Raw genomic sequence first — 72089 nt, forward strand, 5'->3', positions numbered from 1 at the left:
CCGACAAGAACTTCCGTAACATGGAGACATGAAAAACCGGATGGATTCTCTCCATTGAAGCAGGTAAATCTAACTTGTAGGATATGTTCCCAATCCTTTGCAAGATTTCGAAGGGTCCAATGTATCTTGGAACTAGTTTACCCTTCTTCCCAAAACGAATCACCCCCTTCATAGGAGACACCTTAAGCAATACTTATCCCCCTCCTAGAACACAACATGCTTCCTGCGGATGTCTGCATAGCTCTTTTGCCTGCTCACTGCTGTTTTGATCCTCTCTCTAATGATAGGCACTACCTTGATGGTGATCTCAACTAATTCTGGCCCTGCTAGCGCCCTTTCTCCCACTTCTTCCCAACAGACATGTGACCTGCACTTCCTTCCGTATAGAGTCTCATAAGGAGCCATCCCAATGCTAGCATGGTAACTGTTGTTGTAGGCAAACTCCACCAGCGGTAGATGTTGCCTCTAAGAACCGCCAAAGTCTAGCACACACATTCTCAACATATCTTCTATGGTTTGGATGGTCATCTCTGACTGTCCGTCAGTCTGTGGATGGAAGGCAATGCTAAAGTCTACCTTGTGCCCATAGTATTTTGTAGACTCCGCCAAAACCTGGAGGTGAACTAGGGTCCCCTATCTGACACAATTGAAACTAGAGCCCCCATGAAGCCTGACAATCTCCTCCATATAAACCTATGCCAGCTTGTCCATCGAGTAACCACTCCTGACAGGAATGAAGTGAGCAGATTTGGTCAATCTGTCCACTATTACCCATATTGAATCTAGCCTGTTGGACGTGGCTGGTAACCCCACTACGAAGTCCATCGCTATATTTTCCCATTTTCACTCTGGAATCGGTAGTGGTTTGAGCATCCTAGCTGGCTTCTGATGCTCAAGCTTCACCCTTTGACATATTTCACAAGCGGACACAAACTGTGCCACTTCTTTCTTCATAGCTGGCCACCAATAAACTCTTTTCAGATCTTGATACATTTTGGTGGCCCCAGGGTGAACACTATATCTGGCATTATGAGCTTCTCTCATAATGTCCCCCTTTAAATTCACGTCATCTGGTACACATAACTTGTTCCCATAACGGAGGATCCCTTTGTTGTCAAATCTAAACTCCTCATTCTTGCCTGGCTGAACAGTCCTGGCAATTTTCACTAACTCAGGGTCCTCATGCTGTTTCTACACCACTTACTCCAGAAATACGGGTGTCATTCTCATTTGAGCCACTAGTGCACCTGTACCAGACAATTCTAACTGTAAACCTTCATTGATGAGCTTGTAAAATTCCCTCACCACCGGTCTTCTTTCCGCTGTAATATGGAATAAACTGCCAAGTGATTTTCGGCTGAGGGCATCTGCCACTACATTTGCCTTACCCGGATGATGCTGAATCTTGCAATCATAGTCACTAAGTAGTTCTACCCATCTTCTCTGCCTCAGGTTCAATTCCTTCTGACTTAAGATGTACTGCAAACTTTTATGATCTGTAAAGATCTCACATTTTACCCCATATAGGTAATGCCTCCACATCTTGAGTGTAAAGATCACGGCTGCCATCTCTAGGTCATGTGTAGAGTAATTCAACTCATGCTTCTTTAGCTGTCTAAAAGCATAAGCAATTACCCTCTCATTCTGCATCAACACGTAACCTAGTCCCACCCAGGACGCATCACAAAACACCGTGAAGTCTTCATTACTCGTAGGCAGAGCTAACACCGGTGCTGACGTCAACCTTCTCTTCAGTTCTTCAAAGCTTTCCTCACACTGGTCTGACCAAACAAACTTCTGATTCTTTTTTGTCAGTCTGGTCATAGGAGCAGCAATTTTTGAGAAATTCTGGACAAACCTCCTGTAGTAACCTGCCAAACCCAAAAAGCTCTTGATCTCTATTATTGTAGTGGGTCTGGGCTAGTTAGCTACAGCTTCTACTTTCTTGGGGTCCACCTCGATTCCCTTTTCAGATACCACATGCCCCAAGAAGGAGATGCTCCTCAACCAGAACTCACATTTAGAGAACTTGGCATACAAGTCATGTTCTCTCAGGGTCTGCAATACGATCCTCAGATGATGGGCATGCTCTTCTGTGTTTCTGGAATACACTAAGATATCATCAATGAAAACAATAACAAAGTGATCCAGAAACTGGCTAAAAACTATGTTCATGAGGTCCATGAATGCTGCAGGGGCATTGGTTAACCCGAACGACATCACTAGGAACTCATAGTGCCTATATCTGGTCCTGAAAGCTGTCTTTGGGATATCTTCTTCTCTGACCCTCAGCTGATGGTACCCGGATCTCAAATCTATCTTCGAGAAACAACCGGCTACTGCTAGCTGGTTAAACAGATCATCGATCCTGGGTAACGGATATCTGTTCTTGGTAGTGACCTTATTCAACTGTCTGTAGTCGATACAAAGTCTCAGGGATCCATCCTTCTTTTTCACAAACAGGACCGGAGCACCCCAAGGTGAGGTACTAGGTCGAATGAAGCCCTTCTCTACCAACTCTTGCAACTGCTCTTTCAACTCCTTTAACTCTGCAGGTGCCATCCTATAGGGAGGAATAGAGATGGGTCTGGTTCCTGGCATTACTTTAATTTCAAACTCTATCTTCCTAGTAGGTGGTAAACCTGACAGCTCATTTGGGAAGATATCTAGGAACTCTCTGACTACGGGCACTGAAGCTGGTTCCTTAACCTAACTATTAAGCTCTTTGACATGAGCAAGAAACCCTTGACAACCCCTCCTAAATAACCTGCGAGCCTGAAGGGCTGATATCAAACCTCTAGGCATCCCTACTCTGTCCCCTTTGAAGACAACCTCTGACCCATCCTGATCTCTGAACCTGACTACCTTGTCTCTGCAGTCCAAGGTAGCACCATGAGTAGAGAGCTAATCCATCCCCATAATGACATCAAAATCAGTCAAATCTAGAACGACAAGGTCGGCTGGAAGGCACCTACCCTCAATAAACACTGGACTGTACCGGCAGACTGACCCTGCCACAGATGGATCACACTTGGGCCCACTGACCCAAAGAGGACACTCTAACCCAGAAGGTATCAATGTAATGCCCGGCTAGACCCCAGCATCGGAATTCCTACCTTTTGGCCGAATCTCCATGGGAATCCAGAATTTCTCGAACGTCGGAGCCTTCTAGAAGGGTAAAATAAGGTTTTCATAAAATGTTTTTAATGCTTTTATGGTTTTAATGAAGAAAGAAAATTGAGTTTTGAAAGAAAACACCATGGAGGAAGAGCCCAGGTTCGGCCGCCGAACCTCATGTTCGGTCGCCGAACATGGCTCTCTTGTGGGAGCACCTTTGGCCCCCGAAAGTGGTCTGGCCAGCCCCTTGTCCGAAAATGGACGAGTTTTCTCTCTCTATTTTCGGGCATAGGTGAGATTTCACCCTCCTTTGGTTGATTTTATGATTTCCTTCAAATCTTACAAGTTTTTTGACAAGCTTTTATCTTGTTTTGAAGTTTTTAAGCTCAAAACCGAAGTTTTGAAGTTTGGAGACCTCCGGAGACCCTTTCTCCTAATCTCCAAGTTTGGGTCATGCCTACCCTCGATCTTCAAGAGGTAAGTGTAGATCCATACCTTTGTTCATGTTTTGAATAAGTTTTAAGAAGGGGTTGAGGGTTTTGATACATGTTTAGGCTAGTTGTAAAATGTTAGGGTTTATGTTGGTTTATTGTTAAATGTATGAAAATGTGATATTTATGATGTTGTTTGTTGGGGTTTAGGCTAGTTTTATACCCCTTGTGCATGTTGGAGTGTGTTTGCATGCTGTGGGAAGTTGGAAGATAGGATTTGAGAGTTGTGGGGCTGAAATGCATGAGTTTGTGTCGGGTTCTGCCTTTCTGGGGAGCCCAGGTTTGGCCGCCAAAGAAGGGCTCGGCCGCCGAACTTGCTTGGGAGGCAGCCTTTTGGCCGCCTAACTTGCCCCCGAAAACATGCACTTTCGGCTCTGGAGGAGAGTTTCGACCGCCGAACTTGCCCTCCAAAGTCCTTGACTTTTGGATCTGTGGAGGACCTTCGGCCGTCGAACCTGCCTCCGAAGGACCCCGACTTTCGGATCTGTAGGGACCTTCGGCTGCCGAACCTGCTGCCGAAAGTCTCCTGTTCAGCCTTCCCTTGCCTGTTTTGCATGCATGTTTTATGGTGTTTTAGGGGGTTTTTAGGGAGATGTTTAGAGTCCTTATAGAGTATGTTTGGTCTCTCATTTGAGTCCACCTATGTAGGATCGGACTTGAGAAACCGAGGTGATCAACAGTGAGTTAGCTGCACCAGAGTCAGTTGAGTATCAGCCAGAGGTGAGTAGAACACAACTCTTTTTATTTCAAAGCAATTAAACTTTTAAGCATGTTCATGCATCATGAATGCCATGTATGTAATAGGTTGTATTGTATTAGAATTCATGAATATGACGCATTGCATAATATGATGTTGATGTGGATGGATGTTGGATGACCCATTGGCCCTTGATATGATATGATATGATATGGTATGGAAGTCCAGGTCGAGGCCCATTCTACGCCCCTGGCACAGATGGATATGTTATGTTATGATATGTTAAGCGAAAGTCCTGAGGAGCTCCCGTTGTGGGCCGGGCACATTGGATTATGTAGAGGGTCATTGGTGACAAGTCCATCCTTGATGTGAATTGTTTGTGATGTGATGCATTTCATGAAAGCATATGTTTAATGAACCATTTTTACTGTTCTGCTCACCGGGCTTTTGTAGTTCACCCCTTTCCCCTAACCCCTAGGTTTGCAGGGTCAGAAATAGCAGGAAGTCAGCAAGGGTAATGGCTATGTCATGTAGTAGAGTTGTAGTGGACATGTAATGTAATGTAAAGTAATATATTGAGGATTAATATTGTGCTTGGCCCTAATGTTTATTGTAAATCCCTATTGTACATGATCTTTATGTAAATGTTTTAATGATGAGATATGTTGAACCAGGCTTGACATATGAGATGTTGACCCAACTAGAGCATTTGATAAGGGCTCTAGTAAGGGGTTTTATGTATACAGTTATGATACATGCACAGGTCAAGCTTGGTATATGAAAAGTTTAAAGATTTTATGAAAATGTATGATCATGTATGACATTTTATCAGATGTACAGGATGTATGTTAGGCTTGCTACGGGTTCCGGCGACCTTAAGTCGATCTGAATCCTAACGCCGATAGCGGTCTGGTTTTCGGATTGTTACAATCAAACTCACTCTGTCTACGGCTCTTGGAGCAACAAAAGAATGAGAAGTACCAGGGTCCATAAGAGCATACACATCAGAACATCCAATAGTGAGATTACCTGACACCACGGTGTTCGACGTGTTAGCCTCCTGTTGAGTCATGGTGAAGATCCGTGCTGGAGTTGATGGACCTTCTCCGTGGAAACCTGCAGAAGAAGAGGCTGTCCCTCTCCCTCGACCACGCCCTCTACCCTAAGATGAGGCCAAAGCTGCTGGCTGAGCTACATTGCTAGAAGCTGTATGTTGGGACTGAGCCATCATAAGTGCATTGGGACACTCACGTGCCATGTGCCCCTCCTGTCCACATCTGAAACATGCTGTAGTCCCAAACCGACAAACCCCTTTGTGCGGCTTACCGCACCTCATGCATTCGGAGCTATCCGAACCAAAGCTCGAACCACCATCCATTCTCAAACCTTACTTCAACCGGTTCCAGAACTTATTCTTCTTCGGCTTTTTGGTGGATCTATTCCACTTTTTTCTTTCCGAGGCGGCTGCACTCAGAGAGGAGAGATCAATGTTCTCTATACCCGGGGTTTTGAAACCCGAGGACTGTGCCACCTGCTGCTTAACTGTCCCCTGAATAATGGCACTAGCCTCCATTTTTCTAGCTGCATCCACTATGGTGTGAAAACTCTCCCTCTCTACAGCCAAGATTAAGGAGGAATACCTAGAGTGAAGTCTCATGGTATACCTCCTTGCTTTCTTCTGACCCGTATCATATGCCTGCCCCACAAACTGCAGCAACTCCATAAATTTATCTATGTACTCATCTACACTCATATCCTCGGTCTGTCGCAGCTGCTCAAACTCTATTACTTTCAGCTCCCTTGAACTGTCTGGAAAAGCCCATCCTGCAAACTCATTTGCAAATTGTTCCCATAATAGGCTGTCTAGTCTCGGGTCCACATAGTTTTTAAACCATTCTTTCGCCTTCTTGCATTTCAAAGTGAACTCCGCCATCTGAATGGCTCTACTGTCACTAGCCCCCAACTCATCAGTTATCGTTCTCACCATTTTGAGGTACTCAAATGGATCATCACCTATTTTGTACTTGGGAGCATCCAGCTTTAAATAGTCTGTCATTTTCACCTTGCTCCCAGTTGATGGGTTGGGTATGGATGATTGGGTTTCAGGAGCTACTGGTTCTATTGGGGGAGGAGGAGGTGGTGCAACATTCCCTAAGTTAGGGTTTGCTGGGTTCTGATAGAAAGGTGGGGGTGAAAACATCAGATAGGGTGGATATGAAGGGTAAAAGGGAGGATAGGGCATGAATGAGGGATATGGGTTATAACTTGAGAAATCCGATGTGCCTCCCATCGGATACCCCGGTCCCTGCAGATAGGGTTGGTATTGGGGTGGATAAGTAAAACCCGAGGCTTGAGCGCCTCCTTGTGACTCTCCCATACCCTCTTCTGACATACTCATACCCAGACTCCCATCTCTTCTCTGATCATTCTCTACTGTTTCCCACACATCCGCAGACATCCTTCCTGGATCTGTTCTCCTCCTATTTACATCAAAAGACCTTCTAGGGTCCCTTGATGTTTCTCCTTTGCTAATTCTACTAGACCTTGCTCTTGGCAGAGCAGGGGGTAGGGCATCCATGCCCTCATTCTCAGGTGGAACTCCAGTCAATCTCGCAGATCGACGAGTGTCTCGCATTCTGTTTTTTGAAAAACGACATACAATATATAAATATTAGCATCATATGGTTCATGTGAACACACATGAATCCACATCACATTCATACAGATCATTCATGCACATGCATAATATCATGGCATTTCACATCATCATCAAGATAGGACTCTACATCCTATCCTAGTGGACATTATTTTTTTCCTAATGTGCTTGCCCTTCTATAACATCTATGAGCTCGACACGCTAGGTCCGACCATATGAACCTAGGGCTTTGATACCACTCTGTAACGATCCAGAAATCGAACCGCTACCGGCGCTAGGATTCAGATAGACTTAAGGTCGCCGGAACCCGTAGCAAGTCTACTATGTATCTTGTGTACCTGATAAAATCCTATACATGATCATACATTTTCATAAAAATTTAAACTTTTCATATACCAAGCTCAACCTGTGCATGCACCATAGACTGTATATATAAAACCCCACACTAGAGCCCTCATCAAATGCTCTAGTATGGTAAACATCACATGCCTCAAGCTTGGTTCAACATAACTTATCATTAAAACTTTTACATAAAGATCATGATAAACAGGGATATACAAAATATAAACTATGGCAAAGCACAAATCTAATCCATTACATAGTACATGTCCACCACTATTCTATTACATAAACTTATACCAGCCTCTAGCCGACTTTCCGAGCTATTCTTGACACTGCAAACCTCGGGTTAGGGGAAAGGGATAAGCTATAAGAGCCTAGTGAGCAGAATAAAAAAAACAGTTTAATAAATATATGCTCATATGAAATGCGTCACATCACAAACAATACACATCAAGGATGAACTTGTCACCAGTAACCCTATACATATTCCAAATAATGCACGGCCCTCGACGGAGCTCCTCAGGACTTTCTCTTAAACATAACATAGCATATCCAACTGTGCCAGGGGCGTAGAATGGCCAAGCCCTAGTCTTTTCCTTACATCGTGCTAGGGGCATAGAATGGGCAAGCCCTGGTCTTTCCGTATCATATCATATCATAACATCTCAAGGGCTAGTGGGTCATCCAATATCCATCCACACCAACAATAAATTATGCAATGCAGTATATTCATGAATTCTAATGCAAACATCCTAATACATGGACATGGCATTCATGATGTATGAACATACTTTAAAAGTTTGATTACTTTAAAATAATAGATTAGTTTAGTTCTACTCATCTCTGGATGACGCTCGACTACAACTGTAGTAGCTGACTCACTGCTGGCCTCTGCGGTCTCTCGGGTCCGATCCTACACAGGTGGACTCAAGTGAGGGACCAAACACATCTCTAACAAGACTCTAAACAACTCCCCAAAAACTCCCTAAAACATCACAAAACATGCATATAAAACAAGCAAAGGAAGGCTAGGCAGAGGACTTTCGGCGGCAGGTTCGGCGGCCGAAGGTCCTCTACAGATCTGAAAGTCGGGGTCCTTCGGGGGTAGGTTCGGCGACCGAAGGTCCTCCATAGATCTGAAAGTCAGGGACTTTCGGGGCGGGTTCGACGGCCGAAACTCCCTTCCAAATCCGAAAGTGCATGCTTTTGGGGGCAGGTTAGGCGGCCAAAAGGCTGCCTTCCATGCAGGTTCGGCGGCCGAACCTGGGTTCCCCAAAATTGCAGACCCGATTCTGCCTCATGCATTTCAACCCCAAAACTCTCAAATCCTCACACCCAACTTCCCTCAACAAGCATACTCACTCCAACATGCATAAAGGGCATAAAAACTAACTTAAGCCCCAACAACAACAACAAAAACATCACATAAGCATACATTCATCAAAAACCCTACTCAAAGCCTATAACCTTAGATCTAGCCATTTCATGCATTTTTTTACCCTTAACCCTTTTTAAAACTTACTTAAAACATAATAAAGAGCAAGGATCTACACTTACCTCTTGAAGATCGAAGGTAGATGTGATCCCAAACTTGGTGTTGAGAAGAAACGGTCTCCAAACTTTAAAATCTTGGATTCAAGCTTTAAAACTTCAAAATAGGAGAAAAACTCATGAATATGTAAAAGATTTGGAGGAAAACTAACATAAACACAAAGGGAGGGCGTGAACTCACCTTTGCACGAAAATGGAGAGGAAAACCCTCACATTTTTGGGCTGAAGGCCCTTTATAGGTGGTTGGCCAGACCACCTTCGGGGGCCTAAAGGAGAGCTCCCGTGGCAGCACCATGTTCGGCGGCTGAACATGAGGTTCGGTGGCCGAACCTGGGCTTGTCCCTCAAAAACATTTTTCTTTCAATTTAAAACCTTAACTCAAAACCAAACAATAAAACCATGAAAATCATTTTGTAAAAACATATTTTACCCTTCTAGGAGGTTTCGACATCTGAGATTCCGGATTCAAACGGAGATTCCGTCGGAAGGTTGGAATTCCGACACCGGAGTATAGCCGGGTATTACACATAGGGACTTTGCTTCAAACCATATAAAGTTTTCTTCAAATGGCAGACTTTTCCATACTCTCCCAGAGCAACAAACCCTGGTGGTTGCTCCATATACACCTCCTCTTGGAGGTCACCATGTAAAAATGTATTCTTGATATCTAATTGGTGTAAATGCCAATGCTGAGAAGCAGCTAGGGAGATGAACAAGCGAACTGAGGTCATTTTTTTCATAGGAGAAAAAGTATTAGAATAGTCAACGCCATAGATTTGAGCATAACCCTTGGCAACAAGACAGGCCTTAAGCCTTGCTATAGAGCCATCTGGATTGACTTTGATGGCAAAAATCCATTTATAGTCCACAGCCTTCTTGTTAGAGGGTAAATCAAATAGTTCCTAAGTATGATTTTCATCTAGAGCTTTGATCTCCTCAAACATTGTATCACGCCATCTAGAATGAGACAGGGCCTCTTTAACTGTCTTAGGCAAAGAAATGGAATCTAGAGAGACAATTAAAGACGTAGAAGAAGGAGACAGGTAATCATAAAATAGAAAGTTAGCAACAGAATAGATAGATTTACACTGACGTTTACCTTTATGAAGACTAATGAGAAGTCAAGGTCACTCGATGGTGGATTTGATGGCGAAGAAGATTCTGGTGCAGGACATGTATCATCAGGTACTAGTCTCCGAGAGTAAATGATACGGATCTAATAGGGCAAATTTCTAACAATAGTATGGAGTAAACTTATATCATTCAAATGGATCTAAAAGGAGTTCAAAATTATATTCATATGATCCATATATATTTGGGGCGTGCTTCAACTTATATGGGGCAAATTTGGTGCAACACTTGCAATCATAGGCTTAGGGAGCCTAATCAAACCTATGGGCCAAAACTACACAAAGGGAAGCCTAAAGTGAAGATCAAGAAAGGTTTTTGTAAAGATTTAGCTTTGTCGTGATGGGTTTGTTGTATTTTATTATTTAAACACTTATTTTATTTTAGCTTTATTTGGGCTTGTATTCTGGCCATATTTTATCTTTTAAGTTTTAAAGTGTTGGGCCATGTTTTGAACTTATATTTTAATACTTATGAGTTTGGTGTGTTATTTTAGTGTGTGATTGGACTTGGATCTTACGTGTGATTCGACCAGGCCTAAGAAGAGTGTCTTAGGGTTTTATTTGTTTTCTCCTTACTATATAAGGATAAGAAACACTTATAAGAGGCAACTTTGAATCTAAATTTTCAGAATTCTTTTCATGCCTTTGGCGTGTATTGCTTTGAATGAGAGTGAGGATTTGCTTTTATCAATTGTATCAGGAATCTTAGCTAACTTATCAACTAATCGTTGTGGCGTTTGTCAGATTCTCATCTAAATCCTTCGATCATTGGTGTTTCAGCTTCTCTAAGTGTGGGGTACCATAGGAGGTGGGTTTATCAAATCTTTGGATTCCATATCTACTTGTGTGTGTGGGTTTGAGGCTTGTGCCATAGGGTTCCGCGTCAGTTGCACAAGTCTCAAATCCACACGCACAAGTAGATATGGAATCCAAAGATTTGATAAACCCACCTTCTATGGCACCCCACACTTAGCGAAGCTGAAATACCAATGATCCGACAAATGCTACAACGAATAGTTGATAAGTTAGCCAAGATTCCGAGACTAACGTGGTCGTTGCGATTCCTGAAATCCATAATAACCAATAAAACTCCATTGAACATTACCTTCCGAAACAACCGAATCAATAAAATTTGAAGAAAAACCAATCCCAGAAATAGACATATGACTCTTCCACATTAACGAAAGGTCTCATCCCAATCTTTGTCTATTGACTGAGAAGCAACCATCAAAATGTAAAAAATTACAAAAAAATTTTATACGAGAACTAAGAGCTTTTTTTTTTCAGCAAAAATAAATGTCCGGCTTGTAACTAATAATCAAATCCTTCAATGTATTAACTGTCCGAGGATTGTCGAGTCCTCGGCAGTTCCAACACAGGACGATCATTGCTTTCGGCTATCCCGACTTTTGACGGGATGAGCCGCTTCGCTGTTGCCTGTCAAATTAACATTTGTAGAGGTGTTATAGACATTATGTTGAGAGGAAGGAAAACCTGTAACAATGTTATGTTTAGTGTTTCTTGGCCTTTTTTTAGCATCATCATTTATTCGGGCTGCACTCTCCTCATCAAGATTTTCAAAATCAACATTATTAAAAAACTGAAATAGATATCTTTTTACTTCTAATTCCAATACCCTCCAAAGGATGCCATAAATTTGTCAAAGAGATCTGCACATTCTGAAAATTGATTGAATTTTATGTGAGAAATATTCCCATCATACAGAAATCATAAATGACGATCGAAATATCTCTGGAGCTATTAATAGGGACGACAACTTCTTCTTTATCGATAGTCAATTGACGCAGATCGTCTTTTATGAGGAAGGAGAAAGAAAAATTTAGATTTAAAAAAGAAAAAAAGATAAGAGTATTGAGTTACAAAGGGACCGCATAGAGAAACTTGCGTCGAAAATTAATTACTAAACCTTTTACCTATAAATATATTAATATTTTTTATTATTTTTAATATTATAACTATGATGGGGAATAAGTTATTTTATTTGAATTTTTTAATAAATATTTTGTGTGAAAAGTATTTTTTCAAATGAAAAACCTCGGTCGTTCCTTCATCTAGTAGTCATCATCAGGCGCAAAGCTGTCTAGTCAGCATTCAATCAGCAAGGGTGAGCCAATTCTCGGGACTTTAACACTATGTTTGGCAAACATTTTTGGAGGGGAAAAGGAAATGGAGAAAATTGAGGAGGAAAGACAAAAGTGGTGCATATTTTTCCTCTCTATTTTGACATCGATAGGAGAATAATAATAATAAAATAAATTATCATTTATTTATTTTTCACTTACTTTCTTTTTAAATTAATGATAAAACATATAGTATTTTCTTCATATTATAAATATAAACTAATTGTTATTTTTATGTAAATTAAGAAACGATAATTAAAATAATAAATTTTATATTTTTTTTCAAATGTATCATTTACTTATATTATTAAATTATTTTAAAACTAATAATTTTATTTTTCAATGTTTATTAAATAAAAGATAAATAAATTACAGTGTAAAAAAAAATTTATAAATTAAAACGGATGATATAAAAAAATATTATCTTTTTTTTTATTTTTATTTTTATTTTTGTTCGATTTTAATTAATATCTTACCTTTTAATTTTCCTTCTCCCCTTATTTTCCAACATCCAAACATGGGCTAAAAGGAAAACAAATATAACCAAAATGATAGAGATGGCATCGCTGTCACTGTGCATTTCTGTTTCCTTGTGTTCAAATTTCCAATAATTTCCTTATCATCTCGTGTTCCTGCATTCAGGTGATTCGGAAGGATCGCCTGTAATTTTGTGGAGGCAAAAGGCAAACAGCAGGATTTGAAGCCCAAAAAGCAGAGAGATCGCTTCTCTATATATCTCTGGTTTTCCATACCATCTGCATTCTTATCGACCAAAAAATCTCAAGTACCTAATTAGCAAACCGCGAAAAAGTGCCACGATGAGAATTGAGGAGAGCGAAGGAGTATCAGCGTCCAGGAATCACTTAGTCTTTGCTTATTATGTCACTGGCCATGGTTTTGGCCATGCCACTCGGGTCGTCGAGGTCTCTTTACACCTTTATTTTTTTAAAAAATAAAAATAAAAATAAAAATAAAATAGTACTATTTGAAGAAAACAATATTGTTTTTTGCAAGATTGAGTTTTATTTAGCGTGATCCTATTAATTCTCATTATTTTGGATTTGAATTTTCCAATTGAATTATGGACATTAGAATGAGTACGATGATTTTGATTTATGAATTGATAGTTTTATTGGGTTTTCTTTATTTTTGGTCGATGTAGCTGTGGTTGCTTAATTTCCAAAGCGTTATGCATAGGTTGTCAGGAACTTAATTCTTGCTGGGCATGATGTGCATGTGGTCACCGGAGCACCTGACTTTGTGTTCACTTCTGAGATACAGTCCCCTCGACTCTTTATTCGCAAGGTCACTGCAATGCAATTTCATTTGTTGCTCTCTCCATAATCTTTTACTTTTTTTCTATTTCTGAGTTACAAAACGCTTATTTGTTTCAAACTCATATCTGGCTTCATAGGTGCTATTGGACTGCGGAGCGGTTCAGGCAGATGCATTGACAGTGGATCGCCTTGCTTCATTGGAGAAGGTATATCACCCGTAGTATGCTTAATTGGATTTTATTAATTGCTCTTTCATGTTCATTAGCATGCTCAGTTGGATTTTATTAGTTGCTCATTTTACTTCAAACATTTTTTTCCTGGAATGTGGTAGTATTCAGAGACAGCTGTAAAACCTCGGGACTCTATTTTGGCAACAGAAACACAGTGGCTTCACTCCATCAAAGCTGACCTAGTGGTATTTATATTAGTCTTCTCTTTTTCATTCCAATGCTTCAACCTGTGATGTGATTTGTAATGGTTTATTCCAATTTGATTTTTACATAATGAAAGTGGCATGAATTTCTTGACACTTATGTGTGATCCTACAACAACAGGTGTCAGATGTAGTTCCAGTTGCATGCCGTGCAGCAGCTGATGCTGGAATTAGATCTGTTTGTGTTACCAACTTTAGGTATATTCTTATCACTAGTTTGCTTTGTTGTCCACTGTTTTCTTTAACTATTTTGAAATTCAAACATATGAGTCTTATAAAGACTCACATCCATAACTTCCTATGCAACTGTTATATAAAAGAACCTCTAATTATTGGAATGAGTTTTTTTAATCATTGCGATTTTTTTTTCTTTTATAAACAAACGATTACTTGGGAAATATATATCTATATATATATATTTTTTTATTTTTCAAAAAAAATATTACTAAAACGCAGAACTAGATTATAACTTGATAAGGGATTAGTCTAATGAAAGATTTGCTGCCTTGATTGTATGTTCAAGGTGCAACGTTGGGTCCAATCCATATTCCATAAACTTGGTGAACAAGACTTTCATAGAGTTTGGGTTTTGTGATAACCCAGGTTTAAAATTTTTCTCTGTTGCTTGATGTCTTCCTAGTCATCAAGTGATTACTTACTGAAAAACTTACAATAGATTTTTTGCTCCTGTCTTGTTTGTGGTTGCAGTTGGGACTTCATCTATGCAGAGTATGTGATGGCTGCTGGATATCATCATCGTTCAATAGTTTGGCAGGTGACTTAATCATCTGTTTGTGGAATAAATGTCCCTGAACTTTTAACTGGCAAATGGTGTTGCTCTTTTCTGTCAGAGTAATTCATGCAAATTCTAACAATATCTTATTCATTTGATTTGGTCTGGCCATATTTTTAAAATCTGTATCAGTATGGATGGCAAGTTTTCCCAAGTAGCTGCCCCTACCCAATCCCCAAATAGCACATTTAATGGTAGGGGGCACGAACTTATGTCGCACTCTCCAAATCCAGCCATTCATTCATGCCCTATGTAGCAAGCTGCCCTGTATAGCTTATATATTTAATGGATGCATACTGACACCTGTGTGCACATGCCACATAGTATTCAATGTATATTGAGTTTTTCTTAAAGTTTTTGAGTAATGCATGATAATTCACCAATAGCTGAGATGGAAAAAAGCGAGATGGTAAAGAGTGGGTAGAGGATCTGTGAGGTGAGGCAAGATTAGGTTTTGCTCACAGCCACTCTATTTTCATCCTTAAGTATCATACTATCATGTCATGAAGCAACTATTTATAATGATGATAAGAAATCAAAGGAAATTTCCAACTTAAGCGACTTGATCATATAAGGCATGAAATGCTCTATCTAGTCATTTTCCATGCAACGTCTTGTAAAGTTACAACACTTCTTCTAAGGAAAATAAGCATGACTAACGTGAAATTTTATGTGATTGAATTGGTCTTTAAACCTGGCTTTTTTTGGTAATTTAAGGTGTTCCTCTTGATTTGGAATTTGTTATGGTGATTGATTTGCAATTATGCTCAACTTGTATATTTCCAGAAAAATGATGCATATGGTAGAGGATTGCCAATTATGGAACCTTTGCTGTCGTGATGTTTGATATTCACCCTTTGGATTGGTTGTTTGTTCTGTTGAGTGATGTGCAACTGTGCTAAAATTGTTTATTCTGTTGAAAATTGGCACAGATAGCAGAGGATTATTCTCATTGCGAGTTCTTAATCCGCCTCCCAGGATATTGCCCAAGTATGTTGGCTCCTTTACAACCTCAAAAAGGGCTCTCTTGTTTTCCCTTCTCTCTTCTATATTTGGTGCTGGAAATTTCTGTGGATTGATAGGCAGTTTTTAGTTTGATGTTTTCACTCTTTACAGTGCCTGCTTTCCGTGATGTTATTGATGTACCTCTTGTGGTGAGGAGGTTGCACAAATCCCGTCAGGAGGTTTGGTTTTGGACCACTTTTGAAGCAGCTTTGTTGTTTGATATATATTTAATCTTGATGTAGGTCTTCTAAACTACTTACTGTAGGTAAGAAAGGAGCTTGGTATCAGTGATGATGTGAAGCTAGTTATCCTTAATTTTGGAGGACAGGTGAGAATAGTAAATCATGCTCTAGTTTAGATTAATCTTGTCAATACTCTTATAGTAACTTATGTCCCCCATTAACCCTACTATAGGGTTGGATGGGTTCAGTTCATCTTACTCTTGACTCAAAACTGTTTGCACATGCAGCCAGCTGGCTGGAAGTTGAAGGAGGAGTACTTGCCTTCTGGTTGGCTATGCTTGGTAGCTTTTGTAGAATAATCTTTACTTCTTTATATTGAATAAAATCCACTTTCATGATGTACTATGAAGTATTTGTTAATGCCATTTTTTTTTTAATCCAGGTTTGTGGTGCTTCTGATAGCCAGGAGCTTCCTCCAAATTTCATAAAGCTTGCAAAAGATGCATATACGCCTGATCTTATTGCAGCATCTGACTGCATGCTGGGTCTGCATGAAAATTTTTAGTGTCTGACCAAGTTAAACAGTTGTAAAGTAAAATTAATGGGATTTTCATTATTTCAGGAAAAATTGGATATGGTACTTGCAGTGAAGCCCTTGCATACAAGTTACCATTTGTCTTTGTACGAAGAGACTATTTCAACGAAGAGCCCTTTTTGAGAAATATGCTTGAGGTGCAATTAATTGCTTGCTTGTGCAATCGTAGTCTTTTTTTTCTTCTCTGTTACACTTCTCTCATCCTATTCACACGGTCTGATGAGATGTTATTTTGAAACAGTTTTATCAAAGTGGTGTTGAGATGATTAGGAGAGATTTACTTACTGGTCACTGGAAACCTTATCTTGAACGTGCTGTTAGTTTGAAACCATGCTATGAGGGAGGCATAAATGGTGGCGAGGTAGTGTCTTCTTTTCTTGAGTTCCATGATTGTCCTAACCTTTTTAGTTCTTGAAGCATGTCTTGCAAGTTTGTACTCACCTTTGAGATTGAGATCATTGTTTATTCTATGTTGTATGTAGGTTGCAGCTCACATTTTACAGGAGACGGCTATTGGGAAAGCCTATGCTTCAGATAAGGTATGCATATTTTTTCTATGAATGGCATTTGGCTAAATATATATTTACATCCCTATACTAATTGGATTAATCCATTGAGCACCTAAACTAAAAACTTATTTAACACTTGAACTTATAAAAATAATAACAATTAACACAAATTAGTTATATAATTGATAATTTTTTTTAAAAAAAGTAAAAAATTAATATATATTGCTGATTGCACTATAGATTTTGTAACTATGCTCTGAATTTTTATAAACGGACAATTTAACGAGAGTAATTTTACGAAAATTTATAGCCCAATCAGTAAAATTTTGAGTATATTTTGCAACAAGTCAATCTAATTTTTTTTTTAACAAATCATCAACGATATGGTTAATTTGTGCTTAATTATGATTTTTGTAAGTTTAGGTGTCTAATAGGTTACAATTTTAGTTCAAGTGTTATGTATTTGGCCAGTGGCTTTTAACATTGCCGCACTTTCATGTTAATCTTCTAATATCTCAGTTTCATTGATGGATAGAAGCCAAGGCCATATATTCCCTTTTACTATTGAGTGAGTCATATGTGACTGATAGTGATTTCTGTGGAGTATATTGGTCCATAACTATTTGTCAATGATTGTTAGACCTTCTATTATTATTATTATTTTTATTTTTTTCAAAGACCTTCTATTATTGAACCTTTTGTTTATGGCTTGGCGGCGGTGATACATGTATCTGAAGTATTAAAAATTGATTACAACTTAAATTAAGTGGAAAACTCAGTTAAAGTATGTAATCCTATTCGATTCTATGTAAGATCAACACTCATTTGGAAAATGTAGTTCATCATGTTTGCATTGTTAACAAAAAGTTCTGCCTTTTTCAGTCTGCCTTTCATCCTTATGATACCTTGCAAGGTTTTTAACCTGTGACTCTTTCTTTGGAGTTCTCAAAATTTTTTGAAATGCTATCAAAAGCTGGAAATTTTCCTGATGATATAGATTAGGACCCGTGGAAAAGTTGTCAAACTTGACAAATTTTTGTTCTATAATTAAACTTTTTGATATCTTTACATGAGATTGTGTTGACTAACAATGCCTCCATTGTTTTTTTTTATTTATTATTAAAATGTAGTTGAGTGGGGCGAGGAGATTGAGGGATGCCATAGTTCTTGGGTATCAATTACAAAGGGTGGCTGGACGAGATATCAGCATTCCTGATTGGTATGCAAATGCTGAAAACGAACTTAGCAAGTCTACTGGGTCACCAGTTGTCCATACAAATGTTGGTGGGCAACAAACGTGCGCGTGAGTTTAGTCTTTCTCTGTACAACCATTCTTCAACTTGGTGATTGATTTAGTTGCATATTTTATTAACATATTTCTGCAACTTGTTTAGGAGGAGTGAAGATTTTGAGATTCTTCATGGAGATCTTCAAGGTCTTTCAGATACCACGAGTTTCTTAAAGAGTTTAGATGAGCTAGATGCTGTATATGACTCCAAAAATAATACTGAGAAGCGCCAAATGCGGGAGCATAAGGCTGCTGCAGGACTTTTTAATTGGGAGGTATCTTTTATCTCAACTAGAAGTTGTTGTTGGTTAATTTATTTGATCTTTGCACTTGTATGTTTATTGCTGATAGCAATGTGCAAAATTATAACGATTCATATGCTATCTATCATTATCATACCTTCAATTTGAGTTCTTTTTATTGCCACATAGCAAATCAAAGCAAGTCCTTTTCTTTTCTTCCTAACTGATGTACTCTTTAATTCAACAACTGGTGTTGGTTTCCATGATCCAAAATTTTTTGGAGTTGATATCAATACGTTATTGCAGGAAGATATCTTTGTGGCAAGAGCACCTGGAAGGCTGGATGTAATGGGAGGGATTGCTGATTATTCAGGAAGTCTTGTCTTGCAGGTTAAATTTATCTTTATGATAGTTGTTGCCATTTTCAGGAAATTTTACAGCTTGTCTTTCACAGAGTTACTTGTTAGAAAACTGTAGGACTCCTTTCACATTATACACAATGTTAGCGAGCAGATTTTCATTGATTTTTATCGCCGAGTAATCCTCTACCCCACCCACCACACACACACTGACACTCACACATCCATAGACACCCTTGGGGCTTATTCATCTGTCGTCTTTCTGATAGATGCCTATAAGAGAAGCTTGTCATGTTGCTGTTCAAAGGAATCATCCAGGCAAACACAGGCTCTGGAAACATGCTGAGGCTCGGCAAAATGCAAAAGGACAAGGACCCACTCCTGTTCTACAAATTGTAAGTGCTGATATTTGAAATTATTGCTGCTTGAATTCCACAGCTACCAGCAAATGCCCATTGACTTTATCAATTTGATGGTAATTTCTTTGATGCATACAAATCATTTCTGCTTGAAGCCTAATAAATGAAATTGATCTAATAATCAATATTTTTCCCTCATATGGTAGAGTTGTGTATGGTTTTCAGTTTAATATTGCTGAACTTAATAAAAAAGAAGCAGGGGAGGGAGAGAGAGAGAGATTTTTCTTTCTTGGGGGGGGGGGGGGTAGTAAAATATGCATGTTGATGCAGATTGATATTAAGATATAGTTGTCCATTTTGGTTTTATCAGGTGTCATATGGATCAGAACTGAGCAATCGTGGCCCAACTTTTGACATGGATTTATCTGATTTTATGGATGGGGAAAATCCAATGTCATATGAGAAGGCAAGAAAATATTTTGCTCAAGACCCATCTCAAAAGTATGCCAGAATTTTTTTTGAATTTATAAATTCTGTATGCAAGTATTACTTCATTGTTCATATTTTACTTATGTGGTTTCTTCTTTAGGTGGGCTGCTTATGTTGCAGGATCAATTCTTGTTTTGATGACAGAACTAGGTGTACGCTTTGAGGATAGTATAAGCATGCTGGTACTCTTCTTACAATATATTCATGAGTTTCTTACTATAAGGAAAATTCTTTTTCTATTCCTATAATATAATAAAAGTTTCTGTTCCTTCGCAACTGCTATTAGGTGTAATTTGCATGAAAAGATGGATTAAGTTCTTAGTTTTTTCCTTTTATTTATGGGAATAAAAGCAGTACTATAATGGGCTTATCTCTCTCTTTGAAACTGTTACTGAAATATCTTGTATTAATTAATTACTAAATCTTTAGGCTTTGTTTGGAATAAATAATATGCAAGAAAGAAATGAATTGAATTTTCACATTATCACACTTTTTCGGCATGATTTCTATTTCTTGTGAAAAAGAAGGTTTTTTTTTTCCATTTATCATTTCCCAAACATGAAAACTAACAAAAAGGAAATCAATTGGTTTAAATTCATGTAAATTTCTAGTTTTCAAACAGGGGATTAGAGATGTGGATTCTTATGAAAAATTCAGTCCCATATTTAAATATTCAAAATACAACATCAAGTCAAATGTATGTCTATCGCTGTTAAGTTACATATTGGTCAAATTCCTGTGTACAAAATTCAAATAAACCTTTTCTCATAAAGAAAAGGAAAAGAAACGTTATTGGCATAATGAAGGCCAAGTGCTCAATGTGAAAAATTAGGTCTATTTGTTGATATCTTTTTGTCTGGGAGCGGTGCTGCTGATAAAAATTATTTTTCAGACATTTGTTTGCTTGAAAACCCTTTTTTTTAGGGGGTGGGTGGTGGGTGGGTTTGCTGTTAAAGAAGATAAAACTTATAAGCAACGGTGCAAGATAATCTCCACTGGATGTGGCTGCATTTTTATGGTTTTGGAAATGGGGCTTGAATTCAATGAGAGTAAGATAACTTCATTTCAATGGCATATAAATAGTGAATGTCTGTCAGCTATAGAATTTGAACAGTTTTATGTGTATTAATCCAAAAGTTGGGGAAAGGAGGAAATGACAGAAGTAGGAAAAAGAGGGAAATGATAACTGAATTAATAAAAAAGAGGGATATAATTGCAAAAACAAAAGGGCACTCAAATATATAATTGCAATTATGTATTCTTCTTACAGCGATAGTTCCTTGTAATGCGGTTAAGTATGCTTTTCCTTTTTTTGGCTTATTAATAATTTACATTGCACAAATTTCCTGTTGCAATGCAACAGATGGAGGGGGTTGGATATACTAATCACAAATTTTATTGTATAGAATTTTTTCCCCAGTGATAACCGTGCACTAATGTACATTAGGGTATCCAGTTACATACTTTCACATGCATTATGCCCCTTCTCTTTAACTAATCATCTTTGCAGTCTGGGCTTCAATTGTAATATCCAGGCCACTATCAATATTAAAAGATTTTAATTTATTGTGTACAAAAACACAGGTTTCTTCTGCGGTTCCAGAAGGCAAAGGTGTATCTTCTTCTGCTTCTGTGGAGGTTGCTAGCATGTCTGCTGTGGCTGCAGCTCACGGTGATATTATTATTTCAGTTTACTAAGAGTTGGCTTTTTTTAAAAAAATATTGCAATTGTTATTTTCCTATCAAGATCAGCAGCCCTTTTAATCAACGTTATTGTTTTGATATCATGATAAAATCAAGACATCTAAGGTCCATTGGATGATAGATGCTTAAGCATTTGAGTATTGGAACTGAGAAATATTATGAGAAAAGTATATTGTGAGTTGAACATCTTAAATTGATATCAGTTGTTCAAATAATTGTCATTTATTGAACAGGAAAGTAGTTTGTGCAATCTAAAATTGAAAATCAACCACCTGATAATCATCTGCAACCCTCCCAAACTTAGACGTGAATTTTTTAGAAAAGTAATGCAGGATTTATGCTTTGTGACTTCAGATTGAATTATTACAAGTGAGGGAGAATGCCTGACCTGATTTTAAGCCAACTTGTAGTTTTTTTGGAAAATTTACTTTCTTTGATTTTTTTTCTCTTTTCTGATGCATGAAATATCTTTGCAGGATTGAACATCAGTCCCAGAGATATGGCATTGCTTTGCCAGAAGGTTGATATAACTCACAGCCTTCTAATTGGTATTCTTCTCTATTAAGTGATGCAACTTATGTTTATTATTAAATTCGGATGAGCTGTTGTACAGGTGGAGAATCACATTGTTGGAGCTCCATGTGGTGTAATGGACCAGATGACTTCAGTGTGCGGTGAAGCCAACAAACTTCTTGCAATGGTGTGCCAGGTGTGCGAAACTAGTACTGCAGAAAATTCTCTATTTAAGGTGCTTTAAAAGTTGAAAAACAACGTCAAGACTGCTTGTTATTTATGCAGCCTGCTGAAGTAATTGGTCTTGTGGAAATTCCTAGTCATATTCGATTCTGGGGAATTGATTCAGGGATACGACACAGGTATTTGATTTTTTATATGCTGGTTTCATCTCCACTATGATTTTATGCTATCCTATTGGGAAAAAAAATAGAATTGATTTATGAAGTCCAATTTCCCTAGACGGATATTGTAGAAAATAATAATATTCTTTTGTTCTCATTGAAATCTTATTTTTATTTGAATTCTGTCCTTAACACTTTTTTTAGTGAAACAACAGCCCAGCCATGCCGGCCCCCCTTTTCTGATTTCCAGTCTCTTTTGGCCTCAATATGTTATACACATTTTTTTCCCTTTTCTTTTACCATATAAATCTGGCACTATGAACTCAACATTGTTTTTTTTCCTTGAATTTTGTTCTTGCTAGTCTTTGGATCATTCAGATTCCATAATCCATATTTAAATCGTGCAAAATGTGTCTTCTGTTCAAGACATGAAGTTTCTTTTAATCACTATTGTAGTTGTGTTATTCTAACAGTGTACTACCTCTTTTTTTCTTATCATTTCTATTCTACTTTTGCAGTGTTGGTGGTGCAGACTATGGATCTGTAAGAATTGGTGCCTTCATGGGTCGGGAGATGATAAAGTCAACAGCATCTGCTATTTTGTCTAGGTCATTGCCCAGTATCAATGGATCAATCCCCGATGAATTGGAGGACTATGGTGCTGAACTACTCAAATGCGAGTCTTCCTTAGATTACTTATGCAACTTGTCACCACACAGGTAAGGCTCATTGTTGGTGGAATTATAGTATACAAGTTTTTTGTTTGATGTCTCTACTACCACAGTGCGCATTGTGCCATTTGTTATTAAATAAGTCTTCTAATTTCTAAACACAGCTTCTCCTCCTTTTCTTTTGGAACTAAGTTGATAATGAAAACGACAAGTTTTTTCATCCTCTGGATGTGAAACTTTTCAATCTTGTTTAATTTAGTTTTTTAGTTTATTTTATTTTGTGTATAACTTTCATGTAAATCTGATGTTACAGATATGAAGCCCTTTATGCTAAAATGCTTCCTGAATCCATTCTTGGTGAGGCATTTTTGGCAAAGTATGCTGATCACAATGATCCTGTAACAGTAATTGATCAGAAGCACACTTACGGGGTGAGAGCAGCTGCTAAACATCCTATCTATGAAAACTTCAGGGTCAAGGTCAGTATAATGGGTTTGTTTGGTCTTTTGTTCAGTTTTTATGCACTGAGAAATTTGAGCAACTAGATAGTTTTTATAAGTTGCTGACAAGATATGACCATCTGTAATCTTCCAAGTTATTTTTGATACTTGATGTTAGGCTTTCAAAGCATTGCTATCATCTGCAACTTCAGATGACCAACTTACTGCTCTTGGAGAATTGTTGTATCAGGTATAAACAGAGTTTTGGCTTTAATGGATTGTTGGAGTCTGTTGATAATTTTACTTATGCCCCAATCCTGATGTATGAAGATTTGCTACTCTTTTTTTTTTTTTCTATACAATTGAAAGAAGACTTGCTACTTCTTTGTTTCCTATTTATTGGATGAATGATAGAGATATACAACACAATTTACTCTGATTGTTTACAAAGAAATTAAAATCTTTAGACAAATATTTCCAACTGATCTTCAGGGGGGAGAAACTTTACATTGGAACAATATGCATTCCCCTCTCTCATATGGGAATAAATGATTTATTGCTAGATCCACGGAAACTATGAAAAGGGATTGAAATGTGGTTTACGTACAAACTTGTTGCAGTGTCACTACAGCTACAGTGCTTGTGGACTTGGCTCTGATGGGACAGACAGGCTTGTGCGGTTGGTGCAAGAGAAGCAACATAGTAAATCCTCTAAATCTGAAGATGGGACATTATATGGAGCAAAAATAACCGGTGGAGGATCCGGCGGAACAGTTTGTGTGATTGGTAGGAATTGTCTAAGAAGCAGCCAACAAATTCTTGAGGTAATTTGAGTCCTGCTCATAACTGTTTCTTTCTTCCTTCTCATTGTTAAATATTTCTGTGTACATCATGTTCGTTTGGGAGGGGTTAGATTCTAGCATATGAGAGCATGGATGTGGATTTTGCAGTTGCTTGAATGTTTCTTTTTCTTGCTAGATTTGGGTAGATATTAAGATATAGCAATCATGAATTTTGTAAGGGGCTGATGCTTGGGTGGATCCTATTTAATAAGACTAATTAGCATTGTGGTTGGTTAGCCAAAAGGCTTGTTTGGAACTATTATTGAAAATTATATAAACTGTTTTTAAATTCTTATATTTAAAATATGTTAAATTTAAATTAATATCACAATCTAGAAGCGTTTATTATACATATTTCCTAGATAATATTTTTCTCAATACCAGTTCAAAAAGTAATATTAAAATAGACCCCAAATCATCTACCATAACAGTAAGATGCCTAAACTCGAATGCATGATCCTGCTTTTCACAAAGTTGTAATGTGCGAAGATACCCAAGAATAGCTTATATGGTGGGAATATGGCGTACTTGGAATTTTGATTTTCTACAATCATAAGGCTATTTAAGGGGGATAACTTTTACTGCTCCAACCTAGCTTTATAGACTTAGTCGTGCTTTTCTTCTTAGTTTATTACTGTTAGGAATCAAAAAGTTCATTTACACTTGTTAGCAAGGGATTTGATTGATGTACTTGGTGGTTTGAATATCCAGATTCAGCAGAAGTACAAAGACGCGACGGGCTATTTACCATTTATTTTCGAGGGCTCATCTCCAGGGGCAGTGAAGTTCGGATATCTGAAAATTCGCCGGCGCATCTCTCTTAGATTAGATTAATTTATATTAGTAACTGTTGCATCCATTAACTTATACTTGGAAATTTTCTTAGTTAGCTTTATCGGTCCATTATAATGCTGGCGACCTGAATAATCATATTAAGTTAGCAGACAAAAATATCACCGGTGCCCTTTGAACTTTGATTTACAGAAAAATATTTTCCCAATAGCTTAGCCTTAGGTTGCATATACAAATTTTCTATGCCTACAAAAAGGTTGCATATATGCACTTATTTCAGTATTATTATTGTACCAATTAAAAAGAAAAAACTAGACCTCGAAATTCCAGTCGCCAAACAAGTTCTGATCATTTTTGTACGCAAACATAATGTGTTTGTAATTTGTGAATACCCTCCTCCAAAATTGAAAAGACAATTTGGTAACTTTGAAACCGAAGAAAGTCAATTGGATGATCAAAATTGAAAAGGGTAAACTGAGGTGATGGAACAAATGGATACTTGTAACATTAAAAAAATTAGATAGTAAAATAATGTGCTGGAACAAAATTAACAATTAATGATGTAAAATAATGTTGTAAAACAATTAATGATCATATACTTTGGTAACTTGAAAGTGAGGAAAGACAATGATGTGATAGAACTCATGGATTCTTGTGACACAAGAAATGGAATTAGCAGCTAGCTTATGAGGTAAATTGAAAACGGTATACCATAAAGGAAATATCAACAGCACTTGTTTCATGCTCAACTTCCTCGAAGGTATCTTGTAAAATATATAATTCAGAATCAGTGATGCCAAAGAGGGCCTGCATTCAATCTTTATGTTAAGAGATTAAGCGAAAGATGACATTTTTTTCCAATGGAAAATGAAATAATTTAGACATATAAATGAAGGACCTCGCGGTAACTTGCTTGTTGTGGATGGGTAGAATGCCTCCTCTGTACCGGCTTATTTTAAATATTTGAGATTGTTGAAAAAATATAATAGAATAATAAAATTTGAGTAGTGTCTGTTTTTTAAAATTTATTTCGCAATCTCTCGAAATTATATAAATTTTTCTGAAATTTTAATTTTTAAAATCATGATAATAAAAATTTATCTCTAATTCTGCTTTATTTATAACCCTATATAAAGCATAAAAAAGAGAAGGAATAAGTAGAAAATGGAAAAAAAATACAGGTATGTATAGTGGAAAAAAATAGTTGTAAGCGGTTATGAAAATCTTGAGATATTATAATAAAATCATAACGGTCATATTTAATATTATATTTAAATATCAAATCTGTAATAGTAAAAAAATCTAATAAGTAAAATCTTCAATGGCTATAAAATTTTCAATGAAAATCTTTTGAAATCTAAATTCATTCTACAACAATCCCCATATATCTTAAAATATTTTTTATAGGATTTAAGTATTTAGTATATATATTTGGAATCCAGTGTCTTTTGAATTATGAATCAAAAAAAGTAATTGATAAAACTTTTATTTCTATAAATCAAAAACTCTTTTTTATATGTTAATATCTTATCAATCTCATAACACTTCACATATCTTATTGTGTTTTGCACTAATAGGTCATGCGTGCTTCTGATAGTTCATAAGTGCTCTACAATCTCATATAAGCTGCCCTACATATATATGATATCATTAATAGTAATTTATAAAACTTTTATTTCTATAAATTAAAAACTCTTTTTAATATACTAATATCTTATTAATCTCATAATACTCTACAGATCTTGTTGTGTTTTGCGCTAATAGGCCATGCGTACGCTTAATAGTTCATAAGTGCTCTACAATCTCATATAAGTGGCCTACATACAGGTGTATATTGCAATTTATACATTACCCATAAAGGATATGAATATCATTAAGAGATTTCGACTCATCCTCTCATTGATGCAGTCTATCACTTCTCATATCATAAGGAGGATAATATTAAATAGTGCTAGAAAAACTAATAAATGGCTTGTTATTACTCATATGAATTTTCTTTATGAAATCTCTAATCGCAAAGGTTGGATTTCTATCAATGTTAATTTTAGATCGACTAAATCGCATTCCCCTTAATGTTTCATTTATTAACTTTTTTCTTTTTAGTTAGAGAATTAGTCAAATCCACCTCTAACTCTACATAATTAATGGATATAATTATATTTCTCAGCAGCTGCTCAACCATATCATATCTTAGACAAATATACTTATTTTTACTATTAAAAGTATTATTTTTTACAATAACTATTGTCGTTTGGCAATCACAATATACGAATGATATTAATTTTATTCTCAACATAGTATTTATTAAGAAACTTCTTAACCACTCAAGTCTCATAATCATTCAATTCTAGAATAATAAACTCTGACTCCACGGTAGTTTTGACAATAATAATTGATTTTTAAATAATTGCACCACCAATTAAATACATAATCGCTAATAAATTTTATCTCATTTGAATCTAAATTTCAATTAACATCACTGTAATACAGTGGGACATCTATTATATAGAATATCATAGCTCATAGTACTTTTTAAATAATTTTTAAGTTTGACTAAAGTAATCCGATGATCATGATTATATTATGTGTGAATCTACTTAATATATATAGTATAAACTATATCAAGTCTGAAAATTTCATTAAATACAACAATTATCTAATAATATTTGCATATCTAAATTGATCAATAATATAATATCTATTCTTTTTTGAGAATTAATATTATATAGAATATTCACTAGTTTGACATTGAGATGTCTAAACTTTTTTAAAAGAAACTCAATATTAATACTCTTGTAATATAATTATACTATTATTCTAATTTTAATACCCAAATAATATTTACTTGCTTTATATATTTTATATTAAATTTATATACGTTAACACAATTTGCATGAAATATAAGCATATAACCACATATAACAAATAACCACCTATTTATCATTTATAAACCTTATAAACATATATTTATCAACTTTAATAGAAAAAATAATGATCCTATCAAAATTTGATCAAATTTATAATGCTACAGTACTTGTTTTAAAGATTCAAAAATTTTGTAAACTTTATTTTATTCTTACCTCAAATTATACCATATAAATTTTTTCTTTTAAATCTCTAAAAAAATAAAAATTCAATTGGTAAATAAAGTTTTATACAATAATACTAAAACAATTAAATTTAATCTTTTTTAAGGATTAGTAGGTATAGGTTTAACAAAACATCACACGTTTAAATATTTTAGTTCAAACTTATAATTTTTTTATAATTTATAGGAGTCTTATCAATTAAAAAATATATATTTTATTTTCTTTTATTATAATACTCTTAATGCTACTATAAATAAAAATAAAAATAAATAAATGCAAGTCTATTCTTCAACATAATAGTATCAAAAAGGTAGTTATAGGATTTTATTTATCGAGTCATAAAAAATAATACTGTTAAAATTTATTTATTTGGTTCATGAATTCTCAACTAAGGATATATAACCGTTAACTAAAAAACCGGATTGGTATTTTAAAACTAATAAGAATAACTATATATATATATTTATTTATTTATTTATATATTTTGATACTGGTGAACATTCAGTCGGTTCGGTTTCAAATTGAGTCCATATATTTTATATTTAAAAGAAAAAAATTAAAAAATAAAATAATAATATTAATAATAATAAATCTATGTAATTTCATTGTTTACCAATTCTCTCCCACTGTTTAAGGATAAAATTTTCTCCCACCATTGAATGATAAAACTAAATTCCTACCATTGTAGAAAAATAATATGAAATAATAGAATCTGAGTTATGTTGGATACTGTTGATTTATTTTGTAATTCTCTGTATTCAATGATTTATTTTATAATCCTCCAGATTAAACATATTTTACAGGATCAGGATAATAAGAATTTATCTATTATTTATAATATAGTAAAAAATATAATAAAAAATAAAAAATAAAATAGGTGCAGTTTATTTACAGTGAAAAAAATAATCATTGAGATAATATAATAAAATCATAATGGTCATATATAATATTATATTTAAATATCAAACTCACAAATAAAAATTTTAACCATCATAAAATTTCCACTTAAAATAAATTTTTTTAAAATTTAAATTCAGTTTACAAGGGGTATAAATTTTATGCATGTTTTAAGAAAAAACGGCTTCATCATCTATCTTCGTTTCGCACAACTTGGCAATACACAACTTGGCAATGGCAATGCACTGCTGACTGGTACGGGGAAAATTATCTGAGTGTATAAGGATTACCACTTTATCAGGCTGAGTACTCCGGAAGCATCCAATATGCCAAACGATTAAAAATAAATTATATCCTTTTAGTATCGCAATAGAAAAATAAATAGATATTGACCTTCCTTTGCCATGCTCCAGCCAGCTCGTGTAGTCTTCAGATCTAAAACTATGCTGAGATATGTGGTTATAGAATGTTGAAATTGCAGTTCGAAGATTTGGATTTGCTTTCTCTTCGGACCTTTTAATTTGTACTAGTTTTTAATATACAAGGCCATTGTTATTGGTAGAAGTATAATAGTTCTGGTGTGAGTCCGCACCTAGACTAAGGCTAAAATATTCAAGCTGATGATCTGAGATCCAATGGAATAGGGTTTTACAAGGGTTTTGTATTACTGAATAAGGCTTAAGTTTTCTGAGGAGGGGTCTCCTCTTTTATACATTATCTTGCTTGCTGGTGACGTGTAAAGGTTTCTCCAGGATTGGGCCACGCGTCTCTGCCATCCGGATTTGGAGGTACTAAGGTATCAGCCGCCTGCTCCATGCATAACGGCCTCTGATTCTCCTCATGCGTACGTTCGAGCGGATCTGCCAGGCCGTCTGGTGAATATCATTCTGGATCCTGGACTGGGCTGAGAGTTGGGCCGGATGCTAAGCCTGAGTGGAGAGGGCCTGCTTCGTGCGGGCCGGGCCGGTTTGAGTGAGGAAGATGGGTCGAGCCCGGCCTTGAAGGTTGGATGAGCCATGATTGTTATATGTATCAGGTGTGTGGGCCTCTACGTCATGGGCCTTGGGCTGTGGTCAAGCCCCTGGTCCGGGGTGAAGGAATTCAGCGGTCATCAATTGCCCCTTCACCTTCTCGGCAGTTATTGCTCCAACTGCCGAGGGGGTGAATACCAAGAACTATTATGATCACGTCTGTTCGGGTTCAGGTGCCTTAATAACATCATTTCATCTTTCAGTCGTTGCGCAGTTTCTGAATTCTATCTGCTCTTTCCCCTTTCTGTCTTTTCTCTATTCTTCTTGTCCTCTGCCGCCTTTACTTTCTTGTCATCATTATCTGGACATCTCCTTTCTTTCCTTTTCCGTGAATACCTTTTAAGAATCTGATATCGCTGGCTTAGAGTCTAGTGTAGCTCTGCCCCGTACTAAGTCCACAGGCTCCAAGTATATATCAGCGCCAGCTTTTCTTCATTCTTGAGCCTTCTGTTGAAATGAGAAATTCTTGTTTTATCTGTGGCAGGTCTATTCGACGCCTTCTTCAAACAGATTGCCTTGTGCCTCAGAGGTTTGTTTTGATTTTGCTCTTATCATCTTAAGGGAGGACTGTTTCTGACTTCTCTGTTTTGAAACTTTTTGCAGTTCCTGAAATAAAAATGGGTCAGCTCAAAATTCTAGAAAATTTGATGTTACCTCTAAGGCGTCTGGATGGTGCTTTGAAGATCCTTCTGGTATGGCAGCTGAAGGGTGGGACCATTCGGGAAGCTGCTGAAACTGCTTTACCCAGGTCGTCTGGCCGGCCTCCTCCTCTGCTTGTTGTCCGGGCTCCAGAGAAGGTCTGGGCTGTTGAGGGGTTCGCTCTAACTTCGCCTTTTTCCGCAGAGAAAAAGGGAATTTCCTCGATGCCCCTGTTGTCCTCTTTTGATATAAATGGGAATGGCGCCGGCGCTCAGCTCGTTGTTCCTTTTGATGTGAAGTACCAGTATTATTATTCTCTTTGGTGTGAAGTACCAGTATTACGTGAGGCTGGGATCTGCTGCACTCAGTCAGGTCTCCAGCGATTTTTTCGAATGTGTACTTCACGATCTCTTTGGGGCCATAGCCTCGAAGACTTATGTTTTTCATGTGTGGTGTACGGTCGGCATACCATATCTGAGCTTGTTCGAATGTACCGTGCATCACATTTGGGTAACCGGACGTTCGCCCAGGGGAACAGTGAGAAATGCTTATGGGAATCAACTTGTTCAGTTCCCCTGTAATAGCGAGACAGATCTTGGCCTTTTCTGAGAAACTCTCATTCCGAGCTACGAGAAGTCCTTCGAGCTGGAGACTAGAATAATAGGGTAGGTGGTAGTCGTAGATGAGGAAGTATCTGGATATGTAAATTCTTTAAGGATAGTCTTTCATCCCGTAGTGTAGGCCTTTGTAACGTGCTGTAATGTGCTTTTCTTTTAATGAAGTTCTTGTTTTGCTCTCATGCTTAAGCTGTTCTCTTTTTATCATGTGTGAAATACTGCAGATTGCTCGCCTTATAATTTTAACCAACTGAGCTCTGTCCTGCTTTTTCCCGAGCTAATCTAACCTATCTGCGAGCTCTGATGAGTTGAACTCCGGATCCGCTTAGTCAACTGGGCTTTCAAGTTTTCGAACTGGACTGTCTGACCGACCTGTGAGCTCGGTCTTTATTTCGATGAATTGAGCTTTGAGTCTCCTTCATCCGTCCGGGCTCTCAGGTCATGTTGTCCGAGCTGAACTGACCGACCTGAGAGTTCTGTCTTTGCTTAGTGAAATGAGCTCTGAGTTTCCTTTAGCTGGTCGAGCTCTCGAGTCATGCTGTCCGAGCTGGATTAATCCGACCTCGGAGCTCGGCTTCTGATGAGTTGGACTCTAAGCTCTCAGCTTTGTATGACTCCGAGGTGCTTTTGACGCTTCTTTCCGATCTCCCACCCTTTGTTTAGTAGTGGTAAGTCAAATCTTATAACTTTTTGAGTAATGCGCAAGTCTGACCTTTATCATGCTCCCATTTGCTTGTACTTTTGAGTCTTTTCATGACTTGCCCCTCTGTTTCCTCGGCATTTACCATAGGGATGGTAAAATAGTAGGCTAAGTTGCTCTGACTGATGAGTTGGGCCTGTATTATGTGGGTGGCAAATGGGCTCTTAAATGATGGACTGTCATCGTATACTTGGCCCTTGATAGATGTAAAGAAGCCCAGCGATCATCCTTTTGCCCCTTTACCGTCTCGCCGGTTGTTACCTAACCGTCGAGAGGGTAAACTTCGAGAACAATTAATGATCGCACCGCTCCAAGACAAAACTGTTCAGTATCGACGCTTTGCCTCATAATAGCCTTTCTTTCTTTCTTTTCGAATTCCTTCTGTCCTTTGAAGAACTAGCGCTTGGTTGCTCTCTGTCTTCCTGCAATTCCTTCTACGTCTCTTCTTTCATCCCATCGTGTTCTCAGGTACGCTTCCTTGTTCTTCTATGGCAAGTTTAAAGCTTCCTGATGTTTTTGACCTTGAGTCGCATATTACCCCTTCCAACATAACTAATCACATTTCCCGGAGGCTTTTAGATACTCCGTTGTATCTCATTCGAGCACCTCTTCCAAATGAGAGGATAGTTCTTCCTTACCCTCGCCCTCCTGGTTTAGTAGATCCCCAAGAGGTTTGTAGTATAGTGTTTTTCCTGAAGCAGAGAGAATTTGGTCTACCGCTTCCTTTTACCCCCTTCTTTGTTGAGGTTTTTGAATACTTTGGGGTAACTCCTCGAATGTTGTCCCCAAATTCCATTTTATTCATGTCCTGTTTCGAGTCTATCTGTCTGGGTTGGGGTTTCGCTCCTACGGCCTGTCTGTTTGTCACTTTTTTCCGCCTGGTTAGGGCGAAGCAAAACTTCTATTACTTTTCCCCCCGTAATGGGCTGTCTATTCTTACGGGCTACAAGGATTCTATAAAGGGATGGGTAGAGAATTTCCTTGTGGCGGAGTTGAAATTAGGGTCCTGCCGATCGTGGGATGTGGACCTGAGGTGGGGGGAGATCTTTCCGGGCTGCAACGATCTGCCCGAATTGAGTCTTATCGAGCAGGTCGGGCTGCTTCGACTGACTTCCGTTGAGAGGAAGTATGATGTCGAGAAGTGTATGTCTGCGTCAAACCTTAGGGATATCCAGGACACGGGTATAGTGCTTTGTTCGGTTATTCTGTTTTTTTCTTTGCTCATGATATCAGGAAGTATGCTGACTCTTTATAACTTCTTGTGTCTCGCAGCTTCCGAGGTTAGAATGGATAGCATCAAATTCCCCAAGAATTTTGACCTGTCTTGGGAGAACATGCATGCAATTTTTGACGCCTTTGGGGATGGGCGCTCTGTAACTGAGATTGCTGCAGAGCTGGCTCAGGCCGCTTCTTCCAAGAAGATCAGCTGACCTCTTGTCAAAGCCTCTTCGCGGACTTCCAAGCCGAGCTCTCGCAGCATTAAATCAGCTCGGACATCTGGCCATGGCGGGTCGAGCTCAACCTCAGAGGTCGTGAGGGAAACTTCCCTAGCTGTTGTGGAGCAGACCCAAGCTACTGAACAAGTGGGGCAGGGTGCCGTCCATTCTACTGAGGAGGTGTTAGGGGGGAAATTTAAGTCCCCTGTTGAAGGTAAGGCGGCCTCTGGGACAGGGATGGAGATCGTCCTCCTAGAGGATCAAAGCCCGGAGGTTTCTGGTGAAGGTGCCCCTGCCCCTGTGAGGACTGAGCCTGAGGGATCTGAGGGTGTCCCCTCAAAGACTGGAGGCAAGCGTCCGACCCCTTCTGGAACGCCTGTCCCATCTCCTGCTCGGAAGAAATCCAAGGCTGCTGCGGGTCCTTCTCTACCTCTTTCTACCATTGGGAAGGGGAAGGGTGTTCCTTCTGTTCCTTCGTCGTCCCCTACTGACAGCATTCGGGACCTGTCAAGCATTTCCTCTGAATCTCCGGCCTCTGCTGTTGCCGCACTTCTCCGGGAGCGGATGTTCGGCGGGATAACAGAGGCTTCGGATCCCCGTCTTCTGGCCTTGACTGGTCACTTGGCCAGTTCTACCAAGGAGCAGGTGTCCTTCCAATCTCGCTCTCGTGAGGAGCTCGGATCTACGATTGGAGAAATGCTTCTGATGGTAAGTTATTTTTTCTTTTCACTTCTCTTTGAGTTTGCTTTGTTTCTTTTCTTGACAATTGTTCTTCCGTACTAGATGTTAGGCCTGGTTATGGAGGTGGATGCCCGTGACCTCTCTCTCCGGGAGTCCGTGGACCGCCGGATCGAAGAAGTGCGTCGCGATGAAAACCTGACTGCCAGCAGCGACGCGAGGGGCCACCTGGTAGCCGCTCGGGAGCAGATCCAGTCTCTCCAGGTGGAGTTACATTCTGCACTGGAAACCTCTAAAAGAGCTGAGGACAGAGCGGTTGAGGCGGCGGAGCATAGCAAATCCCTGGAATCAGAGCTGTCTCGTACTCGCAGGGTTCTCCAGGAGTCTGATGAGAGGGCAGCTGAAGTGGAAGCTCGTTGTGTAGAGGTTGTAAAACAGCTGTCCTCTATGACAACGGCCCTTCAGGAGAGGGATGAGGCTGTTGGCCAAAAAGCCGAGGTCCAGCGCCAACATGAGGCCTTAAAGGCTGATTTTGAGGGGCTTCAAGCTCACCTGAGTGAGGTGAAGGCTCAGAAGGAAAGTGCCCTAGCCCGGGTGGAGGTCCTTGAGCAGGAATTGGGCACAAGTTCTGAACGTATCAAAGATCTGTCTTCATCGGCTGAAGAGTTCAACCTTCGCCAACAACAGCTGAAAAATGAAGTCAGGGTTTTGGAACGTAAATGTTTAGCCCTGCTTGAGGTGGTAAAGTATGCCGAAGGGAAGGTTCAGCTGAAGCGTGAACAGTATATAGCGGAGTATCAGGAGTCTGATGAGCTGAAGGTTAAAATTGATCAGGCCTGTGAAGCTCATCTTCAGGACTACAAAGACTCTTCTGAGTTTAAGGAATTTGTGGCCGAGGCTTGTGAAGAACACCTTGATGAGTATAAAGCTTCTGGTGAGATGAAAAAGGCTATCCTTGATAAGGCCTACCGCATGTATGTAACTGACTACAATCGCGGTTTAAGAGAAGCTAGACAGGCTCCTGATGTTCCTTTGGCCGAGCTTCGGAGGCGCGAAGTGGACTCAGATGGCGAGTCAGTGCTATACGGGGAGGATGATTGCCCTTTTCCCCGAGGAGATTCTCGGAGGAACATAGACCGGCCATCTGAGTCTTCGTCAGAGGAATCTGAGGTAGGGTCAGAGGAAGATGATCTTGATTCTGAGAAAGACGGCCTCCACCCTAGGTCAGAAGTGGCCCCTACTATTAATGTTGAGAGCTCTGGCCCCAGGGACACCGAGCTTCCTTCGGGGATGGCTGTAAATAGAGATAATGCAGGCGAGGGTGTACTTACTGATGTAAGTCCTTTAAGGACTATTTATCCTCCTTCCTCGCCGGAGAAATAAATTGTAATAGTCAGTAATGCAATATTAGTTTCTTTCTTGTTTTTCATATTTCTTGACATTTATCTCTACTCTTCGTATTTGTGATGTAAACTATATATTTTCATTTAGGAGCTCTGAATTTGCGAGCTCAGCTCTTAGCTGATGATTTGGGAGATCAAGTCTCGTACCTTTTTAATGACAATTATCATGTCAGTTTTTGGCTTTTAGTCCTGCTTTCTGCGCTGTGACTTCGTATATTTATTTCAGATAAACTGATTTAGGCTTTGATTATAGCCTTTTTTATCCTTCTAAGGATATCTTCATTTATGCGTCCTGCTATGGAGGGAGCTCGGCCGTTCTTTTTGGCCTTCGTATCTGGATCCTTTGAGGATATAAGTCTACCCGAGTTGAGAGCTCGGTCTTGGGCCTTTGCGAATCATCAGTCCGAGCTGGGAGCTCGACCTTGAGTTGCGTAAGAATATAAGTCTGGTCGAGCTGGGCGCTCGGTCCTCCTTCTTTTTTTTTTTTTTTTTTTTTTTTGAATTTCCGGGACGACCTCGGGGCCTCGCCGGTTTTTTGTTTCCAGGAGATCTTACGGGATCCTGTTTTGTCTTTGAATTTCCGGGACGACCTCGGGGCCTCGCCGGTTTTTTGTTTCCAGGAGATCTTACGGGATCCTGTTTTGTCTTTGAATTCCCGGGACGACCTCGGGGCCTCGCCGGTTTTTTGTTTCCAGGAGATCTTACGGGATCCTGTTTTGTCTTTGAATTTCCGGGACGACCTCGGGGCCTCGCCGGTTTTTTGTTTCCAGGAGATCTTATGGGATCCTGTTTTGTCTTTGAATTTCCGGGACGACCTCGGGGCCTCGCCGGTTTTTTTATTTCCAGGAGATCTTACGGGATCCTGTTTTGTCTTTGAATTTCCGGGACGACCTCGGGGCCTCGCCGATTTTTTGTTTCCAGGAGATCTTACGGGATCCTGTTTTGTCTTTGAATTTCCGGGACGACCTCGGGGCCTCGCCGGTTTTTTGTTTCCAGGAGATCTTACGGGATCCTGTTTTGTCTTTGAATTTCCGGGACGACCTCGGGGCCTCGCCGGTTTTTTTGTTTCCAGGAGATCTTACGGGATCCTGTTTTGTCTTTGAATTTCCGGGACGACCTCGGGGCCTCGCCCGTTTTTTGTTTCCAGGAGATCTTACGGGATCCTGTTTTGTCTTTGAATTTCCGGGACGACCTCGGGGCCTCGCCGGTTTTTTTGTTTCCAGGAGATCTTACGGGATCCTGTTTTGTCTTTGAATTTCCGGGACGACCTCGGGGCCTCGCCGGTTTTTTGTACAAAATTCAGGCTCATTGGCCTTACTGTCGCTTCGTCATCTCAGCTGGTTTTTGTGCCTAACTGAGGTCTTGTTTGCGAGGGATCTTTCTGAGCCCTGTTCTTTTCTTTATCATGAAAGATGTTTTTTCACAAAGATAATCACATTGTATAAACAATTTTTATTTATTCACATTTGTCAAAATACGATGTTTTTTCTTTACAAATATTTCAAGGAAAATACCTTTTTAAGTGCTGGATGTTCCAAGCATGGGGCTCGGGGTTTCCTTGCATATCTTCAATTCGGTATACCCCGGGCTTAACCACTTTTGTCACCTTGAATGGACCTTCCCAGGTCGGTGCTAGTTTGCCTGCAGCTGCTCTTTTTCCAGTAGCTTCTAGGTTTCTTAAAGTCAGGTCTCCCCTTCCCGGTTTCTCTTCTTTCCTCGACGGTTCATCCGTCCTCCAGTTCCTCCAACGATCATATTAATAGTCCCACTGGACCCATCGTTCACTGGCCCCGTTCCAGTTCTCCTGGGCATCTGGGCTGCCGGACCGGGTTGAGGCCTCTGCCCCTCCGGTTTCTTCACAAAATTTTTGAGATGCCCCCTTTTCATCAATCTTTCAATCTCTGCGATTAACTGAAAACAGTTATTTGTGTCGTGGCCATGCGTTCGGTGATACTGACAATACTTATCAGGATTAATCTGATCTGCTTCCGACTTCAAAGGTTGGGGCCACTGGAGAAACTCTTTATTTTGGACAGCCATGAGCACCTCGGCTCTAGACGCATTTAATGGAGTCGGTTTCTCCGGGACCCAAGGAGGGAACGTTCTTGGTTCGAGAATCCGAGGAGGAGGAGGCCTGTGATCCCTTCTTTCCCAGGCCTGCTTGTATGGTTCAGGCCTCTTTCCATGCTTCTTCTCGTGCTTCTCCGACCTCCCCTCCTCCGGGGCTTTTTCTTTTCCTTCCGCCCTTTTGGCAAATCTACTCGTTACTAAGGCGTCATCCTGCCTTGTATACTTTTCCGCCCTCTTCATCAACTCGGCCAGTGAGGTCGGAGGTTTCCTGCTTAGTGAACCGAAGAACTCGGCAGAGGTTGTTCCCTTCTGCATGGCCTCTACCGCCCTTCCTTCGTCAAGCTCGGGGATCTGCAGGGCCTCCGTATTGAAACGGGCGACATACTCTCTGAGGGATTCACCAGCTTTTTGTCTCACTGTTTCCAAATAACTCGTCTTCCTATCTGCAGGCACCCCAACTACGAACCGGCTAATGAAGCGAGTGGCCAGATCTCCGAAACTTTGAATGCTTCCGGCCTCCAGGCTGTTGAACCATGCCCTCGCTGGTCCCGAGAGCGTTGTTGGGAACACCTTGCACATCAGAGCATCTGACAGGGTTTGTAACTCCATGAAGGTCTTGTAGTTCATGACGTGCTCTCTCGGGTTACCAGCTCCATTATAGGCCGCCATCGGCGGCATCATAAACTTTTTGGGAACGGTCTCCTGCTGCATTAACTTTGAGAAGGGAGAAGAAGTAGGCAAGGAGGTTTGACTCTGATCTTTCTTACCTAGCTCGGCTAGGAGCTGCTCCTTCAACCTTTTCAGCTTTTGGTTCATTTTCTCGTCTTCCGGGCTGGATCTTTTGCCCAAACTGCATTCTTCCTCCTCTGTTTCAGTTCCCGTTTCTCTGGTTGTTTCGGCAGAATAGTCGTTCACCTCTTCATTTTCTATCAACTCTCTTGCCCTTCGCCCATGAATTCGGGCCTCCGGTTCTTCCTCTTCTCCGGCATCGTGGTTGTTAGTTCGGAGGCGGGCAGAGGTAGGTTGGGGTTCATCGGTTCTGGGTTCCTCCACTACTGGGAGTGCGTTTACTGGGGTGCTAAGTCCCCTTTGTTGCATTATCTGGCCCAACCAGTGAGCAGTGGTTTGTAGCTGGAGAGCCATGGTTTGAATGTCTTGGTTAGACAGGGTCATGGTGGGAGTATTCCCTGCCAGGCTTGGCGAGGGATTAAGAGAAATAGGTGTTTGGTTATTCAACGTTGTAGGGCTAGAAAAGGAGAACTGCTGCCCATCTTGGGCAGAACTCAGGTCATTTGGAATATTAAGGTTACTGTCTTGGTGGTTTGCCATCGTGGATCTCAGTGGGTTTTGAAAGTGAAAACTCCGGTGATGAAAAGATCTCCTTCGTTTCCCACAGACGGCGCCAATTGATGGTCTGAGATCCAATGGAATAAGGTTTTACAAGGGTTTTGTATTACTGAATAAGGCTTAAGTTTTCTGAGGAGGGGTCTCCTCTTTTATACATTATCTTGCTTGCTGGTGACGTGTAAAGGTTTCTCCAGGATTGGGCCACGCGTCTCTGCCATCCGGATTTGGAGGTACTAGGGTATCAGCCGCCTGCTCCATGCATAACGGCCTCTGATTCTCCTCATGCGTACGTTCGAGCGGATCTGCCAGGCCGTCTGGTGAATATCATTCTGGATCCTGGACTGAGCTGAGAGTTGGGCCGGATGCTAAGCCTGAGTGGAGAGGGCCTGCTTCGTGCGGGCCGGGCCAGTTTGAGTGAGGAAGATGGGTCGAGTCCGGCCTTGAAGGTTGGATGAGCCATGATTGTTATATGTATCAGGTGTGTGGGCCTCTACGTCATGGGCCTTGGGCTGTGGTCAAGCCCCTGGTCCGGGGTGAAGGAATTCAGCGGTCATCACAAGCATATAATTATTTTTATATATTACCACTTTCCAATATTTTTATATCAACGTAAAAATTGAATTTAAAGATAAATTTATATTATTACTTTTATCCAAATAAAAAATAATAAAACCATCAATCAATTAATTAGAAACAGCTAAACCATTCAGATGATAACGTAGCATCATTCAAAATTCAAAAGTAACATCTCGACTGTTAATCAGTTCCATTAAAATGAATGTTTTGCGCGCTCCACTAGGTAAGGTTAGAGAAGTATATTGTAAACTGGATAGATTGCTAACCCAAACCAATGGTAAAGATGTTTTGGTAGATTAGGGAAAGCAGACAAAGATTCTCCAGAAGCGTTAATCAAGTTAGTTAAGCTCTGCTTTGTTGTGTTCAATTATTTGTCTTTTTTTCTTTTTTTTTCTAGGAGTCCAGGGCCATGGCTTCAGGAAGTGGACGCAGTTGAAGAGATGCCATATGCGATTTAAGCGCCGGACCAGCCAGCATCTCCTTGAAAATCTCGTTTCCTACAATTCCAAGTACCTTCCTTACTTCATTCGCTAGCTCAATCACCATGTCATCCTCATGACCTATTTACATAATGCCCAAACTTCAGTAATTCGTGCTCAAGCATCGGAACAAACTAAAACTTGAGGATGCGATTAATTTTATCTATTTATGCTCCATATTACGAAAGAATCTTACCAATATCATGCATGGCTTTCTCCAGAAGGAACAGATAGTCTCTGTTGTTCCCGCATGGTCCATACGCGGTTGCAATTTGCCTGAAAAGAGTAAATAGGATAAATGAGTGTTAGCTTAAGGATAAACTCTTAACGCAAAATTTAACAATAAAGTCTCAAAGAAACTAAAATACGCCAACCAAATTACCGGGCCATTTCATCCAAGGGGGCAGGTCCCAAGTAGTACTTGTTTGATATTTTATCCGGAGTGGAAGTGAAACTGCACATGTGCTGTCATGTTACTGTCTATTATTATGAAACAATGGAATGAATTAATGGATTCCAAGAAGTAAACATACACTATAACTCCTGTTATAGCAGGCTCTGAGGGATCCGCATCCTATATTGAGAGAGAATACTATAAATAAAAACAGCACGGATAAAAGTACAAGCATACACATCTGAATTGACATTACGTTTTAAAGGCATGCGATTTCAATAAGACAATACATCAACGCACCTTGTAAAAGTCGACAAGGGATTTTTTATCATATTCACATTCTCTCCGCTCCAGATACTGCATAAAGCATAATGCATCAGTCAGCATTCATGTGACAATGAATATCAATAAGATGCAAATAAACATAACTAATCCAAAAACTATGAGGTTATAGACTTCATTATCGTTTGTTCTAATCAGCAAAATGCACATTGTCACTCTTCACATCCAACGAGCGATGAATTTCTCCTTCAATGTCATTCATCACTAGCTAAGCATTTCTTATCAAAACAAGATTGAAATTGGAGAAGCAACAAAAAGTTTACCTCCATTGCCACTCTTTCCTTTTCAGCTCCTCCACGAACACAGTAAGCAGCACCCCACTGTAAAAGGGAAGACCAGAAATAAGAATAAAAACTAGGGAAGTAAAGGTAATAATTTAATACTCACAAACATAGCAATAACAAGGGACTAACAAATTCGTCTCATTTCTAATATGATCTACTTACGCAAACAGCTCCCTCAATGTTTTCCAATGTGCAAGTTCTTGCAGGACGATCAGGTGTACCTCTGTGATCAATGCAAGCTGGCATACAGAAGATGTCCATAAAAATTGATGATTTTGAAGTGTGAAGTAGAACAGCTACCATAAAAATCCAAAAAAAAAAAAAAAAAGAAAAGAAAAAAGAACATAAATTGAATTGATGTATGCTCATAAGAAACGTACCAAGATCAAATACACGCCTATAATCCTTGATGAAGCCTATAACTTTCTCATCGTATTCAAATCCAGGGTTCCACACCAATGAGCCATAGCCAAAAACCCAGAAAACCATATTTATGTGACCCCTGAGGAATTGAAGTTTCAAAATGATTTCAGAATTCCAAAAATATATGCATACCAGTGGAAGCTAATAATTTATGCAGCAAGTTGGCACTACTTGTAGAAACTACCTTGTTATATATCAAAACAATGTACAAATAGAGCTCAAATCATGGTAAATTCAAATATTCTGGAGACTGATTTCACTTATCCCAATCAAAGGGAACCCTTGAGTCCTATCCAAGGTTCCCCATCATAGGCCGTACATTTCTACACCATAAATGTGTAGAATCTCAGTATTTTCAGAAATAATAAATTTACGTAGCATTAGAGATGCAATCATAAAACAAACTGAACCTTTTGCAACCAGGCTGGGTTCATCATAGAATAAGCAGAAAGTCATTAAACTTCCTCATAAGAAAATTGCTTTAACTTTCACAAATGCTGCACAACATGAAAGGAAAATGTTTCTATTCTTTTCTATCCCCCTCTAATGCCAGCAACCAACAGGAAGTGAAAACGAGTATGCAGATCCAGGAAAAAGAGAAGGATAAGAAAAAAAAAAAAAAAATATATATATATATATATATATATATATATAATCATCCAACATTGTTTGAATGAAAGACATCGCAGGAAACAAAAATAAAGATGAATTTGAAGCAGGAAAAAGAAAGATTGGGAAAGGTTGAGTTTCTTACAAGAAGATCGAGGAGCGCCCCTAAAAGGAATTGGATGATATTAGCCGATCTGGAGGAGAAAGCTGAAATATTGAAGACGGTGAAGGTAATGAGAGACAAAGAGAGTAAAGAAAGAGAGAAATAAAACCGTCTTCAAAGGTAATGAGAGACAAAGAGAGTAAGGAAAGAGAGAAATAAAAGCTAAACGATGAAGGTTTAGCTTAGATTTGAGGATTCTCTCTTTCTTTTATTCCTCCCCAAGTCTCCGTGCTTTATCCTGGTTTCCAGGGAATTGGCGAGCTCGTGAATGAGGCTATTTATCATGCCACACCGGGAGGCGGAGAAATTCTTTTCTATTTTTATTTTTTTTAAATATTAAATTTATTAAAAATTCATAAATGCAATTGTTTATTCATAAAAGTTTATTATTCTAGTAGAATTATTAGATAAATCCTTTATAAAAAATATTTTTATTTAGTACTTCATTGTTTTAAAATGATATTATATATTTTTATATAATTAGAGCATGATGTTATATATTTTCATTTTAATCAGAACGTGGACTAGTCAAGTGTCCAGATGCAATGAACCTAAGCATAGTCTTAGCTCTTATTAATTTTCGTGTTGCAGCTTCAAATGCAAGCTGCTGCAAGTTACGAAGTGTGTGGTGCCCATAAACACATCTCAGGTTCAATGTATGTGGACACATTAGCCAATTATGATTTTTTTTTTTTTGATAAGTGCAAAAAAACTCAAGGGTATAAGAAGTTAGCGTGTCACTGACACCTCCTAAATTTTATTGCATTCCTAAATTTTATTGCATAGCTAAGTATTATTTAAGAAACTTAATTTTTCCTGGTTCTTTTGAATTTGCATCTTTTCACATGGATTTCTAAAAGCTACGTAATGGTAGGGTCTTTGGCTCGATTAAGGTGTTGAGATCTAGCAGAAAAACATCTATGGAGTTTCTGGAGTTTCTTTAACGGTCAATTGTTGCCACCTTCTTAAGGTTGTTGGTTTTTTAGATTTTCCTTAGAATTCTTGCCTTGTCCAGTGTGAAGCAGGTGGTGAATGGGTTTCATATTGCTACTGGATCTAGAATTTTTTTTATTAGGTATTGGGCTTCTCTTTTGCTCTTATTTGTGGGGTGTGATTAGCTGTTTACTTATATAGCCTCGTTGAGTAGTGGTTGGACCAGCATTTAAAAAAAAAAAAAAAAAACTATTCATCCTAATTTATTTATGTCAAATTTAAATTTATAAATTTAAATGTGAAATAAATATTTTATTTTTTATCGTTCCCTACTCATTTTGAGGGAGTTTGAGTTCATATCTCTCCTTCTCATATAGTTTCTTTAATCACTTTGAGTTAATAATATTTTTCACCTTTTCAAAATAAAAAAAAATCTAATTTATGAATCACATGATTTTAATAAAATAATTTATTTATATATCTCTATTGAATTTTCATTGAAAAAGTTATTTAGTAATTACAATAACGATTTAATCATAAATTAGTATGGTACAGATAATGAGGCACAATACTAAATATATTGTTTTAATTATTATATCAATTACATTTTTAATTCATATGAAAATAAATATAGAATTATCTTTTGAAAGAGTGTTTAAAATATTTTAAAATTCATGTTCAATTTAATGAAAAATTATTAAACACTAATAAATTAAAATTTAAAGTTTAAAAATTTTATCATTAGTTAAATAAGGTTTTTTTAATTTATGTGTTTTTAATTTAATATTTATCAAGTTTAATCTAAATTTATGAATCAAATCACAACTTTATTAAATTCAAACATATATCATATTAAGTTAAAAGTAAAATTCAGCACACTCTCATACTATATGGATATAAATAGATTACTTAGAATTAAACTCGATTTATATTAATAATATTTAAATTCAATTAAAAATTAATTTAAATTATTTTAATTCGCTATAAATCTGATTATTATTATAAAAAAAATCTTATATATTTTAATTAATAATTTATATAAAAAAATTTTCATAAATAATTTTTATTTAAAAATTTTAATATTTTTAAAAAATATAAATATTATCATAAAATAAATATTTTTATATTAAATTAATTATTTATATAAACGAATTTAGATGACTCTATAAATAAAATTGAAACTCGTAATTAATATTATTTTTTAAATATAAATATGTTTTAAATATAATTATAACTATTTAAACTTGTTCTATTAAAATTCAATCGGATTAATTTTCGAAAATACCCAATCCATTACCATTCCTAACTAAAACATACTATTATAATATATTTGATCATTACTATAAATTTGAACTTTAAAATTTAATAAGAACACGTGAAATATTATTAAATTAAAAATCAGTAATATAAAATATTATTCTAAAAATAATTAACAAAATTATTTACAATTTCTTATAAAAAAATATATATTTGAGGTATGACACAAGGCCTAAAGTATAGTCCACTCAAAATGCCCGATGGAGCCCAATAAAAATATGGTTGACCTGCTGATCCAAATCCAAAGTACGATGGGCCGAATTTAGCAGGCATGGTTGGTGGCGGGTACTGAGGAGCAAGGTGCAAAGACCAAGTCTAGGACTATAAAACAGCATAAATGGGGATCACCCAGAAGGTAGAATTGCGTGTTTCTCTCAAACCAGGTATTTCTCATAAACTTAATGTAGTTGCATTTTTTTTGAGGGGGGTATATGTGTTTAAGGGTCAAAATCAAAATTGGATCTCTATTTTATTTTAATTGAATGGGAAAGTAGAAGAACAAGGAATAAAATATTTGAATTCTAGGTGTAATGTATCAAAATACAGATTCCAGTGCTTACCAAAAAAATAAAAAAATACAGATCCCAGTCGAAGGTTTAATCTTCTTTTGGTTTACAGATGGAAGCGACAGAAGCTACCAACGAGTTTCAAAAGAAAGGCACGAAGCGTAAGAAGGGAGTGGAAGATAGTAGTAAGAAATCATGCGATGCGGGTGCTCCCCGTACTACGCGTTCTCAGGTAGCCCCAGACTGGACCACTAAGGAAGCACTCATTCTTGTTAACGAGATTGCTGCTGTTGAAGGAGATTGTTTAAGAGTTCTGTCTTCCTACCAGAAATGGAAAATTATAGTGGAAAATTGTACTGTGTTGGATGTACCACGCACTGCTAATCAGTGTAGGAGCAAGTGGAATTCCTTGCTGGCTGAGTACAACCAGATCAAACAATGGGATTCCAAGTCCAAGACCGATTCTTATTGCTTTTTGGGTTGTGAAAAGAGAAAACAATTAGGACTTCCAGAGAATTTTGATGAGGAGCTCTTCAAAGCTATTGACGATTATGTAAGGGCACAGAAGAACTGCCCCGATACTGATCCAGATACTGATACGGAAGCACAGGCTGACCTGCTTGGTGTAATCGCAAAACTTGGTATACTTTTCTTCTTACCAATCTACTTCATATTTATGATTTTAATCAACTTGCTCATTTGCTAAAGTTAGAAAATCATTGTGGTAACACAATCATGAATAAGCATGTGAATTTCTCTTATCTTTCTATTCTTATATATTTATTTATAAATAAACATGAATGATGCCCTCCATTTTATTGCATTTGTGTACTTGTTGTCCATCTGAATACCAAAGTCGAGTGCTTAATTTCTAGGACTCCGTAATGTTGCTGTTTTGAATATTCAGAAAATGAAAAATTTATTTGCTATTTTATACTTGGAGCTCTTTAAATCTCTAATGTATTGTTGGATCTCCATCAACATATAATTGTCCAAGACAGCTCCTTATGCTGGGTTTTTAAATTCTGGTTATAATATGGAAATTAGAGCTACTTTTGATGATAATTTCTTCTAGTATCATGTCATGCTTCTTAAATTTTACGATTTGGATTTTATCTTGTTGGAATCAAACGTGAAATTTGTTGCCATTTACAGCTCATTTTCCTGGTTTTGGGGTGAAAAATTAAAAGTTCTACATTCTTCTTCATAGAGTATACATCATTTTGAGTTTCTTATGATTCAAACATAAGCAGGGTTGTATGAAAAACTATAATAGATGCAGAGCCTCTACATTTCTTGTTCAGTTTACTTTAATTTTTCCATGTGATATGTGCCCTTTTTTTGTTGCTTGAATGGGCTATCTACAATTTTTGGTTCTCTTGGCAGTAAACATTTGTGAGAGTATATTTTTGTGCAACTGATGTGGATGGAAACAGTGGGGGGCTCTAAACCATGAAAGCTTAAAATATGGTTACTGGGAACTGTGTAATATAATGTTCAAGTGTTATGAGACTTTAGTGCATAAAATAAAAATTAATAAGAAAAAAAATTGAAATGGCAAGAAATTATGGAGACTGAAGAGACGTGTCAGCAACTTAGCATAACTGCTCAAGTTTCTTGAACCATTTATCTTGTAGAATAAGTAATTTATGTAATTATACTTGCTGATGATTGTGATTGAACCTATCAGAGATTCAGAGTAGAACAATAAAGCTGCTTTTCAGTACCTGTAGTGTTAAAGGTTAAGGCACCGCTTTTATTATATTGTTGTGTTTATTAGGGTCCAAAAAAAAACTTAGAACCCTACTGGGAGAAAAGCCTCAGAATTGCTGCAGAAAGGAACCACATCTGGAAGTCCATACTGAAGAGGAGCCTCAGAATAGTTTGAAGGAAGAAAATCCTCAGATGTGCTGTGAAAAGGAAAAGCCTCAGAATATCCATGCAGAAGAGATGCCTCAGAAGACTCTTATGGAAGAGAAGCCTAAAAATGACTACATGCAAAAAAAGAAGATGACTGCTGCAGAAGAAATGGAGCATATGATGGTGGAGAGGCTGCGAGAGAATGCAGAATTGATTCATGCTATGGTTCAAACCAACCTTCCTGAGGTAGCAGACTTTGGGGCCACAGATTTTGTAAGAGGTCAAGGGGACAAGATTATTGCTCGCCTTGGAGATATTGTAAACATCCTTAACCAATATCCTCACCTTGCCCAAGCAAGTGACTAGCTGCTGAATCTCGTTAAATTTAGCTTTCACAGTACTGGTGGGCTTTTGTAGCTATCTTGACTAGAACTAATGGAATTAACTGTTGCTGTCTAGCTCTATGATTGGTTGAGTAGGAATCAACTCTCATCTCTTTTAGGAATTTCTAAATTAGGAAAAAGGTCATTAGGAATACGAGATCCATTCACCATTCCAACTGATAATTCTATGAACAAATACAAGGGGATAAGCCCGAATTTTGTATGCTTGATCACGAGCATTTAACCTATAAAATTGTGAGTCTGGGAATAACCTCACCAGTCAACATCGTTGTTGAAAACCCAAGTGAGTAATCCAGGAAGCAGGTGGCCTTCTCTGCTTATGCTATTTTCATGAGAGCTGTTGACAACTTCTAGTAGGTTACTCATACTTGAGTTTAACATGGAAGCCCGCCAAAGTATTAACTTGTGGCCCGTAACCAACGAAAGCAAAATCACATGCAGGACTAGGAGGGAAAATTAAAGATAAAATGCGTATGAATATGCTAATAGATTTGTAATTGCATGAGATGATACATTATGAGGTGGATGGAAAGCTTTATATATGTCTTCTCTGTTTGTACTGTGACTTCTATTTATTTAAAAAAAGGGACTTGTTCAAGACAGAACTACCACTTTACTCAAAATCCACAGCACTAATGAGAACTCAAACGCAAAGAGCGTGTGAAGCAATCCGCGGTCGAGTGCAAATCCGAACAGTGTGATTCCTCCGTTGTTGTGTTGCAAATATGCCACTGCACCGAGAACATTATAATTAACACTGTGATGTGCAGTTAACCAAAGGAAGGGATAGAGTTATTACTTACCAAAAGCCTGCCTAGTCTGGAAAGACGATGGATACTGTGAGGAAATTGAGACCAAAATTTCTGATGAATCGGCACCAATAACAGCAGATTCAGAGACGAGAGTTTTATCAATCTCCGGGACACTGCATTTCCCTTGGTCTGATCTGGCGGATGAAGATGTCAGGATCATATTCCATCTGGTTGCTATGGACACAATGCCTTGAGCTCTATGTGTGATTCTAGCTGCTCCCAATAAGCACAAGAAGAAGCCACTTAACTGAACCACTGAACATATCTGCATTCTCCCATCATAATAAAACTCGATATATCAACTCAAGCATCTGTAGACTCTGTACATATACACACATATAATGTTTGATAAAAGGAACCTTTTAGGGATGATTGCCCAAGTCTCAAATGAAGCATATTTGATTTATTTATGTTAAGTTTAGAGTTTGACACTGCATTAATAAAGTGAGCGAAACTCCATCCTAAAAAAGATGTACAGTTTATTCAAGTCCTATGATTGCGTGGTAATTAAGTTGAGTTTACACATTGTCATCTTCCATATTATTGCAAATACAGTTTCTTTGACAAATTTAATTAGGAAGACCGAACATACCACAAGCCCTCCTGAATTGATGAAGGTTTTGTCAGACGTGAATGCCAGAACCAGCAACAATGCTCCTAATTGAGTAACGGTAATTGTAACCAAACAAGTAATTATAAAGAATCGATATCTGTGGCTCGTAACAGACAACTGTTTCTTAATCCTAACATGCTCCCTAAATATGACACTAGCATCCGATCCGCATCCGTCGAACCATTTATGAAGTCCCTCAAATCTAAGTATCTGGAGCTCACAAGTCAGCCGAAATAGAACGCAAACCAACAGGAAAACACCTGTCCTGTAAACCCACGATGCCAAAACCAACACAAAGATGGTAGAATTCAACGGCACACCTGAACTCAGATAAGGTAATGATATTTTCACTGTAGAGAAGAATATGATTTTGTGTGCTAATTCCACAAGAAAGGATGGCAGTAGAATGCATGCAAGATACCGAAAAGCCTTGTCAAGCTCCCGAGAATATCCCCGTCTGACAAACGAAGAATCGTCTTGCAGCCCATCGAGGAACAAGAGCTGGCGCAGACTATACCTTCTAAAGAAACGGGATAGGGTCAAGAAAGCTATTAGAGCCAAGCCAGACTCAGGAAACTGCACCAGGTTGTTGAAAGATATGGGATCATCGGATGGAACTTTAATACAGAGAGAGCTTATGATGGGAACGATAATGGTGAAGAATATGAATGTGAAATATGAAATGAATTTTGCTGTGCAAGTGGAGTGATCGAGGGCGCACCACTTGAGACTTATTCGAAAATGTCGTAGTTCATCGAAGAGCAGGGATTTTGATGTTGCATTTGCTGGTTGGAGTAGCAAGGGTGCGTTTGCATGGTCCGCCTGATTGTTTTGATGAGGTAATGTCGCCAAACGTGGATTGGAGAGCTGGTCATCAATGTGGGAGGTGATCATGGTTGGAGCCTTGTAGATCTGAAAAAAATAAAAGAGGTTGGAATAGTTATATATACACATTTTGTATGGCCATCCGCAAAAGGCATGTGATTCTTTGAAACTTTTCTGGTTTTGGAGAAAGCAACATTATTTTTTTTACCATCAATGAGAAAAAATTTAATTTCAGGTTAAAAGCAGAAAAAAACATAGCTTTGTTCCGTGAGTCCTCTCTTGTAGTACGTAGTATCAAATTTTCAATCAAGCAAAGAGTAAAAGAGAAGTAGACAAGGACCTTTTCCTACTTCTTTATGGTTGCAACTCATCGTATGTAGCCAATATGAGTCAAAGCTGCGGCTACTTAATTTCCCCCTCAAACATTTATTGATCGCTACTACACGTGGATTTCAAGATCAAGGGTCCACATCATACGTGGATGGGATCGCAGCCACAAAGTCTCCTTGTTTTTTTCCTTTTTTTCATCTACAATTCATGAAGAGTCCAGTACATGCACAAGTGCTAGATTTTTTTTTTTTTATAATTTTTTTTTAAAACAAATCTACTTATCGTATTAATAAAATTTCATCAAATAAAAATATATGATATCCCAAATAGAGAAACGATTATATCAATAAATTTTCTAACCAAAATATAAACAGTTAGAATAACATTACAATGGATTGACTTTTGCATAATAAAACACTTGTTTATATTCATAATATAATCCCCAGTTTTCTTATTTATAATGGATTGACTTTTGCCAAATAAGAAGAATTGTCTATTATGTACTGCTAAGTTAGTGTTTTCAAAATTGCTAGTTGATATCAATCCTATTACAAACCCCGGCGGAGCAGAATTGCCGGAATTATACAATTACAAACTTGTTGGTTTATGTTTCCGACGAATAGATACTCTAAGTTAATCACCACAATCAAACTTGATATCTTCTTTTTTCAACCTCAGCCACAAATCACAGAAAATCTGCACATGACCCAGTTTCTCATATAGATAGCAAAAAATGGTTAGTTTTTCGTATTAAAACTTCACATTAAACACAGTACCATCATTTCCATTAAACTTCTTCTGCCGTTTTAAAAGTTGCCGAATATCCAAACAAACTTTAACTCTCATAGTGTCCGGCGACATAACTGAAACATTTTTCATATTATACTCTTTATAGTGGCTAATAAAATTCTCGATCAATTTAGCCAATGTCTCGTTATAATAACTAGAAGGGATATCTTTAATCAGAACCCAAAAATCAGAATGAGTTAGAGGGATATAGAGAGGATTTTCATTACCTTGTATCTCCTTCCAAACAAACAGGAATCGATTGTACAACCAAGACCCATTTTCTATATTTTCAAAATCAAGATTATTAAAAAACCGAAACAAATATCTTTTTACCTCTAATTCCATAATAGATATCCGCTCTAAAAAATATCATAAATCTGCCAAAAAGGTCTACATATTTTGAAAATTGATTGGATTGTATGTGAGAAACATCCACACCATACAGAAATCATAAGTGACGATTGAAATATCTCTGGAACTCTTAATAGGAATAACAATATCTTCTTTTTTATCGATAGTTAATTAATGCAGATCGTCTTTCATGGGGAAGGGGAAAGAAGAAATTAGGTTTGAAAAAGAAGAAAAGGTGAGAGTATTGAGTCACAAATGGACCATAGAGGGAAATTTGGATCGAAAGTAATTTTGATCCATTTTTTATAATCTAAGTTAAAATCAAAATTTTTGAAGGGAGAATTAATATAAAATCTCTCAATTCTTACAAAATTCATTAGTTTATGTTATGTTTTAAATTCCAAAAATAAGATATTTTATAAAATTGAACTTATTTTAATTTTATTTAAAATTATTAAATGATATAGATATTTAAAGTTATATAATTTTGAATAACATATAATTAACATTAGAGGGAATAAATAATCTAAACATTCAAGGCGGATAATCTTTCTTTTAGTATAAAGACTAAAAAATTAAATTTTATAAAATATAAATATGTTTTTTTAATTAAAAATAAATTAATAATTTTTTAAATATTTAGAGACATAATAATAATTCACATAATTTGAATTAACCAAACTAAAAGTATTTAACATAAAATCAAAATCAAATCAAACCAATTTCAGATTTAACCAAACAAAAAAGGAAAAAGTACTGATATGGAACCAAATCAAGATTAGAATCAAATATCCTTAATTCCAGAATCATGAATCAAATATCCTTAATTCCAGAATCATTGAAAATACTAACTTGAGAAATTGAATTAATAAAAAAAATTAAAATTTACATTTCATTATTTAAATTTTTAAAAATTAAATCAAATTGATCCACAAGAGGCCATTTCTGTATTTTTTCTGGAGTAAAAAATAATATTTTCACTTTATTACCTTTTTACAATTTTTTATAAAATAATGTGTTTAATTTATAATTTAAATTTCACTCCTTCTCCGATAAATTAAATATTACAAGTTTGGATATAAGAGTTCTATTAATTTAAGCATTTGTCAATTATTAATTTTTTTTTTTTCATTCTTCATAGCGATAATGCTATAATGGGTGCTTGACTTATGTATATAGCCACTATTCTAAATCTAAAAAATTTGAGAATTATTATAAAATTTCAAACTTATGATATATTCAATAAATTACACTTCATCAAATATGCTTTTATTTACAAATAGTAATAATTTTACATAGAGAAATATATTTTGGTATTAATTATTCAATTTATTCTATGGAATTAACATAGAAATGCTTAAGTTGAATCTTATCTTAACCAAAATGATTCACCTCAATTAAAATTAATTACTTCCTTTAAAGGATACATTCTTAAATAATTCATTTGAATTAAGAGCAATATAAACCTTTTTTATTAAAATAATTTAATTGAATCAATTGAATTAAAATAAACTACTTAATTGAATTACATGTGGTGCCATACATGCGTAATTATATATTTATAAATAATTAAATTGAATCTCTTAAACTAATATTAAAATAATCAAATTAAATTAAATCATTGTCTCTTATCTTAACTAAAATTAAAATAGTTTAATTGAATCAATCAAATTAAAATCAATTAGTTCATTGAATTATATGCAGTGGACATGTTCTTTTAATCTTAATTCAATTAAATTACATTTAGTACAAATAATTCAATTGATTATCTTTAATTAATATCAAATAGCTAAATTATATAAATTGAATTAAGCTCAACTATTTTGGTTAATTTATATGCAGTGGGCATAATTCAAATAATTTCAATTCAATTGAATAACATATAGTATAAATAATTTAATTGAGCCAATATATTTAAGATTAAAATATTTTAATTAAATAAATTAAATTAAATTCGACTTATATAATTGAATCACATGTTAGTCCAATTGAATTACACCTTCTTTAGTATTCCAATTGAATTAATATATTTATATTAAAATAAATTAAATCACATATTCTTATATTTAATATCACACCTTCAATTAATTAAAATCAAATATTTAAATTGAATGACATCTAAAATTCCATTATGATAAAATTATCAATTAATATATTTAATACCAATTAAATTTTATCATAAATTAAATTAAAAATGTATACGAATACGATTTTTTTTTAAAAGCAAAACTACTGGTTGTATTAATAAAATTTTATCAAATAAATAGAGATATCATCCCAAACAGAGAGACGATCATACCTAATATATTGTCTAGCCAAAGTATGAGTAGTTAGAGTGGCATGACGACGAACCCATCTAACAGAAATATCAGTTCTAGAGTTTAACAAAAATTTACAATCATTCAAAATCAAACCCAATTTAAAAATGTCTAAATGTGTATATTGAAGAGTTTGAATGATCTACAAACAGTCCATAAGAATGCAGTCATTAAAAAGCAAAAATTCCATCTCGCAAATAACAAATAGTGATGGAGAGCTAAACTTTCAACAATCACCGGCGTACCATTACCTTCCGAGAAACCAGAAATACCACGTTGAAATATACTCTCAGAGTTTTCTACAACAAAACTGTAGCTAATAAAATCTTGAACTTGAAACAAAACCCCATCAACTTGACGAAGCCAACTGAAATTGTCCAAGCATGAAGATGACGCATGAATTTGGAGAGAAATGGCTTCAGGTTCACGAGCAGGGTTGGAGGAATAAAACAAGTTCCGGCTCTGATATAAAGTAGCAATGGTATTTTCATGCAAAACACCAGTACGTTGAGTAGCTTTCCAATCCAAGATATGATGCATGACGTCTTCCACAAAGTGAGCTGCTGAATTTTGCACATGGTTTCATAATAATGAGTTCCTTGCTGACCATAATCTTCATGCACAGACCATTACAAAGGTTTTTCGAACCTTGTCTTGGGACTTCAAAATCTGCAGTAAAAAATTAAAAAAAAATTACCATTAGGCTGTAAATCTCCCACTCCCCCTAACCTCCAAACTTCCTTGGACACAGGACAATGCAACAAAATATGATTGACACTTTCATCTTCATGGCACCAAGGACATCTAGCATCCACATCCACATCCACATCCACACCCTTTTGCTTTAAGTTATCCTTTGTAGGCAATATATTTCTACAAGCTCTCCAACAGAAATCATTCACTTTTGGAGGGTCCGAAAAATTTCACAAACTAGTCCACAACTCACCTCTCACATTAAAAGATGATCTTCCTAGCAAGTCCATACACATAAAGTATGCGGACTTCACCGAATATACGGATAGGATAAATGCTAAAACTACTGATATTGCTGGAACTAAAATGATAATGTGGCCAGACAAGAGTTGAGCTATGATTGGCTAGATCTACAAGAAGGAGAAAGTGGGGTGGTTGGCACCTACTGCAGCCACTCTAACGCTTAAATCGGTGAACTAAAAAACAAAATAGGAGTAAAGAATTGCTTAGAATTCAGAGTATTGGTGAGAGAGAATAGCATATATTTACCTTTGTGATCACTCCCTTTTTATACTGTAAGAAGGTGGAAATAATTATAATATTTTTTGATAATTCGGCGATGATATGGTCGGCCTATTGATAAGGGATCTTCATCGGTTGAATGGTTGAGAATTCTGTGATCGCAGGCATAAAGGGGATCTACTGGATTGTAGCTATTTGGCGATAACTTCCTTATGGAGACTCTCCCTAACATTTGAGAAGGTGAGTCTGACCTGAAGCCGACCTATCTTGAAATCGGGTCTTTTCTCTTGGTTTCGAGCATAATGGTCGTTTGAGTCTTCAGTGAGTCATCCGACTCTTCTTTGCTACGGGTGGAACCGCTTATCAGCTTATCAAACTTTGCCACGTAGCCCTATCTTATAGTGACAGTTCACGACTTGTTTTGAAAAATTCTTATGTAGTATAAAAGGTCCCCCGGCTGGTCTTCGTTTCTTTAGATTCGAAGGGGACACTTATTTTCATGGTCTGGATCATTTCGGTTTGTTTGTCCAGACTGAGCACATGATGTCTTTACTTTATTCTTCCTTGCCTTGCCTATCAGTCAGGTTTAAAATTTTATCTTGGCAAAAATTGATCCGAGTAATATAATAATGCCTTGACAAGTTTTCAGACATTTTTTCTAGCTCCGATTTTAGCCCTGACGTGCCTTCAGGCTTTTCAGCATAAAATGCTTTTACGAGCTTTCGGCCTTTTTTTTGATCTTGATCTTAGCCTGGACGTGCCTCTGGACTTTCTGGCATCAAATAACTTAACAAGCTTTCGGGCTTTCTGGCATCAAATTTCTTGACGAGCTTTCGAGTAGTTTCCTAACCTTTGCGAGCTCCTTAGCTTTGTACAGCCTGACAGGTTTCTGGCCTTTTACAGCCCCAGCAAGAGTCCACACATTTCCAGTCCTGACTTTCTTCTAAGCACTTTCTTGCCCCAAGGGTTATGGTGATCTTTCGAGCATTTTTCAGTCTTGCCTAGCTTCCGAGCGTTTTCTTGCCCTATCGGGCTTTTGGTTGTTATCTAGCCCTGACTAGTCTTCCAAACATTTTTTGCCTTATTGAGCTTTTAGGCATTTTCTAGTTCTGACTAGCTTTCGATCACTTTTTTCGTGCGTATTTTTGCCTTGGACTTTAGTCCAAGTTCTTTTTGCTCCCTGTCACTTTTCGGGTTCTGTAACGACCCGAAAATCGGACCGCTACCGGCGCTAGGATCCAGATCGGCTTAAGGCCGCCAGGACCCGTAGCAAGCCTGACATGTAACCTGTAAACCTGATTAATCCCATACATGATCAACAACATACATAAAAATTAAAACTTTTCTTTCATACATTCTATCATACACCAAACTCAACCTGTGCATGCACTGAACATAGTCATAATCATAAACTTGACCCCTCTGTGGGATCTCATCAATGCCCCCAATGGGTGGCATAACATGTGTTGAGTTGGTTTACATCTACATCATAAAACATCTAAGATCATGTAATAAAAGGGATAACAACATCCATAGGGTCAAGCACAACTTCTAATCCTCAATATCATAATACATAACATGACTATTCAAACTTTACATCATCTTACAATTTATCATGTCCACTTTCTATCTATTACAAACACATGACTTTGCTCTTCTTGACTTCACTGTCTAGCCCGTACCTGCAATCCTGGGGGATTAGGGAAAAGGGGTGAGCTACTAGAGCCCAGTGAGCAGAACAATAGAAAACAACATTTAAAATCTCATGCCATCATGTAATGCAACACATCACAACAAATCACATCTCGGATGGTATTGTCACCAATAGTCCTCTACATTCCAAAGTGCCGGGACGTAGAATGGGTACAATCGGTCTTTCTCTTAACATAACATATCATAACATTCCAATGTGCCAGGGATGTAGAATGGGTACAACCTGGACTTTCTCTTACATAGTGCCAGGGACGTAGAATGGGTACAACCTGGACTTTCTCTTACATAGTGCCAGGGACGTAGAATGGGTACAACCTGGACTTTCTCTTACATAGTGCCAGGGACGTAGAATGGGTACAACCTGGACTTCCATACCATATCATGCCGTAACATCATCATATCATATGAGGACTAAAGGATCATCCAATAACCAATCCACATCAACATCATAAATGCAATGCAACATATTCGTGAATTCTAATGCAAACAACCTAATTCATTACATGGCATTCATGATGCATGAACATGCTAAAAACTTTATAATTTATTTGCTTTAAATCGTAAAGGTTTATTCTACTCACCTCTTGGCTAGCTCCGACAAAGACTGATGCAGCTAACTCACTGCTGGGGTCCTCGGTTCCTCGGGTCCGAACCTACACAGGTGGACTCAAATGAGGGACCAAACAACTAGAACATGACTCTAAAAACATCCCCCAAAAACCCCCTAAAACACCTCAAAACAATCATGCAAAAACATGCAAAGGAAGGCTGAACAGGGCAGGTTCGGCGGCCGAAAGTCCCTCCAGAGCCGAAACCCAGGCAGATTCGGCGGTACCTTCGGCAGTCGAAAGTCCCAGACAGAGACGAAAGTCTCTTTTCGGGGGCAGGCTTCGGCAGCCGAAAGGCTTGCCTCCCCAGCCATGTTCGGCGGCCGAAAGTCCTTCGGTGGCCGAAAGTCCTTCGGCTGCCGAACCTGGTTTCTGCCAAAGGGTAGAAACTTGGCTCCTCTTGCCTCCAATGCCTCCCAAACCTTAAAAACATGCATAATCCTATTCTACAACACACATACTCAAGCATACAAGTTCCTAGGGGCTTCAAACCAACTAAAACCCCATCTACAACACATCAAACAACACAAATCCAACATACATTTCCCATAATCCAACAAAAACCCAAAAACTCATAAAACCCTACACATGCATTTCTACTTCAAGAATCAACTTAAAACTTGTTAAAAATATATAGTGAGCTCAAGATCGGCCCTTACCTCTTGAAGATCGAGAGGAAAATGACCCTAGCTCGAAGATGGGAGAGATTTGAGTTCTTGAACCTCAAAGCTCCAAAACTTGCTTTAAACTCGAAAATCTTCAAAACAAGGTGAAAACTCATAAGAAAAACATGAAAACTCGAAGGGAGAAGCTCAAAACAGAGGAGGGGCGGTGGAGAACTCACCTTGGCCGAAAACGGGAAGAAAAGCTTGCCCGTTTCGGCCATGGGGTCCTTTTATAGGGCTGTCCTTACCACCTTTCGGCGGCCTAACGTGCCCCCACAACGCATGCAAGTTCGGCGGCCGAACCTTGGCTGATTTAAACAAGGCTTTCGGAGGCCGCTCCCAAAACCTCCCCACGTTCGGCGGCCGAACATGACTTTCGGCGGCCGAACCTGGCAAAGTCTCCAAGGCCCTCTCCACTCAAAACTTGGATTTATTTTCATTAAAAACCATAAAATACATCAAAATATTTTAAGAAAACATGGTTTTACCCTTCTAGAGGTCTCCGACATCCGAGATTCCACCGGACGGTAGGAATTCCGATACCGGAGTCTAGCCGGGTATTACAGGTTCATAGTCCTGGTTTTCGTTCGAGCACTTTTATTCTTGTGCATCTTATGGACTCTTTAAGCATCTTTCGAGCATTTTTACTTTTGTGTATCTTTCGGACTCTTTTACTCTTTAAGTATTTTTTGAGCACTTTTTCACTTGTGCATCTTTTGGGCTCTTTTGCCCTTAAGCATCTTCCAGATATTTCTACACTTGTGCATCTTCTAGGCCCTATTTTACCTTAAGCATCTTTCGGGCATTTCTGCACTTGCACATTTTCTAGGCTCTTTTTACTTTAAGCATCTTTCGAGCATTTTTGCTCTTGCGAGCTCCTTTTACTCGAGCTTCCAGGCATTTTTTCAGCCTTGCAGCCTATCATCAAGTGAATTAGAACTTCTTGTGACACATGATCATTGACTGTGCGGTTATCAAAACTGGTTAAAAACAACCTTTTTAGTTATCCACAATTTTATAACTGTAGATAGTGGTAAAATGATCAAATCTACAGGGAATTGATACTCACCTATTTTTCTTATCAAGACCAAGTAAATAAACTAAGAATAAAATAAAAGGGGGGTTTTGAGATTGATGAACTAAACTAGTGTAACAGCCCGAAAATTCGGACCGCTACCGGCGCTAGGATCCAGATCGGCATAAGGCTGCCGGGACCCGTAGCAAGCCTACTATGCATCCTATACAATTGGTATAATCCCAAACATTTCCATAAAAACATTTAAAACTTTACCTTTACCAAGCTTGACCTGTGCATGCACTATGACTGGACTCATAGAACCCCTAGGGTCAGCATACCCTATGTCAAACTCGGTCCAACACATAAAACAACATAATATAAAACTTCTGTACAAATGGATTATCCAACTCGGGCCAAGCACAATACTATAGCTCTGAACACATTACATAATATCATTTTACAATACAACTCTTTTACATCATTACATAACCTTACATTACATCGTGTCCATTACTATTCTATTACATAATCAAAACCATAGCCATAACCTGCTAACCTCCTGAACTATCTCTGACCCTGCAAACCTGGGGTTATGGGAGAGGGGTGAGCTAAAAAGCCCAGTGAGCAGAACTAAATAGGAAAACAGTTTATTATATCATATGCTTTCATGACATGCATCACATCACAAACAATACACATCAAGGATGAATTTGTCACCAATAGCCCTCTACATATAAATCTCATATCATAACAAGTTCAGTAATGCTCTATGCCAGGGGCGATACGGCCACGCCTGGACTTTACATACTCTATGCCAGGGGCGATACGACCACACCTGGACTTCTCTTACTCTATGCCAGGGGCGATACGGCCACGCCTGGTCTTTCCATCTCATATCATGTCATACATGTCATATCGTATCATATCATGTCATACTGAGGGCTAATGGATCATCCAATATCCATCCACATCATCATCATCGTATTGTGCAATGCAACATATTCGTGAACTCTAATGCAACAACCTATTACATAACATGGTATTCGTGATGCATGAGCATGCTTAAAATATTTAATTTCTTTAATATTAAAAGAGTCATGTTCTACTCACCTTTGACTAGCTCTGGACTGACTCTGAAGTAGCTAACACTGCCAAACACCTCGGTTCCTCGGGTCCAATCCTACACAGGTGGACTCCAGTGAGGTGCCAAACACACTCTAAACAACTCATAACCAACTACCCAAAAACCCCCCTAAAACATCACCAAAACATGCATAGGAAACAACCATGAAAAGGCTGGACAGGGCACTTTCGGCGGCACCTTCGGCGGCCGAAAGTCCCTCTCCAGAGACGAAAGTCAGGCACTTTCGGCGGCCGAACCTTCCTTCGCCGGCCGAAAGTCTGCTTTCAAGCCAAAACTCAACTTTCGGGGGCGAGGTTTGGCGGCCAATCCATGCATCCATAGGCAGGTTCGGCGGCCGAAACTACCTTCGGCGGCCGAACCTGAGTTCATCAGAACTCAGCCTCTTGTGCATACCAGCCTCCAAAACCTTACCAAACACCCCAAACAAGCAGCCAACCTCTTAAAAACAAGCATAAACCCTTAACCATGCACAAAGGAGCTTAAACAAGCTTAAACTCCAACAAAAACATCATAGAGCATACATAAAGAGCTTATGACCCACATAAGCCAAAACCATCAAAACTACTCAAAACCTCACTTGCTCTCTCCCAATCATGCATACACTCTCCCACATGCATATAAGGCCTAAACACTAGTCCAGGCCCCCAACAATCAGCACATAAACATACATTAGGCATAAAACCCACATAAACCCTAACATGCATATCTACCCATACTCAACCATCAAAACTTCTTTAAACTTACTTAAAACTTCATTAAAACACAAGGAAAGCAAGGATCTACACTTACCTCTTGAAGATCGAGGGGTGATGCGATCCCTAACTCGGAGGTGTGGAGGATCCAAGCTCCAAAAGCCTCCAAGCTCCCAAAACTCCTATTTAAGCTTCAAAACTTCAAAACAAGGGTAGAACTCATGAAAACTTGAGGGATGGGTAGAGAAAATATGAAAACGACCAAAGGAGGGCATAAACTCACCTGAGCTCGAGAATGGGGAGAAAACTCGCCCATTTCCGATCTGAGGGCTCTTTATAGGTGGCCTGGTCAACAACCTTCAGCAGCCTAACGTGCCCCCCAAACTCATGCATGTTCGGCGGCCGAACTTGAGGTTCGGCGGCCGAACCTTGGTTTGTTTAAACGAAGCTTTCGGAGGCCAAAAGCGCTCCCGAAAACTTCCCATGTTCGGCGGCCGAACTTCACTTTCGGCGGCCGAACTTGGCAAATGCCTCCTTGGTCTCTTCTTTTTAAAACTCAATTCTTTTTCATTTAAAACCATGAAATCAGTAAAAACATTTTAGAAACCACATTTTACCCCTCTAGAAGACTCCGGCATCATCAAAATTCCAGATTTCGATGGAGATTCTGCTGGAAGTTAGGGATTCCGATGCCGGAATCTAGCTGGGTATTACAACTAGAATTAAAAATAGCAAAGTAAAGCAAATAATAAAGTAAAGAGAATTCAATAATGAGAAAAGCTCTAGTTGAAGAATTGGATCAACTTCAGTTGTTGGGACACTTATATTCTTTTATTTGACTCAATAAATCAGTTATGAAGGTGAAAGACGCTCCTCACCTCCATATCCCTCCTTAGGCATAGATTAACTAGGGACCTCTAACTAACCACTAATCAACAAGTTGCCAAGGAACGTCATTGGGGCTTTTAGCATGTTACAACTGTCAATTGCATTAAGAGATAGAGAGACCTAATTCTAGCTACCCAAACGTATGGTGATCTTGCTAGATTATGCAATCTCCTTGGTTTTTACACCAAGAGTTACTTGTGTTTAAATAATTCAAGCAATTACGGATTTCAAACTATCCAACTAATAAATTATCACTTTGTAATCAAGAATCAATGGGCCTTATTGATCTAAACAATAAAGTAACAATAGAATTAAGCATGAAATTGCATAAATATTGATAAATAAAAGATAAACAACATGTGTTCAGATCTCACAATCCATAAACAAACTGAAATTTCACCTAATCTTCAACTAGAAAAAAGGTTTCAGCCACTCATAACTGAAACTAAAACAAAAATAAAAGAAATAAAACAAGAAGGAAGAAGAAGGAGGGCCGGCAGGCGTGGCGCGCAGCTGCTGGTGTGTTTCCGAAGATGAGAGATTATTTTCTTGCTGCTTTGCTGTCCTTTTATAGCTGAATAGGTTGCCCTTTGTTTCATTGTTGAGATGGGGTTCTCTTTCCTATTTGGATTTGAATTCTTGGAAGGCAATTATATCTTCTTGAGATTTGGCTTTTTAGATATGTGGGATAGAGTGCTGAGGTGTCTTGAAGATTTGCTGAGCTGTCCTCACGTGTTTAGGGAGGGAAAGACTTCTTGAAAACTTGAAATTTAAGTTTTCTCGCGTTTCTGTTGTCTGCTGTCGCAGGCCCTTTTTGCTCGGGTTGTGTGGGCAAATAACTTGGTCAAACAGTCTGTTTTGGGTGTTGTTTGCACTCTGCCTCTGTCATGTGGGTCTGTTTGCCCAGTTTGCTTGGGCAAACAATCTGGTTAAACAATAAGTTTGTGCTTTCCTCCTCCCTCTCCCATTTCAGCTTCAACTTGGTTTGGGCAAACCAGGCTTTTTTTTTAACTCTTTTTTGGGCAGTTTTAAGGTCATTTTTACCAAATTACCCTTTTACACCATTTTATGCAAAATAAGATCAAAACCACAAAATTAGATAGAAAATATGTAAATTAACATAAATAACAACATGGAAAATGGGTCTAAATTTGGCTTGATCAACCATCACCCAATTGGTCGGCCTGGCGTATATCCGCCTTACCGCCCGGCACGAAATGCCTTAAAGGTACTTTTTTGTGAAGCGGGACTAACACCCGATTGGTTGGCCTAGCATACCCCCTGTAACGACCCGGAATCCGAACCGCTACCGGCGCTAGGATTCAGATCGACTTAAGGTTGCCGGAACCCGTAGTAAGCCTACTATACATCCTATGTACCTGATAAAATTCCATACATGATCATACATTTTCATAAAACTTAAAATATTTCACGAATCAAGGCTTGACATATGCATGCATCATAAACTGAAAATATAAAACCTATACTAGAGCCCTCATCAAATGCTCTAGTATAGTTAACATCACATGCCTCAAGCTTGGTTCAACATAACTCATAATTTAAAAATTTTACATAAAGATCATGTTAACAGGGATTACAAAAATAAAAACTAGGGCAGAGCACAATTCTAATCCATTATGCAATACATGTCCACAACTATTCTATTACATTAAACTATACCAGCTGCTATGCCAGCTTCCCAAGCTATCCTTGATCCTGCAAACCTAGGGTTAGGGGAAAGGGATAAGCTACAAGAGCCTAGTGAGCAGAACATAAAAATAGTTTAATAAACATATGCTCATATGGAATGCATCACAGCACAAACAATTCACAACAAGATGAACTTGTCACCAGTAACCCTCTACATAATCCAATATGCCCGGCCCTCGACGGAGCTCCTCAGGACTTTCGCTTAAACATAACATAACATATCCATAAATGCCAGGGGCATAGAATGGGTCTCGACCTGAACTTTCTCTTATCATATTGTCAGGGGCGTAGAATGGACTTCGACCTGGACTTCCGTATCATATCATATCATATCATATCATATCATATTGAGGGCTAGTGGGTCATCCAATATCCATCTACATCAACAGTAAAATATGCAATGCGTCATATTCGTGAATTCTAATGCAACATCCTAATACATAAACATGGCATTCGTGATGCATGAACATGCTTAAAAGTGTGATTACTTTAAAACAATAGATTAGTTTAGTTCTACTCACCTCCGGCTAACGTTTGACTTAAACTGGCACAGTTACTTCACTGCAAGCCTCTACGGTCTCCCTGGTTCGATCCTACACAGATGGACTCAAATGAGGGACCAAACATAACTATTACATGATCTAAACAACTCCCCAAAAATCCCTCTAAAACATGCCAAAACATACATATAAAACAAGCAAAGGAAGATTGGGCAGAGGACTTTCGGCGGCAGGTTCGGAGGCCGAAGGTCCTCCACAGATTCGAAAGTCAGGGACTTTCGGGGGTGGGTTCGGCGGCCGAAACCTCAACACAGATTCTAAAGTCATGCTTTCGGGGGCAGTTTAGGCGGCCAAAAGGCTACCTCCCATGCAGGTTTGGCGGCCGAACCTAGGTTCTCCAGCAAGGCAGAACTCGAAACTGCTCTATGCACTCAGCCTCCAAAACTTCTCAAATCCTCACATCCAACTCCTTGAAACATGCATACTCACTCAAACATGCACAAGGGGCATAAAAACTAGCCTAAACCCCAACAAACAACTATAAAATATCACAAGAGCAATCATTCATCATCAAAACTAACACAAACCCTAACACCTTAGATCTAACCAATTCATGCCTTTTTAACCCTTAACCCTTTTTAAAACTTACTTAAAACATAGGAAAAAGCAAGGATCTACACTTGCCTCTTGAAGATCTAAAGTAGATGCGACCCAAGCTTGGAGTTGAGGAGAAATGGTCTCCAAACTTTAAAATCTTGGATTCAAGCTCAAATCTTCAAAAATGAGGGAAAACTTATGAATATTTTGAAGGATTTGAAGGAAAAACAACAAAATCAACAATGGGAGGGCAAGAACTCACCTGTAACAGCCCGGAAACCGAACTGCCACCGGCACTAGGATCCAGATCGACTTAAGGTCGCCGGGACCCGTAGTAAGCCTGCTATCCTGTGTATACCTGTGAAATCCCATACATGATCATACAGTTTCTGTAAAACATATAAAACTTTTCTTCATTCCAAGGCTTAACCTGTGCATGCACTCTCTCTGTGCTCTACCAATCCCTACTCGAGCTCCTCATGGCTCTAGGCGGATCAAACTCATAATGTTAAGCCTGGTTTTGGTCATACATACAACAATAAAGAAACATCCATAAACTGATCATGTGACTCCACAAAGGGATTACAAGTCGTATAAATCAAGCACCATTCTATACACTGTACATCTACATTATCTCTATACATTTACATGTCCACACTAGCTATTACACCACTCTGTACTCTTCCTGTACCCTGCTGAGTTCTCTCTGACCTCTGAACCTGCACAACTGGAATTAGGGGAGAGGGATGAGCTACGGTAGCCCAGTGAGTAGAATAGTAATACAATACCAGGTGAGAAAACATGCTCTCATGGAATGCAACACATAATCACATCACCTCGGCCGGACGGATCAAAACTCCCTCTATCTCATCTGGGGTACCTAAGTACCATGTGCCTGGTCCCCGTAGGGCTGTTCCAGGTCTTTCCTCTGAGGGCTAATGAATCCTCACGAAGTCCGTGCCGTCTCACATAAGCAATGTACAAGGAGCAATGCCAAGTACAAGGATAAATGCAATGCATCATCTTTGTGTACACTAATGCACTCACCCTATAGCATATTCATGATGCATGAAGCATGATAAAATATTCAGTTCTCAGATTAAAACATTAAGTTAAATTCCACTCACCTCAGGTTATCTCTGAACTGACTCTGCAGGTTCTGACACTGGACTCACTGCTGATGTCCCTGATTCCTCTGGTCCGTACCTACACAGGTGGACTCAAATGAGGGACCAAACTCACTCAAGCACATCTCTAAGAAACTCCCCAAAACCCCTCTAAACGATCCTAAAACCAACACATAAAACATGCAAAAGAAAGCTGGACAGGGCACTTTCGGCGGCAAGTTCGGCGGCCGAAACCCCTCTCCAGAGAAAAAACTCATGCATGTTCGGCGGCACCTTCGGCGGCCGAAGGTCTCGTCCAGAGACGAAACTCACACACTTTCGGCGGCCGAACTCCCTCTTTCGGCGGCCGAAAGTCTCTGTCTAAACCGAAAGCCTATCGTTCGGGGGCAACCTTTGGCAGCCGAAACTGCCTCCACAAGGGGTTCGGCGGCCGAACCTTCCTTCGGCGGCCGAACCTTCCTTCGGCGGCCGAACCTGGTTTTGCCCGAAGGGCAGAACCCTGCTCTGTTTCATGCAAACTTTGCCCAAAAACCTACAAACATGCATATCAACTACTCCCAACTAGCATATACACATATATATGCACAAAGGGGTCTAAACCTACCCTAAAACCCCAAACAAACATAGCACATAACACTTAAAGATGTTTGAACACCTCAAAGCACCAAAACCCTCACCTAAACCTAAACAGGCATACTACCCATACAAACTTCATAAAACCTTTCAAAATCATCAAAGAAGCTCAGGATCTTCACTTACCTCTTACACAACTTGAGGATGAAGGATCCTAACGTGGAGATATGAAGAAAAGCTCTTCCAAAGCTCCAAGCTTCAAAACTTGGTTCTTTTGCTCAAAACCTTTATAAGTCACCAAAACTCTTAAAACTCTTGAAAGATTTGATGAAAATCATGGACAACATGAAAGTCAACGTGGGAGAGGCTGAAACTCACCTCTGGCTGCAAGTGGAGGAGAAATAACCTCCTTCCACCGACCCTTGGCCCTTTTATAGGTGGCTGGCCAGACCACCTTCGGCAGCCGAACGTGAAGCCGCAACCATGCAATGTTCGGCGGCCGAAAGTTACCTTCGGCGGCCGAACCTTTGCATTTCTCCCTTGTTGCTTTTCTTTCAAAACTCAAGTCTTTTAACACTTCAAAACATGAAAACAAGTGAACATACCTTGGAAAACATATGCAGTACCCTTCTCGAGGGTTCCGACACCCGAGATTCCACCGGACGACAGGAATGCCGATGCCGGACTCGAGTCGGGTATTACATCACCTTTGCCTAAAAATGGAGAGAGAAACTCTCCCATTTTCAGACTGGAGGCCTCTTATAGATGGTTGGCCAGACCACCTTCGGGGGGCCGAAAGGAGAGCTTTCGCAGCAGCACCATGTTCGACGGTCGAACCTGGGCTTTCCTTCCAAAACATTTTTCTTCCTTTTAAAAATTCTTTCACACAAAACCAACAGTAAAACCATAAAATTCATTTTGTGAAAAACTTATTTTACCCTTCTAAGAGGTTCCGACATCTAAGATTTCAGATTCTAACGGGGATTTCGTCGGAAGGTTGAAATTCCGACGCCGGAGTCTAGCCGGGTATTATACCCCCCCATGGCCTTGGCATCAAATTCCTTGAAAACTCTTGTTCATCGAGACTAACACCCGGTTGTATAGCCGGAGGTTTCCCTCCAAAGCCTTGAAACTTTCGTTCATCAGTCCAACTCCCAGTCTTCTGGTCTATCAGATTTTCATCTTATGGTCATATTTTTGTTGGACTAACACCCCGGTTATTAAATGCCTTCTTATATGGGACCAGTGCTCGGATGGCTTTGTGGCCTTTATGAATGTTTATTTCTGTGGACCAACACCCGGATAGCCTGGCAATTACCTTATGGTCTTGATTAGTGAGACCAATGCCCGAGTGGTCTGGTGAAGACTGTCTTATGATCTAGCCTGGCGAAAACTGCTTTATGGCCTTGATTAATGGGATCAACGCCCGAATGGTCTAGCGAGGACCCCCTTGTGACCTTGATTAATGGGATAAATGCCTGAATGGTCTGGTGAAAATTGTCTTGTGACTTGGCCTAGTGAAAACTGCCTTGTAGCCTTTAATTAATGGGACCAACGCCCGAATGGTCTGGCGGAGACTGCCTTGTGACCTGGTCTGGTAAACTATCTTGTGGCTTAGATTAATGGGATTAATGCCCGAATAGTCTGGTAAAAACTGTCTTGTGACTTGGCCTAGCGAAAACAACATTGTGGCCTTGATTAATGGGACCAATGCCCGAATGGTTTGCCGAAAACTGCCTTATGATATGGCCTGGTGAAAACATACTTATGGCCTTTGTTCTTGTCTCCATGCTTTCATGCATCCAATAATTATGATTTTTCTATCAAAGAAGCTTGAAGAATACATCTTAGTTTTATAATATTTCCATAAACCGTAAATATTTTCGAAAGGTAAAATAAAAGGCTCGGTTATCTAACTTGACCAATTTCAAAACTCGAAATTGGATCTAGAAGCTGAACGTCTACGATATTTTCCTTAGTGTCTCCTCCATTAACACTCGGTCCTCCTATAATCACATGAGTAACTCCCGCAAATTTTACTGTCAGGGGTAGTTTAAAAAATTATTACCTCGAGATTAAACCTCCTATCTTTTATTTTTCTGATAAACTTTCAAAGTGCATCGTTCCTTATTGATCTTTCGATCTCATTTTTTAATTGTCGGCACTCCTCCGTTACATATCCGTGGTCTTCATGAGAATGGCAATACCTAATCCTGCCTCATTTTTCAGTTTTCTTAAGATTTGAGAGGCCACCTAATCTTCTTGTCATTTTTCTTAAACCACATTAGAATATGTATTTGTGAGTCATTTAATAGGGCGTCATTCTTATACTTACTTTGGTCATCCCTTCCTCGGGAGACTGAGTAACCTTCGTGTTCTTCCCTGTATCCTTATTTCTCTGACTTCTGGTCTTGTTTTTGGCTCATTCTTTTGTCCTCTTCCTGTCCTCCTGTAACAGCCCGGAAACCGAACTGCCACCGGCACTAGGATCCAGATCGACTTAAGGTCGCCGGGACCCGTAGTAAGCCTACTATCCTGTGTATACCTGTGAAATCCCATACATGATCATACATTTTCTGTAAAACACATAAAACTTTTCTTCATTCCAAGGCTTAACCTGTGCATGCACTCTCTCTGTTCTCTACCAATCCCTACTAGAGCTCCTCATGGCTCTAGGCGGATCAAACTCATAATGTTAAGCCTGGTTTTGCTCATAAACATACAACAATAAAGAAACATACATAAACTGATCATGTGACTCCACAAAGGGATTACAAGTCTTATAAGTCAAGCACCATTCTATACACTGTACATATACATTATCTCTATACATTTACATGTCCACACTAGCTATTACACCACTCTGTACTCTTCCTGTACCCTGCTGAGTTCTCTCTGACCTCTGAACCTGCACAACTGGAATTAGGGGAGAGGGATGAGCTACGATAGCCCAGTGAGTAGAATAGTAATAAATACCAGGTGATAAAACATGCTCTCATGGAATGCAACACATAATCACATCACCTCGGCCGGACGGATCAAAACTCCCTCTATCTCATCTGGGGTACCTAAGTACCATGTGCCTGGTCCCCGTAGGGCTGTTCCAGGTCTTTGTGTGCCTGGTCCCCGTAGGGCTGTTCCAGGTCTTTCCTCTGAGGGCTAATGAATCCTCACGAAGTCCATGCCGTCTCACATAAGCAATGTACAAGGAGCAATGCCAAGTACAAGGATAAATGCAATGCATCATCTTTGTGTACACTAATGCACTCACCCTATAGCATATTCATGATGCATGAAGCATGATAAAATATTCAGTTCTCAGATTAAAACATTACATTCAGTTAAATTCCACTCACCTCTGGTTATCTCTGAACTGACTCTGCAGGTTCTGACACTGGACTCACTGCTGATGTCCCTGATTCCTCTGGTCCGTACCTACACAGGTGGACTCAAATGAGGGACCAAACTCACGCAAGCACCTCGCTAAGAAACTCCCCAAAACCCCTCTAAACGATCCTAAAACCAACACATAAAACATGCAAAAGAAAGCTGGACAGGGCACTTTCGGCGGCAGGTTCGGCGGCCGAAACCCTACTCCAGAGACGAAACTCATGCATGTTCGGCGGCACCTTCGGCGGCCGAAGGTCTCGTCCAGAGACGAAACTCACACACTTTCGGCGGCCGAACTCCCTCTTTCGGCGGCCGAAAGTCTCTGTCTAAACCGAAAGCCTAGCGTTCGGGGGCAACCTTTGGCAGCCGAAACTGCCTCCACAAGGGGTTCGGCGGCCGAACCTTCCTTCGGCGGCCGAACCTGGTTTTGTCCGAAGGACAGAACCCTGCTCTGTTTCATGCAAACTTTGCCCAAAAACCTACAAACATGCATATCAACTACTCCCAACTATCATATACACATAGAAATGCACAAAGGGGTCTAAAACTACCCTAAACCCCCAAACAAACATAGCACATAACACTTAAACATGTTTGAACACCACAAATCACCAAAAACCTCACCTCAACCTAAACATGCATACTACCCATACAAACTTCATAAAACCTTTCAAAATCATCAAAGAAGCTCAGGATCTTCACTTACCTCTTACACAACGTGAGGATGAAGGATCCTAACGTGGAGATATGAAGAAAAGCTCTTCCAAAGCTCCAAGCTTCAAAACTTGGTTCTTTTGCTCAAAACCTTCATAAGTCACCAAAACTCTTAAAACTCTTGAAAGATTTGATGAAAATCATGGAAAACATGAAAGTCAACGTAGGAGAGGCTGAAACTCACCTCTGGCTGCAAGTGGAGGAGAAATAACCTCCTTCCACCGACCCTTGGCCCTTTTATAGGTGGCTGGCCAGACCACCTTCGGCAGCCGAACGTGAAGCCGCAACCATGCAATGTTCGGCGGCCGAAAGTGACCTTCGGCGGCCGAACCTTTGCATTTCTCCCTTGTTGCTTTTCTTTCAAAACTCAATGCTTTTCACACTTCAAAACATGAAAACAAGTGAAAATCCCTTGGAAAACATATGCATTACCCTTCTCGAGGGTTCCGACACCCGAGATTCCACCGGACTACAGGAATTCCGATGTCGGACTCGAGCCGGGTATTACATTCTCCCCCCCTTAAGAACATTCGTCCCCGAATGTCCCTAACACAACATAAACACAGAGAAAAGGGGAAACTTAACCTTAAAACAGATATGGGTATTGCTGGAGCATGGACTCCCGAGTCTCCCAAGTGCACTCTTCTAGGTTGTGGTGGTTCCACAGCACTTTCACCATTGGTATCTCCTTGTTTCTTAGCTTTCTGATCTGGGTGTCAAGGATCCGCACTGGCTGCTCTACATAGGTGAGATCACTTAAGATTTCCACCTCCGGTTCACTAAGAACCTTCTCTGGATCTGACACAAACTTCCTCAACATAGAAACATGGAATACCGGGTGAATTCTTTCCATAGAAGCCGGTAAATCTAGCTTATACGACACAGGCCCGATCTTCTGCAAGATCTCAAAGGGACCAATGTACCGTGGAGCTAGCTTACCCTTCCTTCCAAAGCGAACCACTCCCTTCATTGGAGACACCTTAAGCAATACCATATCCCCCTCCTGGAACTCTATCTGCTTCCTACGGATGTCTGCATAGCTTTTCTGTCTGCTTACAGTTGTTCTGATCCTCTTTCTGATGATAGGCACTAACTTGCTGGTTATCTCAACTAACTCTGGCCCTGCAAGAGTTTTCTCTCCTACCTCTTCCCAGCAAACAGGTGTTCAGCACTTCCTCCCATACAGAGCTTCATAAGGAGCCATCCCTATGCTAGCATGATGGCTGTTGTTGTAGGCAAACTCCACTAGAGGTAGATGCTGCCTCCAAGAACCGCCAAAGTCTAACACACACATTCTCAGCATATCTTCAATGGTCTGGATGGTCCTCTCTGACTGACCGTCTGTCTGTGGATGGAAAGCAGTGCTGAAATCCAACCTTGTGCCCATTTCCTTCTGCAGACTCCGCCAAAACCTGGAGGTGAACTGAGGTCCTCGATCTGATACTATCGACACTGGAACTCCATGCAACCTTACTATCTCGTCTACATACACCTGCGCCAACTTGTCCACAGAGTAGTTACTCCTGACTGGAATGAAGTGAGCAGATTTAGTGAGTCTATCCACAATCACCCATATGGAGTCTAATCTGTTAGACGTCGCCGGTAACCCCACTACAAAATCCATAGCTATGTTCTCCCATTTCCATTCTGGAATCGGCAGTGGGTTAAGCATTCCAGCCGGCTTCTGGTGCTCTAGCTTCACCCTTTGACATGTCTCGCAGGCTGACACGAACTGTGCCACTTCTCTCTTCATTGCTGGCCACCAATACACCCTTCTCAGATCTTGATACATCTTGGTGGCTCCCGGGTGAATACTATACCTCGCATTATGAGCTTCCCTCATAATGTCTGCCTTCAAACTACTATCATCTGGTACACATAACCTCTTACCGTGCCGAAGAATCCCCTCACCGTCAAATCTGAACTCTGCACTGTGGCCAGACTGAACAGTCCTGGCAATCTTCACTAACTCGGGGTCTTCGTGCTGTTTCAGAGCCACTTGCTCTAGAAACACTGGTGTCACTCTCATCTGTGCGATCAAAGCACCTGTACCAGATAACTGCAACTGTAACCCTTCTTCCACGAGCTTGTAGAACTCCTTCACCACCGGTCTTCTCTCTACTGCAATGTGGGATAAACTGCCAAGTGATTTTCGGCTTAAGGCATCAGCGACAACATTAGCCTTGCCCGGATGATACTGGATCTTACAATCGTAATCACTGAGCAATTCTACCCACCGTCTCTGCCTCAAGTTTAACTCTCTCTGACTTAAGATGTGCTGTAGGCTCTTATGATCCGTATAGATTTCACACTTTACCCCATAGAGGTAATGCCTCCA

General features: G+C 38.8%; 4 protein-coding genes across 5 annotated transcripts; 2 read left to right on the forward strand and 2 right to left on the reverse strand.

Moving 5' to 3' along the window:
* The first annotated feature begins 12670 nt into the window (after window positions 1-12670).
* LOC110603661 (L-arabinokinase) lies at window positions 12671-25170 on the forward strand. 2 transcript variants are annotated; one of them, XM_021741481.2, is made up of 29 exons: window positions 12671-13048; window positions 13323-13430; window positions 13540-13608; window positions 13734-13817; window positions 13957-14033; window positions 14544-14610; window positions 15561-15618; window positions 15745-15812; window positions 15899-15961; window positions 16103-16156; window positions 16258-16360; window positions 16438-16547; window positions 16652-16771; window positions 16893-16949; window positions 18050-18222; window positions 18314-18482; window positions 18756-18839; window positions 19078-19203; window positions 19538-19668; window positions 19757-19838; window positions 21241-21328; window positions 21837-21880; window positions 21974-22069; window positions 22159-22235; window positions 22736-22936; window positions 23202-23367; window positions 23507-23578; window positions 23949-24152; window positions 24882-25170. In XM_021741481.2, the coding sequence occupies exons 1-29, from the start codon at window positions 12944-12946 to the stop codon at window positions 25002-25004; spliced, it is 2979 nt and encodes a 992-aa protein (XP_021597173.1). In that variant the 5' UTR covers window positions 12671-12943; the 3' UTR covers window positions 25005-25170. The 2 variants fall into 2 exon arrangements, with proteins under 2 accessions (XP_021597173.1, XP_043807809.1); XM_043951874.1 differs by having other exon boundaries at window positions 12672-13048; window positions 13288-13430.
* Window positions 25171-39574: 14404 nt separating this feature from the next.
* On the reverse strand, window positions 39575-42401 carry LOC110603046 (gamma-glutamylcyclotransferase 2-2). The gene is made up of 9 exons (XM_021740700.2): window positions 42122-42401; window positions 41325-41446; window positions 41107-41183; window positions 40924-40980; window positions 40619-40675; window positions 40458-40498; window positions 40307-40378; window positions 40121-40200; window positions 39575-40005 (listed from the first exon to the last, which is right to left on the reverse strand). Exons 2-9 carry the CDS (start codon window positions 41431-41433, stop codon window positions 39839-39841), a joined length of 660 nt encoding a protein of 219 aa, XP_021596392.1. The 5' UTR covers window positions 41434-41446; window positions 42122-42401; the 3' UTR covers window positions 39575-39838.
* A 2227-nt stretch (window positions 42402-44628) lies between these two features.
* LOC110604149 (trihelix transcription factor ASR3) lies at window positions 44629-47219 on the forward strand. Its single transcript, XM_021742264.2, has 3 exons — window positions 44629-44772; window positions 45008-45536; window positions 46676-47219. The coding sequence occupies exons 2-3, from the start codon at window positions 45008-45010 to the stop codon at window positions 47119-47121; spliced, it is 975 nt and encodes a 324-aa protein (XP_021597956.1). The 5' UTR covers window positions 44629-44772; the 3' UTR covers window positions 47122-47219.
* Window positions 47220-47368: 149 nt separating this feature from the next.
* LOC110604148 lies at window positions 47369-49618 on the reverse strand. Its single transcript, XM_021742263.2, has 3 exons — window positions 48564-49618; window positions 47963-48236; window positions 47369-47890 (listed from the first exon to the last, which is right to left on the reverse strand). Exons 1-3 carry the CDS (start codon window positions 49536-49538, stop codon window positions 47754-47756), a joined length of 1386 nt encoding a protein of 461 aa, XP_021597955.2. The 5' UTR covers window positions 49539-49618; the 3' UTR covers window positions 47369-47753.
* Between the last annotated feature and the right edge of the window lie 22471 nt (window positions 49619-72089).

Source organism: Manihot esculenta, chromosome 16, assembly GCF_001659605.2.
Source record: "Manihot esculenta cultivar AM560-2 chromosome 16, M.esculenta_v8, whole genome shotgun sequence".
NCBI classification, from domain to species: domain Eukaryota; kingdom Viridiplantae; phylum Streptophyta; class Magnoliopsida; order Malpighiales; family Euphorbiaceae; genus Manihot; species Manihot esculenta.

Bases quoted from the DNA above. Each gene is read 5' to 3' on its own strand.
- LOC110603661 (XM_021741481.2), top strand. From the start codon at position 12,944: ATGAGAATTGAGGAGAGCGAAGGAGTATCAGCGTCCAGGAATCACTTA. The intron at 18,223-18,313 runs GTGAGTTTAGTC...CAACTTGTTTAG, and splicing joins GGTGGGCAACAAACGTGCGC to GAGGAGTGAAGATTTTGAGA. The intron at 19,669-19,756 runs GTATGCCAGAAT...TTTCTTCTTTAG, and splicing joins GCTCAAGACCCATCTCAAAA to GTGGGCTGCTTATGTTGCAG.
- LOC110603046 (XM_021740700.2), bottom strand. From the start codon at position 41,433: ATGGTTTTCTGGGTTTTTGGCTATGGCTCATTGGTGTGGAACCCTGGA. The intron at 40,981-41,106 runs GTAAGTAGATCA...TCCCTTTTACAG, and splicing joins ACATTGAGGGAGCTGTTTGC to TGGGGTGCTGCTTACTGTGT. The intron at 40,006-40,120 runs GTAAGATTCTTT...TTATGTAAATAG, and splicing joins GAAAGCCATGCATGATATTG to GTCATGAGGATGACATGGTG.
- LOC110604149 (XM_021742264.2), top strand. From the start codon at position 45,008: ATGGAAGCGACAGAAGCTACCAACGAGTTTCAAAAGAAAGGCACGAAG. The intron at 45,537-46,675 runs GTATACTTTTCT...TGTGTTTATTAG, and splicing joins TGGTGTAATCGCAAAACTTG to GGTCCAAAAAAAAACTTAGA.
- LOC110604148 (XM_021742263.2), bottom strand. From the start codon at position 49,538: ATGTGTATATATAACTATTCCAACCTCTTTTATTTTTTTCAGATCTAC. The intron at 48,237-48,563 runs GTATGTTCGGTC...GGGAGAATGCAG, and splicing joins TCAATTCAGGAGGGCTTGTG to ATATGTTCAGTGGTTCAGTT. The intron at 47,891-47,962 runs GTAAGTAATAAC...TTCTCGGTGCAG, and splicing joins CCAGACTAGGCAGGCTTTTG to TGGCATATTTGCAACACAAC.